The sequence below is a fragment of the Dreissena polymorpha genome, chromosome 11 (genome assembly GCF_020536995.1).
Source record: "Dreissena polymorpha isolate Duluth1 chromosome 11, UMN_Dpol_1.0, whole genome shotgun sequence".
NCBI lineage: Eukaryota > Metazoa > Mollusca > Bivalvia > Myida > Dreissenidae > Dreissena > Dreissena polymorpha.
In genome coordinates this window covers 25,773,308-25,845,396 of record NC_068365.1, presented here as the reverse complement: position 1 = coordinate 25,845,396, position 72,089 = coordinate 25,773,308, and the positions used below count along the sequence as shown (strand labels likewise).

The window sequence follows — 72,089 nt, the reverse complement described above, 5'->3', positions numbered from 1 at the left end:
TGTCGTTCAATGTGAGATTTTAAAAGTTAAAATGTCAAAAATGGCTATAAATGAGCTTGTCCGGGCCATAACTATGTCATTCATTGTGAGATTTTAAAATAATTTGGCACATTTGTTCACCATCATCGGACGGTGTGTCGCACGAAAGAATTACGTCAATATCTTCAAGGTCAAGTTCGCCACGACTTAAAATATATTTATTTTGAAACAAGGGGGTAACTATGAACAATCAGTTCAGTTTGACTTGTCTCCCTTTATCAGACTTTTTTTTCAAATTGAAAATCTGGTTTTGTGACAATTTTGTCCCTTGTTTATAATTATATTGTAAATAATGTAGTGAAGACAGAACTTATAAGTGTTGTTGTTGTAGTTCTATAAGTGTTTTGCTGTTTTGTCGATTCGTAATCTGTGTTATTGAAGTTAATTAACGATCGAGAAAATGGTTACGGAAAATAAATTCTTGACGAGGTTTCTGTATTTGTGCATTATACCTATTTGTTGTTTTCATTGATGTGGTGACTATATGGCTTTAATCTTAGCATAATTTGGATTCCTATAACATGTTGTGTGTTGTTTATGTTGAAATAAACGCTTAAAATTACTATGATTTATACTCAATTTTATCTCTTTCTATTCGCATAAATTAAGTTGTTTGTTGTCAACTGTTAGAGTACATACAAGAATATACATGAAATAAAATGCTAATATTTTATAGCGCGACATTGTCGAACTCAGCAATTTGACAATTGATACAAAATGTGGAAAGATACATACGTACATACGTACAAACGTACATACGTACATACGTACATACATACATACATACAAACATACATACATACATACATACATACATGCATGCATGCATGCATGCATGCATGCATGCATGCATGCATGCATGCATGCATGCATGCATACATACATACATACATACATACATACATACATACATACATACATACATACATACATACATACATACATACATACATACATACATACATACATACATACATACATACATACATACATACATACATACATACATACATTACATACATACATACATACATACATACATACATACATACATACATACATACATACATACATACATACATACATACATACATACATACATACATACATACATACATACATACATACATACATACATACATACATACATACATACATACATACACACACACATACATACATACATACATACATACATACATGCATCCCTTTCTTTATATCAGGGTGCAGAATCACGTGACTCTGTGGGATTACCCATTAAACGTTAACTGATGTTAACTCACCAGTAAGTGTTGTGTTTTTTCAAATAACTTTTTAAAACAATTTTTAAGCATTTCAACTGGTGCATACAAGACAGTTTTTTATGCTGCTTACGGCAATTTGAAATACATAAGAATTACTTTGTTTAATAAGCTTGTGTTCTTGTTCGAACATTAAATGTGTACTGCACGGTTATGCTTCAAGCAACGTGAAATTTTGTTTCCGATTTCAGACGCATTCAGGGATTTATTCTTTTTTTATTTATATATTTATTGATCAATAAACTATATAAGTACATGCATGGAGTAATATCAATAAAAAATACCACAAACATATATGTCGAAAGACGTACTCGAGACAATAGCAAAATAATAAGTATATATAATTTGACCAATGGATCGAAGAATAAAAGTGCATATTCAGACTACAATTGTAATGAATTATGTAAAAACAAACCTGTTTCAAATTGTTCTAAAAGTTTATATTTGATCTTTATTGAATGCAATTATCTCCTCAATTGTGAGCCTACTCTGGAGATTTGTATTAAATTTATTTATATTAGGTATTGTGTTCTGTTACTTATTTCTAAGATGTAAAATTTTAGAAACATGTAAAATCTGTGACATGTTTGAATAACGTACTGAAACTTAACAGAATCTTAATCGTAATAAATTGCAGATTCGCTGCTTGTTCAATATACATTTTAACACTGTTCCAAAACTGTTGAATTACATGACATTCCCAAAACAAATGCACATTCGAATCTACTGACATTATAGGAAAGTCACAAGTATTGGAGTGTGTTTAACCACATAGCTATATATTCGTGGTTAAAACGATAATTTCGTTCAAATGTATTTAATAAAACGTATTATGAGAGCGCGGAAGAATTTAAACTGGTGTCATAATAGGTTGTGAATTATTGATAGTTGAAGACGTTGACGCTAGAAACTCCTGCCAACTCTTTAGAGTAGAAATTTCCATTCGTCGAATTCACAACTGTTACATAGTGAAGTTGGAAACTCACAGACAAATACCGCTTTAATATGTGTATGTCATTAGATTTATAGAATGTTAATTACATGCACACCATGTATGCACGAACTGTATTCAATGTTAATTAAAATATATGCATATGAGAAAAAACTGACATTTAAAACAGTCCAAACAATTAGATGTTATCTTGGGTTATACTTTTTAAAATAAAAATCAAACGAATAGTTATTACACAACATTTGGCATATGTTTATTAAGAAAAAGAGATTGTATATACGTATAAGATAAATGGCAGATACAGATTTACCATGGGAAGTGTACGTCAGGGTTGCTCTGATTGTTTCGGTTAGTTAAATTGATTAACGCATTCAATTTCTATTGTTTTTAATTGAAATTCAATTATTTGCAAGTTCATGTTCATTTCTCTATTCGATAAGTGGCGATGCAGTTAACTGTAACGCCAGTGACCCCGTCATAAATATGCTGTTGTTCTTAAAAGCGAAATAATAGCTTGCATTGCTTAACAAACTAATCTTAAATATAGGACAAATTTGCGAAATTATAGAGCTGTTATGTATGAAATAACGCATAGAATGAGTGTTTAGTCGTTGAGAGAATTTATTGAACGTTTACATTAAATTGTTTTTATTTATGCATTTTGTTGAATATTGCAAATAGACAATACGTACCTCACTTAAAATAATGAAATTCCCATATATCAATTGACAAGTTTATATATAATTAATTGATTTGAATAATTATTTGTTAAGTTATAAAACAAAAGCGCATGTTTGCTAATAAAGTCATGTTCTTTGTAGCATAAGTAATTCGAGCATATAGATTTACCAAACACTATAAAAACTGATGCTAAGTTGATGAACACATACTATGGAACAGTATTACCCAGTATTGCCAAGTTTGAGAATATTATCCTGGACGGGAAAATCCGGGGGCCTGTGATTTGTGACAACTGTGGTTCTTAGTAAAATTGTGTGATGTTGTTAATAGTTTTGTTAATAACATGTTCTATATAATTGTAAAGCATGTGTATATTTGCTATTGCGATGCTTTCTGGTCTGGCTTATGGAGTGTTTGATAAAAAGCTTACGTACTCATATAATATGAGTTTACGTTGATTCGATGATAAATAGTTGCGTAGTTACATACTTGTTTTATACCATTTACCATAAATTCAATCTTAACGCTTAAGTTATTTTTAGTATCAGTCATAGTACCTAAATGAAGTTTAGATTTCGTTTGAAGTTTATAATTGTTAAAAACACATTGAGCTCGCCAACACCCTTATTCCAGTTCTCATTCTGCAACAAAGCGCAACCGTTTATATAAGTTTAATAGGACAATACTCTTGAATAATCTCTGCGAAGTAGTTAATTTCCACTTACTGGTTTGTTGTAAAATGGAATATTGCAATTTGCTTTTTTGAATAGTCAATTTCTTGTGTGGAGCACATTTCTTTAAGTAATAAATGTATTTACATGAATCTTATTATAATGATTGATGACTTGTAGAGAAACATCCTTGCATAAAGAGCACTTTTTACATAGTCATCGCCCTCTGCTGATGTAACGTGTTTGGAGCATTAATTCGTCAGTATTACAGGATTAAATTTAAACTTCATCATTCGATAAAGTACACACAGACGAAGTGAAGCTTACATAATAATGTTTTCTTCTATAGAATTTGTTAGTTACTGACCTTTGTTTCTTTCTTGAACGAAGCATACATCGAAACGTTTTGAATGTATTGAAATAAAGCATAAATCCTTCTTCAGTGTTTACAAGCTGGTATTTGTTATATTTGTAGTATTTCTCTACTAGCATTACAGGGAACCTTAGAAATGTTTATATAAAACGACACTGACAACTTAAAGGACGTGAAGGGTACACACATAATAATTCTTTGTGCATCATTTTAGATTAGCTTTTATGTCTTTTTTTTCTCTCTCTTTCTTGCAATACATAACTAAAAATCTATTTTGTCATACTTTGAAGCAATACCAAGCTTTTTGGGTACAACAATACTACATTTGCCACTGGAAGTGACAACACTTGTTCCATGCTGCTTTGTTAACGAAAGATAACCGTGAACGCCATAATTTTGCAATGTTAAATACACAAGGTATTCATAAAACGGTTAAAATATATATATATATGTCAGAGAGTACAAGACACTCACTGTAATTAAGTTCACAAACAGAAAAAATACCGTATGTTATGATTCGCTCTACATTATAAAATAGTGTGTCAATATCCAACAAATATTTGTGTCAATCTTCAAATTATATTGAGAGAATATGATAGTACACCCGAAATTTTGGGCCTCTTTGTGTTTTAAAGTATCACCTATTAACTGCACACGCGATGAACATATGTGCGAAACATTAAGAATCAATGGTTGCAATATTAAACAAGAGAGGTGTTCGTCAGAAACACAATGCCCCCTAATGCGCCGCTTTGACATAAAATTTCTATTTATCAATTGACAGGTATAGAAATCATCTCCCTTTAAAGCTTATTACTTTCCTTGGAATTTTTCCAATCCAACCGGGGGGGGGGGTCTGTAGACAGTCACAAATGACCAAGTCAGACATCACTGAATACCTAGGCCTGTGGTTTATCAATGAGATCATAGCCAGAGTTCATCATGTATCTATGGAAATTAGTCCACAGGTATGTAATGAACCTTACCATTCACAAATTAGTCTTATTAATTTTAGTCAAATTAAAACTAAATCTTCAGGAAAGAGATGATAATTATATCATTAAAAAAACCTTTGACAAATCAATCATTTGAGTTATAAATAATCAAAATAAAAAATATGCACAGTAACTGTGAAAAGAACTTAAATTCTTGGTAAGGAAATATATAATCTGAGATTTATCATTATATAAATTACTTCTCTTGAAAATAATTGTCTCTAACAAATCTCTATTTTTAGTAGCAAATAATTAAAAGCCACTCCCGTGACTGTAGATTCACCACTCAAAATGTGCAGCTCCATGAGATACACATGCATGCCAAATATCAAGTTGCTATGTTCAATATTGAATAATTATCTCCCTTTAAAGCTTATTACTTCCCTTGGATTTGTATTTTCGACCTAAGACGTTGAATGATGACCTTGACCATGACTTTTTACCACGATGTGTTTGTCAGAAACGCAATGCCGCCTACTGCGCCGCTTTGATGTATTTAACAAAAATATATCATTTGGCAGGTCAGATAATTATGTCCATTTAAAGCTTATTACTTGCCTTGGATTTGTTTTTTCGACCCACTGACCTAGTTTTTGACCCGGCATGACCCATATTCGAACTGGACCTAGATATTGTCTAGATACAACTTCTGACCAAGTTTCGTAAAGATCGGATGAAAACTATTTGAATTAGAGAGCGGACACGAAAAGTGTGACAGACTGACAGACAGACTTACAGACGGACAGTGCGAAAACTATATACCCCCTTTTCTTCAAAAGGTGGCATAAAAATAACCTTTTCCACACGGAGCTTTGGATATTTAAAAAAAATAGCAAAGCAATATAAAACTAGAAATGGCGCGGCAGCGGCCGACGCGTATCCCCACGCCGCATGTTTGACCCAGGGGGCGCCCCCGGGTTGATAATGGGGCCATGCATAGTTGAGATTGACCGTATTGTCATAAGATATGTTCAGTATCAATTTAAAGTAAATCGGTGTAGAAATGAAGAAGTTATAGTAAAGGCAATTTTTGGTGGGTGTGGTCTATGTGGGCGAGGGCGCCCCAACCCCAGGGTTGGTAATGGGGCCATGCTTATTTGAGATTGACCGTATTGTCATAAGAGATATTCAGTATCAATTTGAAGTAAATCGGTGTAGAAATGAAGAAGTTATAGTAAAAGGCAATTTTGGGTGGGCATGGTCAATGTGGGCGGGGGCGCTCCAGGGTTGGTTTTGGGGCCATACATATTTGAGATTGACCGTATTGTCATAAGAGATGTTCAGTATCAATTTGAAGTTAATCGGTGTAGAAATGAAGAAGTTAATGTAAAATAACATAAAAGAATGAGTGAAAATCTCTGACCTGGCCCCACCTCAACCCCATAACTTTTGACCCAGGGGTCAGATCGAAATTCCAAATAGTGCAGGGTCACACATATGCTAATAGCTACCATGTGTGTAAGTTTCAAGGTTCTAGTGCTTATAGTGTAGGAGGAGATAGTGGCCAGGTCGGACGGACGGACAGACGGACGGCGGAGATAACCACAATATCCCCACGCTTTTCAAAAAGCGGGAGGATAAAAATTCACAATGTGTAAACAGTACTGAGTGTACAGAATATTGCATTAATTCAAATTTTCGTACAGAAACAGCAAGCATGTATGCATTGGATTCCCTTAACATACTTTCATATGCTAAATATGTTAATTGATGGGCACAGTCTGCTTAAAAAATATACAGCTATGTGACATTATGAAAAATCATTCACGAATGTCAATCAAAATGTAATTTTGCAATTCTTTGATGAAACATGTCATGTTAAGTCTGCAATTAACACTGTATCTGTTATATACAGGTCAATCACATCGCAATACAAACGCAATATTGTGTCTGTATTATTATAAACTCACAGCCCACACTGACAGGAATGTATAAACTTTGTAAGATCAGGTGGCACAAGGATCGGCAACATTAATTTGTGAATATCTGCCACGATAAAAAAATATATAAAAAAACCTCTATAAAAACATTAATATTACATCAATGCAGAAGAGACCACAGACTGGTCAACATTTCAGTGAAATCTATCTAACACAATACATTTGCCTTCATCGCTATGATGTTATTAACTTAATGAAAACGACAATTCAAATTATTGATCCAAATTTGTCTTATCAAGATGAAATAACATTGTTTGTATATTATTAACTCTGAACCTTCCAGGTATGCACGGTGGTCAGAGTATAGTTATTGTTTTTTAATTAAAACAATAGTATAATACATACTGCTAATTATTTACTTGATCATATATTTATTTCCAGCTCCTAAGTGTTTGGAACCAATGATGATCTATGCTGGTTTCACGGCTGTCTCTTCACTGGCATGGTTGCTTTATCAAGAGAAAAAACTGGTGTCTATCCTGTAACTTAATACATTTTTTACACGCGAAGAAGAAACATGAACATGTAACGTAATACATAATTATAGTAAATGATATTTTGTTTTGATTTACTTAAGAAATGTTTGCATTATTTTTCTTTAAAACCCTATATCAAATATGTAACGCGTGAATAAGGAATAAGGAACAGTTCCTTATTCCTTATTCCAATAAGGAATAAGGAAAAAGGAACCAACTTACTTTCCATACACTTGTGCTGTATTTTAAGAGTTTCGAACTTGTAAAATGTTTCCGGCGGACATCTTAAAAACTCAAATAGGTATCAACTTGAAACGTATTAGGTAACGGTATAAAGATGTGTAGTGTATAAGAACAATAACTCATGCTCCTTTATTTCAAGTTATTGGCATTTTGTTAATTGTGTACTTCAATTTGGCCATGGTCATTGCTTGAAAAGTATAAGAAACTTCATAGGTAGGTAGATTGCATTAAGGGTGTGCATGCACAAGAACCATAACTCGTGCTTCCCTATTTTCAGAGTTTTTACTTTATTGATATATTTTCCGGAGCATATATTTAAAACATAAAGAGTTATAAACTTGAAATCGTATATGGTAGGTAAGTCGTATTGAGATAATGTGCGATTCATGAGTACATTAACTCTTGCTCTTGTATTTTCAAATGTATTGCCCTAAGTACTTACTTTTTTTCGGGTATATGTATAAAAAAACTCAATGAGTGATCACCTTGAATCCGAGTTGGTAGAAATTATGACGGGGATATGCAGTGTACAAGAATTTTATCTTCAATATTTTAGAGTCATTTTCCTCTCTTTGTACCTTTGTACCTAAATTTCGTCCAGACCAAATCTTCAAAAATAAGAGATATAATCTCAATATTTATTAGGTTGTTAGATCTGATTGTGTAAATGTGCACAGCACAAGATCTTCAAGACTTACTTAGATATTGCCTTTTATTTACTTTCCAAATTAAATTTTGCAAGATATCTTGAAACATTTAATACGTATTATCTTAAACCTTAATGGAAAGGTATATCTCATCTATGGGATAGGTAAAGTAATAAGAACCCATCTCTTGCTTCAACATTTGGAAAGTATTTGCCCTTTGTAATTCCAGTAATTGTAATTTTGAATAGGGCATATTTTGCAAACTATACGACGTATCAACTTGACATTTCATAGGTAGATAGATCTCAATAATTTGATACACGCTGTACAAGATCCATAACTCATGCACTTAAAGTGGATCATGTGGGGCCAAAACCCAGAGTTATTCTGCAAGTGTTTTTCCTTGCTATATTATTACTGGTCAAAAGATGTGTGGCATGGATATCCTGATAATGGAATTTTCATATGTCGGCTTATGCATTATTCTACCTACATATTTGTTTTTGCAAAGTCAAAGTATTGAATATCAAGTAAGTGTTCTAACATTATTGTTAAGTGAGCGCTAAAACCTTCTTGCATACTCTATCTTACTAAATAAAACTATGGATGCATTACCTTTTTTATTGTTTAAGTACAAACATTACTTAAATGTAATCTAACTCTGCCAGCGTGTGACAGTGATAATCATCAACTACACCCTTGAGTTATTATTTGTCATCGATATATGAAACTGAAGAGTATCTAGGACCATCATTTAATAGAACGATACTGCGCAGACGTACTTAAATGTATGCATCCGAGAAGTTAATCCTAAATAACAAATACTGTTATCTCATTATAACACAGAAGTCAACAAAACCTGTTGGAATACAGAGTACTCGAAATGATTACTTTGCAAATTGACCTCATACACCATACTAGCAGTGCCAATGATGTTTCGATAAGGATGAAGTTTCTTTATAATGGGTGCGCATTCTTCAAAACAAGTCATTGATTGAAGCCATTTTTCTGTATGCTGAGTAAGTGACATTGACCCCAATACATATTATACTGTTACGATAAGAAATGGTTTTCACCAGAACTCATTTTCTTCTAAAGCTACAGAATCTATATATTTTATATGGTTAAGTAGCGTTTACATTGACCACAATTGCCCTGTAAGCACTCTCTCCGAGTCTTTTTATAGCGTTTTAATGTCCGTATTTTATTTTTAATGCCCGCAATAGGTCAAATCATTATTGAGATATTTAGCCTAAACCATTTACTTCATTTAGTACTGTGAGATATTTAGCCTAAACCATTAACTTCATTTAGTAATGTGAGATATTTAGCATTAACCATTTACTTCATTTAGTAATGTGAGATATTTAGCCTAAACCATTTACTTCATTTAGTAATGATGGCCTTAATACCATCGACCTATTATGCATACAATCACACACAACGACGTTGGTGTAAGGGTGCTATTTATGCAAAAACTAAATTATTTCTGGAGTTTTACAGTGGATACTATTTTTCTATGCTATCATGACGACCATCGCCAGTCAACCACCATATGTATCTTATATATGAGAGCCAGATATCAAGGTGACCTAAAATATGTCAATATGTTCTCAATGTATTTAGGGGAACATCATTTGAACAGTTTAACAAGTAACCGCAAAAAAAATCAACAAGTCAATAGCATGCAGAACGTTATTTATATGAAACTAATGAATGCCCATCGGATGATGCGCTTTGTTTTACTATGGTTTAATTAAACGCAAGAAAGCAATTGAGCCAATATCTCGTTGACAGACAAAACGTAACAATTACATTGACCTGATATTGGAGATGAATGATGGGACAATATTTGCATGTCCAGCCAATGCTGCATAGCAGTTTTCAAATTGGGATCCTAAGTGTCTCGAGATGTCACGCGATAAAAATTATTATTCGAATGTCAATAACTCCCTCGAAAATAATTAATTCGAAATTACCAGAACATTAGAGCAAATCCATCCTTTAAAATAAGTAATCATCATATTCGGATCATTAGTTTATGAGATATCGCGCGGAAACGTACTTTTTTGAAAATATTTTATAATAAATATAAGGGCAATAATTCCTTGAAAAATGATTGGTGCGGAGCTTCATGACATTGTGGGCATGTCCACTGTTTGCGGATGATGCAAATAAAGTTTCATCAAATTCCGTATCGTTTGAGAACTTGTGAGGAAACAAATCATTATTTAATGAAAAAAAAGAAGAAAATTCACTGGAAGGAACAGACAAACATTAGGCGCATGCCCCCCCCCCCCCCCCTGTTGGAACAATGCATAATATGTGACATCAAATTTGCGTCATAGGTTTCTGTGATGTGACACAGAAGTATTAAGTTCATAAGAAAATATTATACTTTTAATCACAAGGCAATAGCAAAATAAACAAGGGCTGTTTGTAAAACATGCATGCCCCCCATATGGGCTGTCCGTTGTACTGGCAGCCATTGTGTGAATACGACTTTTGTCACTGTGACCTTAACCTTTAACCTAGTGACCTGAAAATCAATAGGGGTCATCTGTAAGTCACGATCAATGTACCTATGAAGTGTCATGAACCTAGGCAAAAGCGTTCTTGAGTTATCATCCAAAAATCATTTTACTATTTCGGGTCACCGTGACCTTGACCTTTGACCTTGTGACCTCAAAATCAATAGAGGTCATCTGCGAGTCATGATCAATCTACCTATGAAGTTTCATGATCCTAGGCATATGCGTTCTTGAGTTATCGTCCAAAAATCATTTTACTATTTCGGGTCACTGTGACCTTGACCTTTGACCTAGTGACCTGAAAATCAATAGGGGTCATCTGCGAGTCATGATCAATCTACCTATGAAGTTTCATGATCCTAGGCATATGCGTTCTTGAATTATCATCCGAAAATCATTTTACTATTTCGGGTCACCGTGACCTTGACCTTTGACCTAGTAACCTCAAAATCAATAAGGGTCATCTGCGAGTCATGATCAATCTACCCATGAAGTTTCATGATCCTAGGCGTATGCATTCTTGAGTTATCATCCGGAAACCATTTTACTATTTTGGGTCACCGTGACCTTGACCTTTGACCTAGTGACCTCAAAATCAATAGGGGTCATCTGCGAGTCATGATCAATCTACCCATGAAGTTTCATGATCCTAGGCGTATGTGTTCTTGAGTTATCATCCGGAAACCATTTTACTATTTCGGGTCACCGTGACCTTGACCTTTGACCTCGTGACCTCAAAAGCAATAGGGGTTATCTGCAAGTCATGATCAATGTACCTATGAAGTTTCATGATCCTAGGCCCAAGCGTTCTTGAGTTATCATCTGACAACCACCCGGTGGACGGACGGACCGATCGACCGACCTACCGACCGACCGACCGACATGAGCAAAGCAATATACCCCCTCTTCTTCGAAGGGGGGCATGAAAAGCATTGAAACAGGACAATCTACAAATATAAACATGTCCCTCCCATCTGGTGAAAAGAAATAACTCTCTGAAAAATCAACTTAGCAGAACAACCCGACAATATGCCCATGTACATTGTGAAAGGAAATTGTAAAAAGTTTCATTATATTCGGATCATTTGTTAGCTCGACTATTATATGTGAAATATATATAGTGGAGCTATCCTACTCACGTCGGCGTTCCGTTCCGTGCCGTAAGCGTGCAAATGTTGAAGTTTTCGTACTACCCCAAATATATTCAATGTCCCTTGACATATTGCTTTCATATTTTGCATACTTGTTTACCATCATGACCCCAACCTATAAAAAAGAGCAGACAACTGTATCAAGCATTTTGACAGAATTATTGTCCCTCTTATACTTAGAATATGCATATTATTGATAAAGCTATGTTAAACTTTGCGTACTACCCTAAATATTTCCTATATCCTTTGACATATTGCTTTTACATTTTGCATACTTGTTTACCAACATGACCCCAACCTATAAACAAGACCAGACAACTCTATCAAGCATTTTGTCATAAGTATGGCCCCTTTTACACTTAGGTAATTGAACATTTTGCTTAAATTGCCATAACTTCTTTATTTATGATCACATTTTATTATTTCTTTGACAAAACAACACTTACCTGAATACCACAATGGATTCCACCCAAACAATACCCCACACCCCTACCCAGAATCCCCCCCCAACCTCCCCCCTTCCCCCAATTTTTTTTTTGTTTAAACATCAACTAATAAATTACCCCACCCCACATTATACCCCCCTCTCACCCCCCCTACGCCCCCCCCCCCCCAAAAAAAATTTTTTTTATTTTATTTTTTTTTATTTTTGAAAGATCGTCTAATAAATTATTGAATATGAACAATTTCCCCATGATGGCTTACGTTTTACTGTCAATCACTCGAATAGTCAAGCGCGCTGTCCTCTGACAGCTCTTGTTTTAGAGTTCTTTTAACTGGAGCATCCTTATAATCTTGTCAGCTAGGATACTACTAACATGTACCTCGGGAATGGAAAATGTACCGAAACGTACTAGAGAATTCCAACACTTAATTGGTCCTGGTCGGCTATTTTTTTTTCAAATTAATAATGTTCATATTTATGTCAATATTCTGTAAAATAGCCTCTTCATTATCGAAACTCCTTCCAATAGCTCGTTTTAAGACATCAGAATTAGGGCGGGATAAATTCAAATAGAGTCTAAATTGGCCGGGTACGTGTAATATATGTTCTGTATGCTGGGTTCATTTAAGTATACTTAATAGTACTTGGGATACATTTAAGTATTACCCAAGCCAACAAAGACCATTTGAGTAATAATATGTGCATGTTTATCAAGTATTATCACACTCGGATCATAAGTGTCTGAGATCTTGCAAGAAAAAAAGCAAGACGGACAGAATGACGGGCAAACATCAATTTGAAATACAAGATTATTGGGAAAATTTGTTTAACTCCCAACCCCCAGAAAACTCAATTCAATCAAAATTAAAATTTGGACGGATGGACACCGACGCAGATGCTTGGTTTAGTAGAATACCTAACATTTAAATTGCAAGTTAAAGTCAAATTGTTAATTTTTCAGTAACAAAGCTTTAAGTGTAAATCTTTTATTATGTACAACGTAATACAAAACAAACACATTGCTAAACAACATCAAGCATGGGTATGCATGCCGGGTTTTCTTTTGCTGAAGTACACTGGTGCTGCCTGGTAGAGCCAGTCTGCATCGACCACGCATAGATCTCTGTAGGGAGAAAGTCGTGTATGATACAAAACACATACGAACTACTGAATCAATTCACGTGATTGGTCTGATACGTATTTTATGCCTAGATACATCTATATATTAATATATGAATATCAGCTTACCTCATGTAGCACTTGGTGGTTTGGACCAACTCGTTATACAGGACATACGCTGGCTTACAGTGGAACAATGCAGAGGATGGATGGATAGAAACCGTCTTACGAGTGGAGAGCTGAAATAAAAATAACCAGATCACTTTAAGTTGCTACAACATTATAATATGATTTTAATAGAGCACAGTAACATCAGCAAATGTAATTTAAGATCGCTGTGGCGTAATGGATAAGGTGTCCGTCTAGTGATTGGGAGGTCATGGGTTCGATCCCCACTAGGGGAGCGTTCTCTAGATCTTACCCAAAGACACCAAATACTGGTTATAGGCCCAGGAAACTGAATCAAGAGCGTTTCTATAAGCCTGAGGCTTTCAATGATATTGAGCTAAAATAAATAAGTATGTTTTAATCATTATTGTTCTGCACTGGTTTCAAACACAGATATATAAAATCACAGGCCAGAGATGAGTGTAAATATATTTATTTTATCTTAAGTATGACAACACTGATTAAGCATATTTCATGGTCCATGTTGTAAACCATTTCTCAAAACCAATACATGTAAACCATTTCTCAAAACCAATACAATCTACCACAAAATTGTGTAGTCTATAACAACACTTAGGCTATAATGCTCTTTTGCTTAGGAAAAAAGAAAACATATAACCTTATGAGTAGCTCTTATTAGACATTTTACTTTTCAAAAGCAAAGTGCTTTACAAAGTATACCGTCAGGACATTAACATACAGCAGGCAAAGTTCGTTTAGAAAAAAAAAGCTCACCACTAACACTATGGGCTTTCCATGAACAGCTATTGAATAAAACACAGAACAGAAACTCACTGATACATATTCGCCTTCCTTTTGCAACTCTGCAGAAGACATGAAATACCCTGTGGTGAGGCATCTTCTGGAAAAAATGCCCATGTTCAGCATCCATTAAAGAGTTATAAAAGAGTTATATCCGTACTAACCAGGCTGGCATTCTTGTGGCGACCCAGGACGAGGAAGGATAACCTATTCAATGTGAGTTTGTAGTGAGAACATATAGTGAGAAAGTAAACATGGAGGCAAGACTTTTTTATGGCATCCAAACTAAATCGCCTTTAAGACGCCATAAATGCAGAGGGAACACATTGCAATAGCAAATGTTGAAGTAGTTTTATAGAAGAATTGCAAAGAATGTAGTTTGGACGCCATGAAGTCACCAATGATCAGAAATGACCAAACACCAACATTGCAAAAGGAAAGACTGAGACATCGCATTTGTCAAGAACTCCAGTCATTTAGACCAAGATGTCATCTGTTTCTCTATGAGCATTGTGTGTGTTCTGTTCCACTCAAATTTGTCGTCTGCTAAAATGTTGTCTGCTGAATTTCTAAAATTAGCATTTTCTTCATTTTTTTTCAAAGAATACTATCAGAATAGCAAACAGATTGGATCCTGATGAGACGCCACGTTCTGTGGCATCTCATCAGGATCCAAACTGTTTGCAAAGGCCTTCAAAATTCGGTTCCAGCACTGAAAGGGTTAATATACTGTGAGTACAACTCTTGGCCCCTCTTAGTTGCCTCCACTTGCCTCTCCCCTGGGAACGACCCTTAGACTAAGGTATAAAGCTGAGCAAGTGAATTTTATTAAAGTCTTTAAACATTCAAGCATAGGCATTTTAAAAAGCGGGTTTATTCAAGCAATGCACAGGTGCAGTGCAATCTGTAAGGCCACAAAAGAGTCATATGCAAATAAACAGACAGCAGGACCACTGGCTTGATGGTAAATTGTATTAAGATTTAATTTGATTCAACATATTGGCGTTCAAACTTTAACTATCAGTATTTACCAAAAGTGCCTGTTTCGGTGGTAGAGAGGATGCCAATTTATTATGATGAGGTTATCAAACATGATACCAAATGTAGAACTGAAAAATAATTTGCCTAGAACAATAATTAATAGAACATGCAGCAAACTATTTATCATGAGCCGATAATAATTGCTTTTCTTGTTGTCTATCTATAATACAACTCAGACATGCAGATAATTCAAAGTTAATTAAAAGTTTTGAAAAAATGTTTTAACATGTCAACAGCTTTCAAACACATGACACCTACCAATGCACAAAAAAATGTCATGTGTTTCACCAAACATGCACTGGCAGTGGCTAACACATTTCAACTTCAACACAGACTAACAACAATATATTAATTTAAGAAAAATCGCGGTCATTAGTTTCCCACACCTGACGCTTGCAGTGTCCTGCCCGCAGGACTCCAGAGGTAGGCTGTGTTTCATGCAGATCTCACGCAGCTGTTTACGCACATCAAATGCAGTCTGCATGTTCCTCATGTTGATGAAATTCTCCATGCACCAGGCCTGTTTGGGAACACAAGCCATGAGGTGACATATAATGAGTGATTATTACTGATAAGTATTTCAAAATAGAACTGTCAATGTTGTGTCTGAAATACCATCCAGTATGTTGCTCTGTAAAACGTTATGTGCAGTTTAGTTCTGCAAAATATATATAAAATATGGAAGCAAGAGTTATTGCTTTTGTACACAGCACTTCCCTCTAATGACATCAGTGTACTTTTGAATTTTCAAGCCGATACCTTTAATTGTTTTTTTTTTATTATTCACCAAACGAGAGATCCACCTCCCTAATAAGTTTCAAGTTAAGTTGTCTTTCTGTGATCAGGTTGCTCCAGAAAAAAATTAAGTACAAAGCTTAACAATAGGTGAAATATATCTACAGTTAAAGTTTCAAGTGGATATCTCTAATAATTCTCAATTCCCATACTGGCCATAATTTATGCACACACACACAAAAACAATAACCTCAATAACAATATAGGAGTACAAGTTGTGACTCGTGTGTTCCTTACCTTGTTGCCGTTGACCCCCTTGTAGGCCCTGTAGATATTAAGTAGAGTGATGTGGTCTCCCTCACTGGACATGAACTTTTCCCTGACTGCCAGGGCTTTCTCACGCTGCAACATACAAACCAGAAATGGTTCTATCTGGTTATATAAAACTAGTGACCTGAAAAATCAAAAAGGGTCATTTGCCAGTCATTATCAATGTACCTATGAAGTTTCATGATCCTAGGCCTAAAAATTCTTGAGTTATCATCAGGAAACCATTTTACTATTTCGATTCACTGTGACCTTGACCTTTGACCTAGTGACCTGAAAATTGATAGGGGTCATCTGCCAGTCATGATCAATGTACCTATGAAGTTTTATGATCCTAGGCCTAAGCATTCTTGAGTTATCATCTGGAAACCATTTTACTATTTCGAGTCACTGTGACCTTGACCTTTGACCTAGTGACCTGAAAATCAATAGGGGTCATCTGCCAGTCATGATCGATGTACCTATGAAGTTTCATGATCCTAGGCGTAAGCATTCTTGAGATATCATCCGGAAACCATTTTACTTTTTCGATTTACTGTGACCTTGACCTTTGACCTAGTGACCTGAAAATCAATAGGGGTCATCTGCCAGTCATGATCAATGTACCTATGAAGTTTCATGATCCTAGGCATAAGCATCCTTGAGTTATCATCAGGAAACCATTTTACTGTTTCGAGTCACTGTGACCTTGACCTTTGACCTAGTGACCTGAAAATCAATAGGGGTCATCTGCCAGACATGATCAATGTACCTATGAAGTTTCATGATCCTAGGCGTAAGCATTCTTGAGTTATCATCCGGAAACCATTTTACTATTGTGAATTACTGTGACCTTGACCTTTGACATAGTGACCTGAAAATCAATAGGGGTCATCTGCCAGTCATGATCAATGTTCCTATGAAGTTTCATGATCCTAGGCCTAAGCGTTCTTGAGTTATCATCCGGAAACCATCTGGTGGTCGGACCCACCAATGGACGGACCGACAGACCGACTGACTGACACGTGCAAAACAATATACCCCCTCTTCTTCGAAGGGGGGCATAAAAATTATGTAATTTATGCATTAGTGTCATACTTCCCCTGTTATTCTGAACCACCTTATGACGTATTTAATAAGTTTGCAATATAATCTGCAGAAACAGATATAACGAAGCATCTGATGGAATATCTTTCTTTTAGATAAATTTAAATAATTATGATAAACGTGTTTGCTAATTAGACATGTTTGTACCAAAGTATGCAGCACAGATAATAGGCACACACACACACACACACATATTTTGAAGCCCAACTACTCACCTTGCTCTGTGGTGTATAGAGGATGGAGTCCACTGAGAGAAGGGACACTATGGACAGGATCTCTTCTCTGAAATATAGGGCATATTTGATATATTTTTGAACACCTCTATTTTGCTGTACTGTAGTTTCTATATTTTCAATGACATGAAATTTCGTGGAATTAAACAATCTTACATTTTTGGTTGATCTTTAATTCATAAAGTTGTTTAAGACTTTGGACATTTGAATATGTTGTTTAGAGGACCCAAGAAAATCCACGAACATTTAGTGTCCCACCAGTAATTTTTATATCACAGTATTAAAATCCTTAGTACTGTCACTTATCAGCAATTATCAGCTGCTAATCAATACACTGCTACTGGGTAAAATTGCATACCAGCTATTGCTCAGTCAAAAGATGGCAGAAAATTGTGCAACAATACACTATGTGGAAAGCCTTAATAATTTCATAATCCAGACAAAGTCCCATCAGAAAATGCATAAAATACATAATGAAAGGTTACATATGTTAGTGCTACTACATATGCACTTTAAAAAATACCAATAGTGAAATACTTAATATCAGAATAATGTTGTCTTACAAACAGTGGTGATCTTTTGCTGCCAGTATAACTCTGGAAAGTTTTGGGTCCAGAGGGAAAAGTGCCATGAGTTTCCCTAATGAGGTCAACTGGAACAACATCATTTGAATGTTTCAATTAGATCTAATAAATGTATTTGAAAAAAAATAATTTGGTATTTATATTGAATTCCTATACATTAGCAGTTGTTAGAAATAAGGCTTTGAAAATAAATCTACAATATTACATGATGAAACTGCAATTTTAAAGATATGATTAATATAAAATCCTACCATTTTCAAGGAAACAGTAAATATCTCCAAGTTAAAATGCTTGTTATTGTTAAAATATCATCAAAATTAACCTTAATACTCCAGTGTGCTCATTCAAAGTATATTACTATAACACAAGCAGTTGTACATAGAATGCTGACTATTCATACAATTATGCAATTTAAATGTGAACATATGTATTGCCGTGTGTTGGATTCTTACTTTGAGATCAGCATCTGTTTCTAGGGCACCCAACAGTTTCAACTGTTCTATTGCACTTAGTATAGCCTTAAAAAGATCAAACAGCAAATTGTGACAAAAATCAGCCTTACACTTACACTATTACACATAACAGCCTTACACTTACACTATTACACATAACAGCCTTACACTTACACTATTACACATAAATGAAAATATTGAGCCTGATGAAAAACCATTTTAAATTTACCAACTTGACATTGTTAAACAAATGAGTTGTACTATGATGGTGATTTGGTAAGGCATAAAACAAGAACACCCTGAAAAACTGAACACTTTAAAGCACCTAATTGTTGATAAAAAAATTAGAAGAGCTTGAATATCCTTTTTTCATTTTTGGCAACACTTCTGAAAAAGCATATAAGCTCTTAACAACACTCTTTAATCACACTTGTATCCACAGTCAAGAAATGTCTGTCCAAGAAGTCAGGCTTGCAAACATCATGCATACCCATTATTCAATACTCACCTCTGTAGAAGGTTTGTCCATGAAGTCAAAATTCACAACATCATGTATACCCATGGCCAGCAGCTGTAGAACCACACTGGCAAGGTTACACCTACAACCAGAAAAGAATTACTGAATGCTTTGAACTACCAGGTATCACATACAATCGGCTGAATTGCATATTTCAGCAGTGAGCCGAGGACGACTCGGGTAATAACATTCTCTTATTCCCATACCTCTGTATTTCAGGCACTGTGTTTTTCTTGAATGCCTCATACTGTTGCTCCGTGTAGAGCCGATAGCAGGTGCCCGGTGACTCGCGTCCAGCTCGACCACACCTTTGTTGGGCCTGGGCCTGGGACAGGTGTACCACCTTCATGATGTCTAGGCCTCCATGGGAGTTGTAGATCCTGCAATGCTTAACCCTTTCAGTGCGGGAACCGAATTTCAAAGGCCTTTGCAAACAGTTTGGATCCATGTGAGACGCCACAGAACGTGGCATCTCATCAGGATCCAAACTGTTTGCTATTCTGATAGTATTCTTTGAAAAAAAAATGAAGAAAATGCTTATTTTACTAATTCAGCAGAAGACATTTTAGCAGACGACAAATTTCCCAGCATGCAAAGGGTTAACCCCTTTATTACTCAGTAACTCACATTCATCGTTTGACGCCTTTGTAGCCCCTTAGAAAATGAATTTTAATGTAAGATTGAACTTATTTGAATCAAGTAAAAAACCTTTACCAGTCTGATATGTCTTCTTATGCATTTGTAGTCCCTTAGAAAATAAATGTCAATTATAGACCTTACTTCCTTGATTCATGTTTTCAAGCCTTTGATTTTAAATTTTAGACCTGACGTCCATGATTCACGTTTTCAATCCTTCATTTCAAACCCTAGCATACTGCTAAGCAGCAAACAGCATTAAACCTGACCAACTGTGAATTAATAGCAGGCTGTTCTGGTTTTATGCTGATTGCACATAGCCTTATTCACTTTTCTTCTAAGCAGTAAAGGGTAAAACAACTGTTTAATATTTGTTGAATGTCAATAATTCACTTGAACAGCTGAAATGACCAATGCAGAGGGTATCAGTGGTACAGATTATAAACAGAGTTGGGAGTATTCCGCTGAAATGATAAGTGCTTTCTTCAAAAACATTTCTGGCAGTAATTAAAACAGTTGATTTGTTAGTAATAATATCCATCGCCTGCATTACCCGATAATATAAAGTCCATCGAATCGAAATTTACTTTTAAGAAACTTGTTAAGACACATCTATTAAATGATATGAAGGTAGACGAGAATTCCATGTATTTTTACTTTTAGATTTGTTTTAATTTATGTAATTCATTATTTTTTATGTTATTTATTCGTGTCAGTGTATTATCATGTCAACTTTTGAAAGATTCACTTAATTTGTAGAAGAAATCATGTGTAGGATCATGTCGATTCTATATTAAGAACTGAAAAAACAATATATTTATAGTCACTTATAAGATCTGTTCGACTAAATCCAGGGACCCCGTTGGAAATAAGCTTTTTCATGTTTACATGTCTAAGCTTTAGGGGTTATCCTGTGTATACATCATGTCGTAATCTTATTTGGATCTGTGATAAATAGCACCATTCATGTAATGCATGTTTCTGAATATGATAATAATGCAATCTATACGTTATTTATTGCCTTGATTGCATTGAATTGTAAATTGCTTGACATATATGCACAAATAAAACAAACAAACAAACAAAGCCTAGAGTAAACAGTTATTGAATACTCAAAATTACCTTGAAATTTGTGTAATACAATGTATATCAAACTTGATTTAATAAAATAAATCTAAATACAAATGTATTTTTAAGAGTTGAATATGCAAAAATACAATTATCATTTTACAGTTCATGCAAATGCCATACACTTACTTTACCAATAATGCCATACACTTCAGCAATTTTTTACAAGAAACAGCGCTGCAGAGGCCGACGTGTATTCCCAAGCCGCATGTTTGATCCATGGGGCGCCCCAGGGTTGGTAATGGGGCCATGCATAATTAAGATTGGCCGTATTGAAATAAGAGATGTTCAGTATCAATTGGAAGTAAATCGATGTAAAAATGAAGAAGGTAATGTAAAATAACATAAAACAAGAGATGTGTTTGTCAGAAACACAATGCCCCCCACTGCGCCGCTTTGATTTATTTTTGAAAAAAATATCATTTAGCAGGTTCATTAATTACCTCCCTTTAAAGCTTATTACTTCCCGCGGATGTTTTTATGACCTTTGACCTTGAAGGATGACCTTGAGCTTTCACCACTCAAAATGTGCAGCTTCCTGAGATACACATCATGCAAAATATCAAGTTGCTATCTATAATATTGCAAAAGTTATGGCCAATGTTAAAGTACATAACATAAAAAAAATGAGTGAAAATCTCTGACTGGGTCCCACCCCAACCCCCATAACAGGGGTCAGATCAAAATTCTAAATAGTGCAGGGTCCCACATATGCTCATAACTACCATGTGTGTAAGTTTTAAGGTTCTAGTGCTTATAGTGTAGGAGGAGATAGTGGCCAGGACGGACGGACAAACAGACAGACGGACAGACAGACGGCAGAGAAAACCACAATATCCCAACGCTTTTCAAAAAGCGTGGGGATAATTAAATGAGTTAAGTAATTAATTTAAAGTTATTTATTAACAGTAAAATGTGACTTTTTACACAATATTAAACAATGTTACAATAAATCAGTCATCTTTAGAAAATAGGCTCTTTCTTTTCACACAAAATCCTGGGGTTAAACACATGTATGTTTTATCCAACCAAAGGTAAACAACCTCACCAACTACAATACACTATCCACAATGGCTTACTTTGCTTTCACCATGCCTGTATCTATGACAAATCTCACTCCACTGATGGTGATGGACGTCTCAGCAATGTTGGTGGCCACAATCACCTTACGGCAGCCCTGTAGACAGACATGTACCACATGACAGAAGTCAAACTTATGACTGTCACGTTGATGAGTAACCCTTTACCTAACATTTCGTTTTTATAACAAGTTATATTAATAATATCACTGAAGTCTGGATTTGTAAAAGGTGCATACATTAAGCCTTTACAAATGCATTAAACAAACTGTATATGATGAATTTCTTATATCTGACCTTTACCTTGAAACTAGATGCCTGGTTCTGTAGCAAAACACTGTTTCCTATTTTCATCAGAATCTCTGAGTTGAAGGCTTATGAATTAACATGTTGACTAGAACTTATGAATTGACCTGTAGACTAGAACTTCTGAATTAACCTGTAGACTAGAACTTATTAATAAACCTGTAGAATGGAACATATTTATAAACCTGTTAACTCCAAATAATAATGAGTACTAGGCTTACCTTGGGTGTGGTCTGAAAGACTTTAAGCTGCTGGGGTGCAGGCAGGGCTGCATACAGGGGGCACACCAGGAGGTTGGGTGTGTTACCCGGCACGTTCTGACCAATATCCCGTATTGACTTCACCATTGACTCAATCTCTTCTTGGCCAGTGAGGAATATCAGAACATCTTCTCTGGGAACAGAATAGTTTTGAACATTTCAGCTGTATGTTCATTTATGTTTAAAATACATACAACAAGAGATGTGTTTGACAGAAACACAATGCCCCCAACTGCGCCGCTTTGATTTATTTTTGTTCTTGATTATATCCCTTTAAAAAATATTACTTCCCTTGTAAAAATGATATGTACCTGCCACATGATAAATAGACATTATCTTCCTTTAAAGTTTGTTACTTTCCTTGGATTTTTTGTTTTTTTACCTCTGACCTTGACTTTTAACCATTCAAAAAATGTGCAGCTCCATGAGATACACATGCATGCCAAATATCAAGTTACTATCTTCAATATTTCAAAAGTTATGGCCAATGTTAAAGTTTTCGGGCGGACGGACAGACAATTCAAATGCTATATGCCACCCTACCGAGGGCATAAAAAAGTGTTTGCAAAATTCATGCTTTTAGCACTGCATCTGCTATTGGCCAACATTGACAAACCAATCAATTATTGAGTTCAAATTAGTTTGCTATTATTGGAAAATTATAGCAAAAGGTTCTACAATTCAATCACTTTACTTAAAATTCTTCAATAATTATAGGTTATTAGACGTTTCACTGTACAATACGGAGATATATTTGGACGAGCACACAGTTTAAGTCATATTGGACGAGCCGTTAGGCGAGTCCAATATGACTTCAAACTGTGTGCGAGTCCAAATATATCACGTATTGTACAGTTTAAACGTCTAATAATCTTTTTATTCTATATCCCTTTCTAACGCTCTTTTGTTTCTTCTTTAAAATATATTACCAAACCAGCTTTCCGTATTTTTATTTTCATTCATCTGATTACGCAATTTATGACGTATCTCGTGTGACGCCATTTCTCTGACGAAACATACTAGTATAAGCAAGACTTTCTACATTTTAAGGACAACACTAATCACTATGGACGTGTTTGTGTTTAACAGTAAATTAATCATAATATTTTTTTAAATCATCGAACGAATCCAAAACGTATTTCGGATTGTGTGTTTGTAATGCATAATTGTTAACTTCGATAGGAATAAAACAACTCGCTCCGACAGGATTACGAATTCGTAAATCGTGTTTTGGGTCAGAATGGTTAGCATGGGATACAAACGCTATCAAAGAAAGTGTGGATTTAAATACATTTCGATAAAGGGATGGAAGAACAGAATATGGAAGGGCATATCATTTAACTGTGTTGCTATAAGCATTGGATTAAAGCTGTCATTGAGGTTAATAAAATAGAGTTTTTGTTTTGCTGTTGCATTTGTTTTTCAATTTCAAACAATAACAATATCACTTGCTGTTGCATTTGTTTTTTAATTTCTAACATTTATCCAATTTATTTATTTAAGAAATACAATCTAAATATCGCCTGTGTGAATCGAATATTGTACATTCGGATATTTTTTCTCGGTAACGGCTTTTATCGTTATAAAACAATTGCTTAGTGCACTTGTACTCAACTGTCCAATATGGAAAAAATACAGACTTTTTGGATCCAATACCGGAATATATTGGACGGTCACGTGGTACTTATGAAGAATGCCCATTGGATGAATTTATTGGATATAGAATAATTTCTTAGACATGTTTTGAGGCAGAGTGAACTGGTTCAAATGTTTATTAGTTTCAATTTGACATAAGAACTGATAGTCAAGTAGATGTGTCATCTTTTAGTAGTTTAATGGTTGCTCAGACAAACCACACATTCAGAACAGCATTATAAAGATCTAAATTTATAGCACGGCAGATTTAATTGCAACAATTCTAAATTCTAATGCATTGATAATTTTAATGAAAATTAAAGTACAATGTCCCATGTGATGTACAAAACATTTCTTAATATTGAGGATTGAGTGTTTCCAATTATCATACCTGCATTAACAAGATAACATCCAATCTGATCAATTTTGGTGCATTAAACAGTGTTGATACTGCAGATACGACGTATATAGTTTTGTTTTCTATTTCAGTTCATCTTTTAATGTTTGCTTAGTAATGAAAAGAAGAAAGAAACAAGATGCTGCGCTCAATAAATGCTGATGACCTTGTCAATATCAATGTATTGGCCCATATGAATAGGTTTTACCTCAAATTTGGGTCAATATCAAGATCAAAAGGGGGTCAGGGGAGGTGGGAGTGATGAGAATGCTAAAATAGAGCATAATTGCAAGTATTCGAGAGCTTTGTAACAAGTGGTATTGATGTTATACAAAACATGTCATCTAGAGTTATTCTTTCATTGACAGAAGGAAAAACAAAATAACTGACAGGTCGATTGCTACATTCCTCTTCACATCATTAGATACCAGGGGCAAAAACAGCAAAAATGATGGGATAAATAACATGCAAGACAAGTGTTGAACACAGGTAAGTCTTTTTGCTCATAAACAACCTTAACTACAAACACGTACCAATGCTTTAGATTAAGATTTTCTATGCCCTTAAACTTAACTGTGTTCAATACTGACCAAGTATGCTGTATGTACTCACTGTGCTGGAGCCTCCCTGTGTATCTGGAACAGTGTGACCAGGGCAGCAAACAGGTAGTCAGACTGCTCCTCCTTGCAGTATAGCACCTGTATAAGAGGAACTCTGAATAGTAGCCTTGCTCTGGGAAAATGGGGCTTAATGCAAATGCGTAAAGTGTCGTGGGCACAGGCTAATCAGGACTGAAACTTTCTGCCTAAACTAGATTTTTGCCAAAAAGAGACTTTCTTTATACAAAAAAAAAACATAAAAATGCGGAAAGTGTCATCCCAGATTAGCTTCTGCTGTAGGCACAGGCTTTTCATCCCAGATTAGCTTGTGCTGTAGGCACAGGCTTTTCATCCCAGATTAGCTTGTGCTGTAGGCGCAGGCTTTTCACACATGCATTAAACCCTGTTTATCCAGAGAGAGGCTCAAATCTGACCTTTAATTCCCAAATGAAAGTCCAAAAGTGCAATACATAAATGTGTTGTTCAAACTTTGTGTGTTTATATCACAAAGTTATGAGTTCCCTCTGTGCCTTAGACTGCATCCTGTCAGGACCAAGTGTGTGCCCTAGCATTCCTACTTAATTTACGTACTAGATTAAAGCAATTTGAAATTAGTTTTGAATAATTGCAGCAATATAAAGCTTTGAAGTGTTCAATTAAATATTTCAAATGTGTTGTGTTGTTATATTGTCGAACAGGGGTTCCTGGAGGAAACTTCACCTGTCAGGTAGAGTGTACCAATCAAAGTCAAATGTGCAAGAAAAGGGAATTGAACCCAAACCCAAATATTGAACAAAAGGTACAAACATGTAAAAAAAAAATCATATCAATAATTGAAGCAGGAATTTATTATGACGAATGACCAGCTAAAAGTATGTTTTATTTTGCTTTTCTGAACTGTCAACTTGGCCATTTCAATTGATACATTCACAATTTGAATTAACATTGACCAGCAACACACTGCAAGAAGTTCCTGAATTGATGGAAAAGTTCAACTTACCCTGATAGGGAACTGTCTGCCTTCCAAGTACAGGACAGGGGCCTTGTTGAAATACTGGGAGAAATGGTCCACATCCATCGTAGCAGACATCACTATGATCTGCAAGGGATGTCATAATAGTATGGAAACATGTCAATAAATTGAGATTCGTTTGAAAAATTGGCTTGATGAATGTGCATAAATTATTATTCCTGTATTGGAAGTTTTTTCTTACCAAAATGCAAATTGAATGGAATATATTTTTGATAATATTTAATTAAAAAGAGTATGATTAATAAATATTATTGAAATAGACAAAGAAATTCCTTGCATTTAGCCATTTTTAGTAAATGTCAACCAAGTGGTCTGACTTTGCAACCAGCCTCTGTTTTTGCAGCACTGTTTACCATTTTTTATCCTAAATCTTTCCTTCAAAAAGTTGTTTGAACAAAATATATTGCCGGGACATTTATTATGGCAACTTCTATCAAAGATATACACTATGATGCAAAGGAAGCATAACATTTAACCATTATGAAGGATGCACAGCATTCAACAACTATCATATAACCTTTATAAACCATACTTGGAATTTTACAAATACCAAATTACCTAAATAAATGATATATGGAATGTAACAAAAAGATGATTTACCTTCATAAAGGGTTCATGGAATTTGTAAACAACTATATTTGTTTTACAATATTTTGCATGGATTTTGGCAAATGCCAATATCCTTGATAAAAGGTGCAAAAAATATTAAATTAACATTATTATTTTGATAAACGGTGCATGGAAATAAGCAACAACCATTTGAATTATGGTGATAAATGAATATGTGATGAAACTTTACAACACTTTTTTTTAGGGATGGCAAAATTATTCGAATATTCGAATATTCAATTGAATGGTCAGCATTCGAATAATAAAAATGATATTCGCATATTTTCCAAACGTAATTTCACCAATATTTAATGACCTGCGAACCGCTTACGAAAATGCAACCGAAATCACCTGGGAGTAACATGTTTGACGTGACTTTCTTCGTGTCAAACTGATAACGCGGCCCTATCAGTGTTGCGGCCCTATCAGTGTTGATTGCGCAATGCAATATACACGCTCTAAGAAAGGCCGCGACTGTTGTTTGCCAATGGGGTGCCAATTAACGGTTTCAATTGACTGGCGAATAATAATTAAGTTTTGTGATCACAGTATGTACAGCCATTAAAATGTGTGAATTACTCAAATCGCGCAATGCAATATACTTACTATAAGAAAGGGCCCGAACTGTTGTTTGTCAATTAGGTACCAATTAAGGGCCTCAATTTACTGGCGAATAGTAATTTAGTTTTTGTGATCACAGTTTGAACAGACAATTAAATATGTGAATAACTCAAAAGTAACAGATGATACAAATTAAACAATCATCAAGGAATCATAATTCAAATCTGAAAATGCCACCAGCCCTTTCTGCAGTATGGAATACTTTACACGGTCTGTGGATAAGAAGACCGCAACGTGTAATGTGTGTAAACTTAGTTTTACATATGCGGGGTCTGCTACAAATCTGTGGAATCATTAAAAAATAAAATTCTATGACACGATGTTTTTCATTCTATTTGTGCCCGATCACAGTATCGGTCATAGTATTAGTCGACAGCGATACAATTATTCGATAGCAACGTTAATAAACAGCCTCGTGTTAAGCAAACGGATATAACTTACAAACCAATGGAAATTAACACATGACAAGGAAAAATCAATCTAGCCGTTTTATGCGAATATTCGAATATTCGATTGAATGAATTTGCGAACATTCGAATACCGATATTGGTATTCGATGCCATCCCTACTTTTTTTACAAAGGGTTTATGGCAGTAAAAAACTACTGTATTACCTTGATAAAGGGTGCATGTAATCAAACAAATATCACAATACCTTAAGGGGTTTCATGGCCAGTTTTTTTCTCTCATGTTGAGCCTGTTTTACAACACCAAACAGGACATCTGTGTGAATGGTTCTCTCATGGGCCTCGTCTAGAATGACTACACTATACCTGTCATTGCAGGGAACAAACATAATTATTAAAGCAAACAAATTGCTAGTACATTGTTTGTGTTTTTTGTAGAATGTTTTGGGACCGAAATTTGGCCCTATTCCCAATTACACTAAGTATAATTTTTCATTGAATGACTGCCTAGAATTCACAAGTAAAAGTTAAATACAAAACAATCCAAATGTTCACTACACGTCCCTACCAAGCTCTTGTGAGCTGAACTTTAGCAAATATAATGTTAAAACTAATTTAAGTCTCAATTCAATTTGATAATATTTGTAAGCAAAAAAACTACAACTGCCGATTAATTTTAGTCCGAAATACTCAATATTACCCGAAACAAAGGACCAGGTCCCCATTCCCAAAATGGTGAAAATAACTGGGTAGTATTTTATACTATGTGGTCATGAGTTCAAGTCAATCAAATGTTCAACCTGTTGCAAAAAAGTAAAACATTTTTGTCAGGGTAATGATTTGGTAGATCAAAACAATGGCAACAGCTGATAACAATAAGTTAGGTTGTCACATACTAGAGAATGTGAGAGGTTGAATACAAGACTGTATTACATGTATGATATTCTAAACAATGTACCTCTATTTATTAACCAATGTCATACAAAAATAGGCCTTTAGCTATATTCAACCAGCATATTTCATGTCAAGCCTGTACAGTCTGACAAGGAGCTATTTTGAGTGACTTTTAGGAAGACAGGGTAGCTCCTCTGACCAGCCTGCAAAGAGGAGCTACTCTGGCCGCATATGGAATAAGACCTATTTTCAAATGACGCTTGTCAATTACCTAATAACATGAAGTTTCCAGAGAGAAGAGATGAAGAACTCACCGTTTCATGAGTGGGTCTGATATGGCCTCTCTCAGCAGCATACCATCAGTCATGTACTTGATCTTAGTCCGCTCTGAGGTTGTGTCGTCAAATCTCACGCAATAACCCACCTGTTCATTTGTATAGGAATTTATAAGACCTGCGCTGTTACTTACAAATTCAGATTTCATAATTTTTAATCTGTAACATCATTCTGATAGCCCTAAGTAATTTGTATATGGTATGTTTTGCATGAATGTAATACATGTATCTGTTTTGCAATTGGAACATTTCCAGTTCACTCTCCACAAATAAATTGTACATATTCACAAATACTATAAACTTTCATGTCCCAATATACAGGATTTTATTGACCCTTCACCACTCAAATAGCATGTTGATGTGCTTGCAGTCCCTTAGACAATCAAATTTAATTGAAGACCTTCTTTTAAGTTTTAATGGTTTCATTTCCAACCCATACATGTAGGCACTAATTAGCATCAAACAGCATAAAACCTGAACAGACTGCGAGTAACTCACTGGGAATTCTGGTTTTTATTTGGGCTTCATAAAGTCTTTTTTGGCTACAGAGCAGGAATTTAAGGGTTAAACTGTTTTATTTCAATAACAAGAAATGTGTTTGTCAGAAACACTACATGTATGTCCCCTTCTGCGCTGCTTTTATTTAGTTTTTTTGACCTTGAAGGATGACCTTGACCTTGACCTTTTACCACTCAAAATGTGCAGCTCCATGAGATACACATGCATGCCAAATATGAAGTTGCTATCTTCAATATAGCAAAAGTTATTGCAAAATGTTTAAGTTGGCGCAAACCAACAGACCATTAACCAACCAACAAACAGGGCAAAACAATATGTCCCCCACTATAGTGGGTGGGGGACATAAAAACACAGGATATGAACAGGTTTAACACCAGGTTTGATACCACACAGGGCTTTTTTCAAACATTTAGGGAATTTATTCCCCTCAGGGATTTTTTGGGTCAAATAACTTTGAATTAGGAAAATGCATTATTATTTAATTCATTTATTTTTTTTCTATTAAACTTCTATAAAACATAAAATGTTAGTCATAAACATATCAGTCATATGGATACAACATCTTCAAACTTCTTTTATTTCCATTTTTAATAGCTCTATTTCCAAACATCTGAAAATCAAACCATCAATAGGAAATTTAGAACAGGATTTTTAAAAAGACATACTTTTTTGTCTTGGGAATATGACCTAAAAACGGATAAACAATCAGGTCGAAAAAGCCCTGCCATATGATACTTCCCTTCTCAAAATAAAATACACTTTTTAACAAAATACGCTTTAAAAAGTGTATTTTTTCTGCATTTTTACCGAAAAGTGTATTTTTTCTGCATTTTTTTTTATAATTAAGTGCACTAAAGTGCATTTTTTCTGTATTTTCATTATCTTTAAGTGTATTTTACTGTACTTTAAGTGTATCTTCTGTAGGCAAAGTGCATCTTTTTATGCAATAAGTGCATTTTTTTAATGAAGTGCATTTTTTGTGCATAATAGTGTATCTTCTGATTTGCAAAAAAAAAATTCTTTCTGTACAAGTGTAGTTTTAGTGCATCTTCATAAAAAAGAGCAACACTATAGCAAATAACTGAAGTTAAAGGACAGAGATATAGTGTTTAATAGGAGGATTGTACTGAATTCTTTTTTATCTTCACATAATGTTTATGGTCTTATTATTACAATTTGTCTGCTCATAAAATATGTGAATCAGTAGAGAAGCTTTTAAAGGAAAAAGTACAACTAAATCAGGCTGTGGGTAAATAATTAATAATATTGAAAGTGTCAAAAAAAATATGTGGGCTTGCCAGAATCAATTATATCTCCACAACATAAAAAACAAGTATTTGAACTTTCTTACACTGATATTTAACCCCAATTCAATTAATGTCTACCACATTGACTATTAACATACATTTTAAAAGACAATTTAAATAATATTTATAATATTATATTTATTTCCTAACACCATTCAGTATGTTATATTGAAATATTCACAATTAAATATAATATGCTAAGTGTGCTGTGTATTATTCAATTAATATCAGATAAGATTAGGATCAGATAAGAGATCAATTAGCATCATAAACACTAATCCCTATCAGTGCTCCATCTAGCCAAAACAAAGGGGTGTTTATAGAATTTTGATTGGTTCTGGGACCATCTATTTGAAAACAAACCACTTTTGATTGGTTGGAGCACAGCAAGTAATTTGGAGCACAGGAAGTTATTTTTGTAAACAATTTGGTTTCAGCAACTTGAATTGAGCTGAATTTTTAGGTATAATTCAGCAACATTAATTCTAGTGTCAAATGTCTTGAAATTCTTTCAGCACATGAACTATTGTGTGATGAAAACAATGTGTATTTACTACAATGTGTAAATCAACAATCAGTTTGTTGCAAAGAAGATTCAAAGTGGGTGGTTAAAGTGATCAACAACTGCAGTTTTTGTTTTTTTGGAATGCTGAAGAACAGCTGTAACAGGTTTGTATTTTCATTTCTGCATCTCTTTTTAATTAAATTAATTATGATCATTATCATATTTATGTATTGTCACTGGGAAATGTAACTGGATGAGTACATGTAATGCAATTTTAAGGAAAAAAACACCACTTGAATTATTATGGCTGTATTTTATGGTTATTGTCATCTTAAAATTTATTTATACCTATTTCTTGTCATTAATGAACAGATTTCTTTCCCCCATATTTAATCAGAACTTTAATATTTTATATTTGAAGGTTAAACCCCAAGGTGAAATTTACATTGATCGGAAGATCCATTGGACAGAATGTGCATCATCGCCTGCCAAAAAAGGGAGAAAAAAGGGGACTACCTGATGTATGGACATGTATACCAGGTTTTACCCTGCACGAGCAGGCCAACTTGAGGGGAACAGGAGTGGGAAACCGTGCCCTGTAGCTTGTCCTTGACCAAGAAAAGATGGATTTGTTGAGAGGTAAAACTATATAATAAAGGTTATTGCAATTCAAAGACGTCACACTTCTGACCAGTCCCCACAGCCAAAGGAGACCACATATATTAGTACATTTATTAACAGTATTTTCTATCAAACGTAATTTCTTTAAATTATTTATGAAAAGCGTTAAGTCACATGTGATCACGAGATTAAAATTGCAAAAATAAACAAACAAAAACAACAAGCCAACAAACTTGTTTTGATTTAAATTTATGATATTTATAGCAACTGTTGAACAAGATTACCATAACAGCAATATTTAACACTTACATTATAAAATATCTTTCAGGACCTGATCTCAAATGAGATCATGCACGAGAAGCGCCTCGCAGACCATGACAGTAGTATTCAGACCTGATCAGCTGGTGAAGTGCTCTATAAAGGGTTGTTTATGAATGCATTCTTTGTAAGGAACAGTGTAAAACAACAAATATAGTGACAGGGGCTAAGCTGCTAAATATTGTCAGCATGTATGCAGTGATTTTCTTTGGAAATTCAAAACAACCTGTACGTACTGGCTCTCAGAAGGGCATGTTTTAGCGCAATAATGAACAAAAAAAGGAAGATCTTAAAAATAAGGTATAGATTTATATAAATTTCATGAATACTGTTCATTCATCATATATTAGGATCCAGAATATGATTGAATTAAATGTGCTGCTTTTGTCCATATTAAAAAGGGATTTGGAATTAATGTAATATATAAAAATCTAGTAAATGATAGGGAAAACATTTCAGCTTAAAGAGGGGAAAACTTTAATATTTTTGAAGTGGAAAAACCACCTGTATTTGGCTGTTAATCAGTTACCGGTAATCAGAGGGGAGAAAAATCACTGGTATGAGCTTGATATTTTCAATTGTTAATTCCAGATAGGCAATAGCCTGTTTGAATCCTCTCTTTTATGTAGATATGTAACATTTGTTTTTGTTTTTTAAGGTTTAACATTCTAATAAAAGTGTGTATTCATCTATTGAATTGTACTTTCTGTTTTTTATGTATGTGTTTACACTAACCTTTCATTTAAAGAATGAATGCTGACTTCAAAATGCTGGGATTTTTTTTAAATTTGGTTAATTTCAAAAAGTGTATCATTTGTATGTCTGAAAATGCACTCAAGTGTATTAATGCGCTTAAAAATTCACTTTTAATATCTTAAGGTGTATTATTTGTATGACCGGGAATGCACTCAAGTGTATTAATGCGCTTAAAAAAATTCACTTTCAATTTTGTAAGGTGTATTATTTGTATCAGTGGAAATGCACTCAAGTGTATTAATGCGCTTACAAAAATTCACTTTGAATACTCAATGAAGTGTTTTATTTGTAAGTCTGGAAATGCACTCAAGTGTATTAATGCGCTTAAAAAATTCACTTTGAATACTCCATGAAGTGTATTATTTGTATGAGTTAAAATACACTCAAGTGTATTGATGCACTTGAAAGATTACTTTAGTTACTGATAAGTGTATTATTTGTATGACTGGAAATGCACTCAAGTGTATTAATGCGCTTAATTAATTTGCTTTTAATTCTGTAATGTGTATTATTTGAATGACTGGAAATGCACTCAAGTGTATTAATGCGCTTTAAAAAATTTACTTTGACCATGAAGTGTATTATTTGTATGTCTTAAAATACACTCAAGTGTATAAATGCACTTAAAAATAAACTTAAGCGCACTTATTATCATAATAAACGCACTTAAGTGTATTATTTCGTGGAAAAAAAATACACTTAAATGTATAAACACACTAGTAAAAAGTGTTTTTTTTTTAACAGGTTAAAATGCACTTGTTAAGCAAAAAATACGGTGCCAATAACATGCGCATTTAATGTGCATTTAATGCGCATTAAATGCGCATTTAGTGCACTTTTTCGAGAAGGGTTAGCATGGACATATGTAAGTTGTCATTTTTTCTTCAAAGATTCCTTTTTGTTATATTTCCAAGATAACTTAAAGGCAAATATTCCTTAAAATGGGCAACCCCAGGTTGGATTCCAACTCTAAGAGCCTTATCAAGTTTATCAATTCTTCTGCGCTTGACCCTGCAGTATGTAAGGACTCTCAGTGTATACCAGCGCTCATCTTAACAAGGCTGACATATATTGGCATAAAATTGTGAATTATAGCTGCAATATCTAGTTATTTAATTCTTTTTCTGAAATGTTTTTAATACAATTGTGTCTTTTCTACAGGGGGAAGCAGCAGTTCAACAATACCCCACCCCTCCCCCCACCCCTAGTCTGGTATGATGACCATCAACCAAGCACATATGCACCAAAAGAAGGGATTGGAAAAAACATGCTGTAAAGTGCAGGAGGTCCAGAGCATAATAAGTGTTAACAAGAGTAGTACAGTGCGTTATTAAGACCATGATTAAAGAAACAAAGTATTAGTTCTACGCACCGTGTTATTTTAATTCAAAATCAGGTCTGGTAATCGGCCCCATTCTCAATGGAAAAAAGTGTATATTTTTCCCAAATGGGAGCAAAAAAATCCCAATGGAAGGTTTAAAAAAAAAAAGAGATGTGTTTGTCAGAACCACAATGCCCCCTGTTGTGAAGCTTTGAAATACAATTTCAATACATCATTTGGCAGGTTTAAAAATTATCTCAATTTTAAAGCTTATTTCTTGGATTGAAATTTTTACTTTTGACCTTGAAGGATGACCTTGACCTTTACCTTTCACCACTCAAAAAGTGCAGCTTCATGGGATACATGCATGCCAATTAGTTGCTATCTTCAATATTGCAAAAGTTATAACCAATGTTGAAGATTTCGGACAGACTGACAGACAGACAGACTGACAGACGAACTGACGGACAGTTCAACTGCTATATGCCACAAGACCGGGGGCAAAAATTTAAAACACTGAAAATTCTCAATTTTCAAGCATTTTTATAGCAAAACAACAACAACACTTATTTCCCAATCATTTTTAGTCAAGACGCTGCAAATTTTCCCAATCCAAAAGGACCCGGCGTCATTCCAAAAATGGTAAGAAAAAAAACATTGACACAAGATACCAACTAGAGAGTGTATTAAAGTCCTAGGCTTACCAGATCCCCAAGGTCAGTCCTCTTCTCCTGTGCCACTCGCTGTGAGATGGTGATAGCTGCCACTCTGCGGGGCTGAGATGAAATAGCGCACAGTAACAAAAATAAGGGACGCAAATAAACATACAAAGACTCAAAAAAGACCCACAACTTATAATAAAGATACTTGTGTAGTATATACCTTTCCAATTTCCATGAACTTGCTCTTTATCAAACTCAACCTCCATTTTATGTCAAAAAATATTTTTTGAACATTTCCTGAAAGTTTGGCGAAGATTCCATAAAAACGGCATAAAATATTTAACAATCAGCTAAACATTTTAACACTTATTAAAGACAATATAAGATTAATAAAAACACAAGGCAGGAAGATGCTCAGAAGAAGAAAGTTTGTGCTATTCTGCACAAATGCTTCAACAACAGTTTTATTTTCTAAGCCACACTAGATACACTTTCTCTATCCCAGCTTTTACCATGTATTATCCGATTTGAAATAATATCAAAAGAGACCCCCTTTCATATTTTTAAAATCCTGATGTATACAATTATGAAATTAACAACAACTCACCTGGGTTATTGCAATAATCGAGTTCCTGTTGATGCCTGCTTCAAACAGAAACTGAAAAACACAAATAAACATATAAGACTGTACAGTATTAAAAAAATGTTGGCTCCATTTTATAACACCTCAGCACAGGAGTTAGTGTTCCCAGTGAGCATACATTACTTATCCAAAGTCTGGGCAAAAAACATATAGTCCATGCCCTTTCTGACCAGAATATTTTCCTTAATTACAGTTTGACGGGGGCTATAGACAACAAAATTGTTGTGCCATAATTTTTACATTATTGTTACTGCAAGGCTAAAATCTTCGTATTAGTGAACTGCAGAACTATATGCACACTTGCATAATTTTCCAATGTGCAAAAACAAACTTCTGGGGAAAGACTCATGTTTATTAATTGTTAATTTTTAAGAAAATTTATTAGAAATGATGATTTTTGTATTTTAACTATAAAGCAATCAGTCAGTCTAAAATATTATTCATGGGTTACAGTCTGAGGGGCTATAGTGAACACGTAATTTTTTAGCACACTGAATCAAGGTCATAGATTATGTTAAAGAGCAGAAAACAACTTGTCCATATAAGGTCACATTTCACAGCATAAAACACATTTAGATGGATAATAAAGCATAACCCATAACACCAGAGAATCCATCATGTACACAAGTCTTAAAAGAAAGGTGGAATTTGAGAGACAATGATAAATTATTTCCAATTGAATTTAACTATAAACAGTTGTAAGAAATTTTTAAAGAATCTAGCATCTTTTTACACCAGCTATCTTGATGTTATTTTTTCATGAATTACACAAGCTAAAAAACGGACAAATACTTGTTACTCATCACCTGTGGTATCTGTGTTGTCTTCCCACTGCCCGTCTCCCCTATGATCACAACACTGCTGTGCCTCTGCACCTCACTGATAAGCCTCCCTCTGGCTGGGTAAATGGGCAGGTTGTGCCTCTCCTCTCTGATCTTATTGTAATGGTCATCTGGATAATATTGAGGCGTGTAGTCAGGAAATTGAGATGAGGTTTGTTTTGTGATCCTAATGTCTTGAGAAATCTCACAGAGTTGGAACCCTACACTGTGGGGTTTCATTGGCACAAAAACCTGCTGCCACTTAATTTCTCCACTTTAAATAAGTTGGAGCCAGTTTTTGTCAAACTGTTGTTATAAATCATTATTTATATATCTCCTATTTTAATAGTACTGACATTTCTCATCATATTTCTCATTTAAGGGGCCTTTTCACGTTTGGGTAAATTGACAAAATTGAAAAAAGTTGTTTCAGTTATGATATTTGTGAGGAAACATTAATACTGAACATTTATCATGCTCTAAAATAGCCATTATATGCATCTTTTCATGATTTAAAAACCCGGAAATTATAAAGCGCTGCAACGCGAAACGAATTAATAATTTGGAGATATCTGTTGTTGTTGTTATATTGTGTGAAACTATGAGGATTGGTTATATGAAGTATTAAGTACACCAGTCATTGTATTCGGAAGGATGGCCGAGTGGTCTAAGTGGGAGCCTTTTTACTCCTGGACTCCAGGGGTCAGTGGTTCGAGCTCTGCTGAGGGTTCCCTTTTTTTTCTTTTTTTTTTTTTATTCTTGATTTTTTATAGGAGTTTTTGTATATCCAATTTTTACATATATCAAGCATTTATGTTAATGACAAACTTCAAAACATGCCAAAATCTGTGAAAAGGCCCCTTTAATTAAGCAAGTCAATTTGAAAAAAAACTTCTCAAAATTGATGGACAATTAAAATTTTTCAAGTTTAAGAGGGTGTTTTGTTTAAAGCTTTTTAACTTTATAATAACTATTGCACAAACAATCTCATGATTTCCCATTAACATTGGAAGGTCTTTGTTGGTCATGTTTACTCCAGATTGATGTTAAAATTATTTAAATCATATAAAACATAATTGTTTTTGTGTATTTCTGTTTATTAGTAGGTTTAAGAAATGTGTTATATAAAAAAAAAAATCACAAAAAAAACTTATATAATATATTAGTTTCTTGTTTGTGAAAAAAATAATTTTTTTAGAACATGAACAAACATTTCACATTTCTATCGAGAAAATTTGTAGAACAAGCACATGCGCATAGAAACAAATCTTAACAACCAATCAGAAGAGTGGGAAATAAAAGATAGATGGTACATGAAACAGATTAATGCATGATGAAGCTAAATCTTTCAAATATTTTGCAAGCATTGCCAATTTAAAGACAGTTTTTGTTGTTACATTCAGAGCTCCAGATAAGGGTCGTATTTTCGTAATTACGAATTATTTTCAAGTCCATTACGTATTTATTTTAAAATCTTGTCGTACCATTAAGAATTACAAAATAAAGTTACGAATATTATTTTTACATCGGTTCGTATCGATTTTTATTGAGTTCTTTTTGCGTATTAAAGATCTTTGCGGTGCTTATATAGAATGGTTATCGGGTTTGTTTAACAAAGCGCATTTTTTCCAATATAAGGGGGGCGTATACAGTCTATTTGTCAAACAACAATGGCGGCGCCAAGAGAGCGTCCTAAAAAAACTGCAAAGCGTCCACGAACACGCTTTTAACATATTGTACGCAAAGTGAGCCGAAGTTAAATGTTTAGAAAGACATTATAGAAAAGATCTTATACGATGTTGTATGTTCAGTTGCCGACACAGTCGAAAAAGCTAAACAAAAACGCGACACGACAGGTCCAAACTTAAACACAAAAAAACATTGAACGAGTGGAAGGGACAAGTCCCGTGGCTAATCGTTGAAAAGATTGAAGGGGAAAACCGTTTTAATTGTGAAATATGTAAAAATTCATCTAAGGCATGCAATCTAAGCACAGTTTGGGAATATGAAGGTATTAGAAAAATACAATTGTATAATACTGAAAAGACACTGTTGAACTCGTATAAATAAAGTTGCTAGTATGTTTATTTTGATTTTTTTTGCATGAAAATAACCATTATTATTTATTTTTAGGTCATTTAGAAAAAATAAGAATTATTTTCCAAAACTTAGTAGTAACGTTAAGAATAAAATTTCAGAGTTAAGAATTCTTTTTTAAAAACTGGTAGTAATTTAAGAATTTCACAAAACCTTATCTGGAGCTCTGTACATGTACATGTATGTTCTAAAATTAACATTTGGGACATTCCATAACAAATGTCAGGACATTTGACAAAAAAGCGGGATTGTCCCGCCGGGACACATAAAATTATTAATCATTCGTCCTTTACTGTAGTTAGTAATCAGTATATTAATTACAACAACTCATAATTTCTGGTCAATATTGACGAAAAATGTGTTTAAGAACTCCATGTAAGAGCACAAAAGTTCTACATTTTCCAGAAGTAAACACACCTGTGCACAATGTGGATAACTCCATAAAGTAAGATGTGAGGCATGCATCTATTAGACATCCAATCTGGACAGAGACCCAGCTTATTGCATTTTGCGTGCATCGAGCACTGTTTTTAATCAACCAATCATCGATTTACTCTTTCAGATTGATGCAAACTATTTTCTGAAAATCAGTGGAAAATGAAAGTAAACTTATGTCAAACATCATAATTGTGTATCGGTCAGCACTCAACTTGTTTGATATACAAAATTGATGTTTGGACAGTTTTTTTTAGACTCAGGTGGCACTATACACAAATTACCGCTTTATAGTATCTTTTGACTTGATTGGGCCATGAAATACAAAAGCAGTTGGCTTTTTATTCGCTACAATGCATCTATCAATAGCAATAAGCGACTCCTTTCATGAAAACAACATGGTGTGAATGCCTGATAAAATCAATAATTTGCTGATAAATCGCTGATAAGGTATCAAAAACAACACTGGTACACTCGGGTAGTAGAAAAGGTTTGTGAATAGGGGGCATTAAAGGGATTTCAATGGAAAAATAAAGACAGACAGAGCTTGAATAGCTAATTTGAGAGTGAACTTCTAGAATGTACGTTGTTTTTTACGAATGTCATGACAAATTGTCTCTTTTTTCTTCTTCTTTCTTTTATAATAATGGCTATGTTCAATACTGATACATTATGGCCATGCGTGGGGGGTTAAAAAGAAATAGATTGATAGGTTTCCCGAGTTACTCAATCCACTCAGTAAAAATCCTATCAACAGTGATAAAAAAAGGTGCACAACCTAACACCTTAATCCCTTAAGACCTAAATATTTACATATACAACTGTGCATGTGGTGAGAATATTAGTCGAGTTAAAAACAGGATAAAAGCAGAATCATGTGATCACTGGGGGCTGACGAGGTCAAAGCGTAGTCCGTTTCGCTACGACGTCAGGTATATGTTTTACTACGAAAACATTGTGTAAATACACTACTTAATCAGGCGAGTTTCATCTTTTCTGGTGTTAATGGATTAGAGAACGGAACATCCAGTAATGGTAGGTACTTATTATCAATAAAAACTTATAACAAATGCGCATAGTTGCAACCTTTAAGTTTATTTTGAGCTAAAATCGAAATATTTTGATTTGAAGCAATGCATAAGGTGGTTATTCTGTTAAAATAGCCAATTAATGTAACTTAAATTAAATAAAACTACATGTTACTTTGATTCAGTGTACATTACACATTTCAAAGTACAAAACAGGTTACGAACATGTATTTTAATCATTCAAATGGTTTGTTTCGAACGAAATTACAAGTCGCTTTATGTATAGGTTTCGCACAGAGTATGTATTGGTTGCGCAACGAAGTACAAATATAATGTATAGGTTGCTCAACGAAGTTACTGTATCCATTTCAGGACATATCACATGCAGTTTGCAGTAACTGCAGACTGCCATTTCCCAGTGCAAAAGATGCCGTGCTTCACCGTGCGCATGAACATCCAAACGAAAAGGTTGAACCCGGTGAAAGCCGGCAGAGTCCCGGCAGAGCCCCGGTATACCGTCACTACACCGGCACTCACCGGGGCTATACCGGTTCAGACCCCGGCAGAGCTGAGGCAACGCCCTGGTTTAACCGGGGACAACCGGGGCTCCACCGGGAAAGTATTCAAATGTTTAATACCTCCGGGATGAACCAGGAGTTACCGGGAAGGACCGGCAATGACCGGCTTGGCACTGGAAACAACCGGGACTGCACCGGGAACAACCGGGACGGCACCATCAGAGCACCGGTTTACTTATGTAACTTAGCTATAAAGGGACTCTGCCGGCATTCACCGGGGCGTTGTCGTAGCTCTGCCGGGGTGTTTTGGGGCCCCGGTGGAGCTAAGGTGCCGTCCCGGTTGTTCCCGGTGCAGTCCCGGTTGTTCCCGGTGCCACGCCGGTCGTTGCCGGTCCTACCCGATGACTTCCGGTTCATCCCGGAGGTATTAAACATTTTAATACTTTCCCGGTGGAGCCCCGGTTGTCCCCGGTCGTCCACGGTTCATCTCGGTGGAGCACCAGTTCATCCCGGTGGAGCACCGGTTCATCCCGGTAGGGCCCCGGTTCATCCCGGTAGATGCCTGATCACGCACTGGGGCTCCGCCGGCATCATAGTGAGACTGGTCCTTAATCGCATTGTAACACGATGTAAATTTACCGGCCGTTATGTACGCAGTAAACAATAACCTGTGACAGAAACCCACTGCCACACCTTTACAACAATATATTGATTAGGCAATTGCGGATTTGTGCCATTGGGGTCCTACGTTCCACACCTTACGGCTGTTACAGGAGTGGATTTTACAGGTAAAACTATGTATACGAACATGAAATTCATCTCAAAATTAGTTGACGATAACCGATTTTCAAGAAAATCGCTTTGATATATACAATGCAAAAATCAAAATCCGTATGAGATCAATAATGATCGAAGTTGGGACATGGGATTTACTTTGACATAAGCAGAGTTTCGAGATAAGCGAGTTGGGGATAACGAGAATCGAATGTTATTTGATAAAGAGTACCGTATGCAGGCTGTCAAGTGACCTTTTTTCAAAAAGTAGGAAAAAATAGGAACTACTTTTGCAAGAAAAGTAGGAAAATAGTAGGAAAAAGTAGGAACTTTTCCCTCAAAAGTAGGAATACATAATACTAATTTTTTAGACACAGGTCCAGGAAACATAGCTTGAAACAGAGCAGGAGTGCCATCACATGTTCTGTATGGATACCCACTTGAAGCTACCTTAAGGGCCCAGAAGATTTCAGCCTTTTGTATCTGTTCCTTGTGTGATGGTTGTACTTGCATACAGATAGATTTATCCCCACCACCCTGAGAGCTGCTTGGCTTTGGGGCACTTCCACGCTTTTGTGAATTATCATGCATGTATTTCATGTTTTCCTTGTGTTTTTATCCATCTGCATGACTTATCAGTTGATTAGCACCAGAATTACAACAAGATGGACTTCATTTAGACAGTAAAATATCTTGCAAACTCATTGCCGGTATCTCTCTTGCACCATGATCCAAGTGTTTTTCCACTGTTGTCCAACTTCTCCATCCATGAAGGGTTAAACTTTGTTTTCCCACTAGGCATTTTAGCACTTAGTGTATCTATGATAATTAAGTTTCAAGCAAAGCTACCCTGATAAAGAAGTATAATAAGATGCTGTTCATTTTGGTGTCTCATCAAATAATTAAGTGGTTTGAGGTCTTCTGTGTATGGATATAAAAATGGTAATATATTGTGCATGTTATATCCTTAAGCAGAAGACCAAATTTATTTAGTGATACACCAACTTGTTGTACAAGATTAATACTAGTATATAAACCAGTGTCAATGCTCTGCTACAGCTACATTGTGAAACCTTTAAATTGACAATAGGGTGCAGTTATAATAACTTAAGTTACATTCAAAATGACTGGTCATTGTAGAGCAGATTGGAGATACTGGAGATCGGACCTTATCACCTGACATCTTTTATGACATCATTGATTGGGCAATGAAACAGTTGCACTACAGTTTCAAATAATGGTTTTTACATTATTGATTACTTCGCCTGAGTGTAATAATGCCGTTAAATAATTTTAATACTACGCTGTAACACCTTGAAGTTACCTCACTAGCTATGGCATCATTAGACAAGAATTGTGTTTGTCAGAAACACAATGCCCACTATTGCGCCGCTTTGAAATAAAATTTCAATATATCATTTGGCAGGTTTAGAAAATATCTCCCTTTTAAAGCTTATTACTTCCCTTGGATTGTACTTTTTTACTTTTGACCTTGAAGGATGACCTTCACCTTTCACCACTCAAAATGTTCAGCTCCATGATATACACATGCATGCAAAATATCAAGTTGCTATCTTCAAAATCAATATTGCAATAGTTATGGCCCATATTAAAGTTTTCGGACAGACACACTGACAGACAGACAGACAGACAGACAGACAAACGGACTGACAGTACAACTGCTATATGCCACCCTACCCGGAGCACAAAAATGTATCGGGACATTTAGGCTCTGTGCATTTATCTTCAATTACTAAACATGATGTACCTATGATATCAATAGAACATCATATCTGTTGTCATGTAATACAGAATTTTTTACATTATATTTGTAAATGATGAAAACTCAGCAAAGCATCAGTTTTATCTTTTTCCAATAACTTGTGTAATAAATTCCATATTTCATAACCACTCATACAATACATGTATCTCTATATCTCTACATTCCAAACAGCAATATCATGTAAACATGCATAAGGTTTGGTCAAATTGTTGTCAATAGAGACAAAATAAAACTGGAATAAACAATGGGTGCCCTCAGCTCTTGCATCACTGGGAACTGTGTAAGGTATGTGAAGTCTGCAGTGTACAAATGCTAAGGAAGTAAACAAGGCATTATTGTTACTTAAAAAAAAATGTCAATATTTTCAAAAGTTACATAAGAAATAAATATTTATGCTTCTTGAAGAGGTGCTAGAAGACAGTCAGCATGGGTTAATTGTCAGGTCTCATCTAGATGAATGCACATTAACAGGGATACAGTCATGCCATTGATTCATTCATCCTGCAAGTTTACTAAATAAACTATTTAAAAAAAATATTCTCAATTGAAAATGAAAAAGTAGGAATAGTAGGAAGATTTGGTAAAAAAATAGGAAAAAGTAGGATCCTGATGAAAAAGTAGGAAATAGTAGGAAAAAGTAGGAAAAAGTATGACCGCTTGACAGCCTGCGTATGCTGAAAACCTATCGTCGGTTTCTATCAAAATGAACGTATATGGGATTGTCACAAGTTGAAGATGCGTCATTATTATTGAGACCGACGACATTAGGTTCTCAACTCTCAACTGTCATCTTATATATGGATGTTCGATTTTAATCGTTTCCTTTGGCCTAGTCGTGAATTTAATTATATAATAATAATGTGCATTTCCATGTCGACTGTGCGTCTCGGGTCATGTTGTGCCGTTGTTACTGCCTCTTCCTCAAAGGAAACATCCAACCACTTTATGACTCTGTATTAAAAAACAAAACTGTTCTTTATTTTGCCTTTGAGAGATAACCAATACGTCTTCTGTGAGAAACGCATACACGCTAAAGCGTTGTCGTAGCGAGGCATATACGTATACTGTCAGAGACATGATCATGCCTATTAATAATATTTAGCCTTTATTTCTGATAACTGGGTCAACCTTCACATTTCTAAACACACCAGTGGCTTAATGATACATAGATCAATATGGATATTGTAAAATTAAATACAGTTGTAAACCTTAATTGCATTTTTTAAGTTAAACTTGACTTCGGTTTGATAAATCAGCGGTATATTTCGGGTTTAACCGCATAAACCAGACACATCTTGGATTATAATTTGATGTAACAGACCTATGAAATGTCAATGTGCTTAAATTCAGAGTTTTGTTATTAGAAAAGCATAATCTTACCCGTTTTAAACACAATTTTCGACTAATCCGTTCTCTATGTCATGTGTATTTAAACAATGTTTTCGTAGTAAAACATATACCCGACGTCGTAGCGAAACGGACTACGCTTTGACCTCGTCAGCCCCCAGTGGTGATCTAAGGAAGGAACACTGATGCAGACAGCACTGATTTAAATCCAAGGATCGTAACAGCGCTGACTACATAAGATGGAATTGTGTTCCATTGTACAACTGTTCTTGGAAAGAAAGAAAATTTGTGGTAATCAGCTGTACTTGGTGGTATTTGGTATGCCATGTGATGGTGAGAGTGTCTAATGTATGGAGTGAGATAGTGAAGGGGATTGACATCAACATGATTATATACTATTTTATAGAACAAAATGAGTCTAGCTTGTTGTCTTCTTGATTGCAAGGTATTCCAATTCAAATCCTTAATTATATTTGTGACCGTGCCCGGTGTCTTGCTGTAATTATTTGTTACAAATCTGGCTGCTTGACGCTGAACATTTTCAATTTTATCAATATCTTTCTGATGGTAAGGGTCCCACACACTAGAGCAATATTCCAAGGATGGTCTAACAATGCTGTTATATGCCGCTGCCTTAGTTTCCATTTTAGAAGAATGAATGTTTCGTTTTAAGAATCCTAAGCTCTGGCTTGCTTTACTACTAATTTTATTTACGTGAGGTGACCAGTTTAAAGTTGAGCTTACTTCAACATCAAGATAAGTGGCTTGGTTTACAACAGACAGAGGTTGATTGTGAAGAGTGTAGGCTGTTTTTAATGGTTTACGGTTTCTCGTAACATGCATGATATGACATTTTTCTATGTTAAAAGACATCTTCTATTTCAGCTCCCACAATGATAGACTATCTAGATCTCTCTGAAACTGAATAGTGTCAGCCGAAGTTTTTATGGATCTGTACATGACACAGTCATCCGCAAATAGACGGAGGTTTGACTTCACAGAAGAAGGTAGATCATTAATGTAGAGCAGAAACAGAAGATGCCCAAGAACTGATCCCTGGGGTACGCCAGAAATTACAGGGGCCATGGTGGAAATTGCCCCATCTACAACAACCTGTTGACTACGGTTACCAAGAAAAGCTTTAATCCAAGAGTGTGTAGTGCCCGTGATGCCATAATGGGCTAGTTTCAGCAACAATCTACCGTGATGTACAACATCCAAGGCTTTGCTAAAAACCATGATGGCAACATCCATCTGGTCTCTGCATGGTAGAAGCTAAGTCATGGATAAAACCCACAAGTTGGGTTTCGCAAGGCCGCCGCGCTCGAAAGCCATGTTGGTTGTTCACCAGGTTATTAAAGTTGTCAAGATGGTCTAAGATGTTACTAACAACGATATGCTCCAGCAATTTACAAGCAATACATGTTAATGAGAATGGTCTATAATTACTAGCTTGGAACTTTTCACCTCTTTTAAAAATAGGAGCTACAAAAGCATACATGCCAGACGTCCCGATCTCGGCGGGACAGTCCTGCTTTTGGGCCCTTTGTCCCGGCATCCCGATATGAGACAATTTGTCCCGACATTCGTTAAAAACAATGTAAACTCTATAAGTTCCCAATAAAATTCGCTATTCCAACTTTGTCAGGCTAAAACTTACCATAGCTAATCCCTTTATTGTCCCCAATTAACAACCCGCTTCTGCTTCTCGAGTGCACCATTGTTGTTTTTGACACCTTATCAGCAATTTATCAGCAAATTATTGATTTTATCAGGCATTCACACCACAGCGTTTTTATGATAGGGGTCTCTAGTTGCTATTGAAAGATGTATCATACAGAAATAAATGCCAATGACACTATTATCCTGTGTATTATACCACCTAAGGTTATAAAACCTGTCAAAACACCGATTTTGTACATGAAACAAATTGGATGCTGACCAAAACGCATCGATATTTCACATAAAATAACTTTCGTTTTCCACTGATTTTCAGAATATAATTTGTAACATATTGCATCTAAATTTAGAGTTATTTGACGATTGGTTGCAGGGTTTTTTTGGCCCGATTTTATAGCCGAAATTCGGCTATGTTCCCAATCCCAAAAAGTATACTTTTTTCCCAAAATGTAGCAAAAAATTCCCAATTGCCAAAAAAAAAAAAAAAAAAATTTTTTTTTTTTTTTTTTTTTTTAGAAAGAAATCTTATGTGTATTTTATCTAAATTTTAATTCAATTACATCTAACAAAGTATTATATTATTTTTTCCTTTTAATTTGAATGATTATAAAGAGTTAAATCAAATTTAGTATTTCCCTAATCAGCGGACTTTTCATGTGGAAAAAAAGGCTAATGAATTTATTTTCCCAATTTCATGAAAATGCCGTTAAAATTCCCAATTCCAAAGCCATGGGCCAGGGTTTTTTTTGGCCCGATTTTATAGCCGAAATTCGGCTATGTTCCCAATCCCAAAAAGTATACTTTTTTCCCAAAATGTGGCAAAAAATTCCCAATTTCCAAAAAAAAAAAAAAAATAAAATTTTTTTTTTTTTTTTTTTTTTTTTTTTTTTTTAAAGATGTCTAATGTGTATTTTATCTCAATTTTAATTCAATTACATCTAACAAAGTATTATATGATTTTGTTCTTTTAATTTGAATGATTATAAAGGGTTTTATCAAATTTAGTATTTCCCTAATCAGTGGACTTTTCGTGTGGAAAAAAAGGCTAATGAATTTATTTTCCCAATTTCATGAAAATGCCGGTAAAATTCCCAATTTCAAAGCCATGGGCTATCTTCCCAAAAAGTGGAAAAAAAACCCTGGGTTGAATAAGAAAAGTGCTCGATGCGCTTGCAACGCCTCACACGATTTACATATGTTCAGGGGGATATCCGTGTACTGATTGGATGTCAAATCGAGGCATACGGGAAACCCCACAATTCAGTTTATGTAGTTTGTTTACTTCCGGAGAATGGAGAACGCTGTGTTCACATGTATCATCAAAATTGGGCAGAAAATTAAAGTTTTTGTAATTAATATACTGACTAAAGTAAAGGTGGAAGGATTGATCGTTTTAGGCGTCCTGCTTTTTGGTCAAATTTCCAGAATTTTTTTTATGGAATGTCCCGATTTGGACCTGAAAAATTCTGGCATGTATGTACAAAAGCCATGGACAAGTCAGAAGGGACAAGAACCAGAAATAAGTGATTTGTTAAAAAGAGTTGTAAAAATAGGTGCAATTTCATTGGCACATTCCTGTAAGATTCTGGGTTTGATTTGGTCTGGCCCTGCGGCCTTGAAAGGATTCAGTTTGAGTAGGAGTTTCTTAACACCATTTACCGTAATATTAATTGATGGCATGTTTTTATACGAGCTATTACCAAGATCTGGATATGAGCTGTTTGTGTCATTAGTAAAAACAGAAGAAAATTGTTTATTTAAGACTTCAGCTTTTTCCTTGGGGTTAGATTTTAAGACCCCATCATCCCTCAAGGGTGCTACACCACATGAGTCATTTTTTAAGCTTTTGATGAACCCCCAAAAACGTTTAGTTGTCCCATGTTTATGTTCTGTTTCATCACATATTATGTTGTTCATGTAGTCCCAGTAAGAGTTACGAATTTCTTTTGTATTAATGATCTGATCTTCTTAATTTTTGGAAGTAAAGTGTAATTTTTAGTCTTTTTCATTTTGCCCGTCTCATACCCGGACACCCAGGCAAACACCCAAAAGGGGGACTGTCCTGCAAAGATCGGTACATCTGGCATGTATGATGAAAGTCTTTTAATATCAACTATGTTAGCAAAATAAAAACTATCTGCCATTGTTGTTGTTTTTTTATTGGTTATTGGTCAGTAAGTAAGTTAAACAGCATTTGCATTAATTTAAACCTGAATACGCAATGCCCTGACACACCATTAAAAGAAACAATCAATAATGTATACAACAATTTAAATATATGGAATTTTAAAAATAAAATAAATATCACAGTTATTTTCAAGCACTGTTAGATTTTTTCTTTAAAAAAAATAATTAAAGTCTGAAAATTCAAATATTGTTTGAGTCTTAGTTTTAAGCCATTTTATTACAAAAAAAAAGATTGAATTTGACAGTGAGGGACGTTTTCTTGCAGGTAGTGCAAGTTTGTTTGTAAATAAAATCTAAAGGGCGCTAATGAAATATAGCTTACCCAACCAGGTAGTTAACAGAGTTTTACCCAAAAAAAAATCTACTTACCTCCATTTTGTGAAAATTTAAACCGCTTTTGAGATGGCCTGTCATTGTGTCCATTCATGATTCCTGATTTAAGAAAAGAACGATGTGATCAAATCAAACGCTTCATGATTACAATATCGCAATACGAAGATCAGGACGAAAAGGAACGTCCGAATTACACATCAGGATGAGAAAATATTTATTATCAAAGATTCTTAATTATCTTTAATACATAAATTGAAACATGTCAATTCCTAATTAATATGCCAGTGTAACTGACTCTAAAATTGCATTTGAAGTACGCGTACACAGCTTTGTATTTCTTTCGGCCACACACACGCAAAATAATTAACTAATGGACAGCGCCATATTTGTATGGGTTACATATCAACAAAGGCTTAAAAACACTATATTTTAATGTAAGAAGTTTTCCTGATACAAATGTATACAACTTATGTTTTTTTAATGGAGCTCTAGAGTTCCGATGTTTCAATCCAGCAATTTAATTAATTTACTGACACACATAAAAACAAATGTACCAATCTCTTAATACGTCTCTTTAATTCATAAACATCTCATAACTAGACCTCACACATGAAATTTGAAAGTTCAAGGTAAGGTTCACCGTTACTAAATATAAAATTATGTCTGATCAAAAATAATAGTGTACATATTTATATTGTTAGGAACTTTATATTTAGAAACCTCGCTTGGCATTTCATATATACTTGTTGGGATCAATTGAACAATTGCTAGTAACAGAATGTGTAACAGAAAGGTTAATATTTAACTCTTTCAGTGCTGGAACCGAATTGTGAAGGCTTTTGCAAAAAGTTTGGATCCAGATGAGACGCCACAGAACGTGGCGTCTCATTAGGATCCAAACTGTTTGCTATTCTTATAGTATTCTTTGAAACAAATGAAGAAAATGCTTATTTTAGAAATTCAGCAGACGACATTTTAGTAGACCACACATTTCTCAGCATGCAAAGGGTTAAGAAGGAATTCAAATATCGTGATGACACTTTATAAATATACTTCCCTTGCGAGTGCGTACGCTGTGTTTGTCAAATTCTCCTTCAATAACAATAGAAACACAATTTCCTCTGAATTAAGAAAAATTGATTTGATATTCGTACAATAGCACGTTTCTTCCTGTAAGCTAGTTTTTTATCCTCATGATCACTGGATTCCGTTGTTTGTAAGAAAAGTAGCATGCTCTTGCTTGAAAATACATAAAACAGCTGATATGTCAATGCCCGTGCGTGATACCATTGTATCAGCTATAATAATAATATGTTCTACATTACAATAGTTTCATACTCATTCGTCTATAATTTTCTTCCAACAGAAAGGTGTGGTAGTCTTGCGGTACCTATCAATAGAAATTATGTGTTTGCGGTCGAGGACGACGTTTTGGAGGCTCATTTATCTTGTACTAGTAAGTTGGTATATCCTACTAACTTTCGCTCGTATCAAGCAAATGACACGTGGAGTACTCCGAAACCCTCGTATGGTAAGATTAATAAACTCGGTATATTCTTATTTGAGATTTTTTTTTGAATATTATTTTAATTGTTCTGTATTGCCTGTCTGAGGGTCAATGTATATTGTCTCGTTCATTTACCTTAAAAAAACATTTAAGGCTAGCTCATGTAAAACGGGCCTTAATTATGTGAGTTAAGTGTCTTCCCATACTAGCCTGTGAAAAGTGTCTGCTTAAAGTGGTTTTTCGCTAACAAAAGAATTCCTTGAAACGAACAATTCCATAAAAATGTATTAAGCCCGGTTTTTCCAGAGCGTTGCTGATTTGCATCTAAAGCTTTATGAGGGTTTGCTGAGTAAGCTATCTGGGTAGAATTAGTACTTGCTTTTTAGTGTTATCAACTAAAGGCTTGTTAAATAAATATTTCAGTTACGATAGTATCCGATCTGGAAGCTGTTCATGTCAATTTTGATGATGAGAAGATATGGAACATTTCGACATTTTGTCATAGCAATATTAGTTTTCAAGACGGAAACCGATGCAGCTAGCGTCTTTAACGGAAAGTTGGTATTTTAATAATAACATACGTATTGAAACACATCATTACTTAAGATTTAAATACACTTTGTTGTGTTTGCGATTCCGACAATAATAACAAATTCGTATGGATCAATGTTCGTGGCTCTTAAACTATATTGAATAAATGTGTGACCACGTGTTCTTATTAAATAGTATATTCAGTTTTATTTGTTGCTCTATATTCGCTGCGTTTCCAGCTTTGACGAGGGTTGCCCTGCCGCATAGTGCAATATAATTGAGTCGGCTGACAATGTAATCTGTTCAGTCTGCGAAATCGAAGAGACACAAACTCCTGGGCTTTTTTCAACGAAAAATGGTACTTATATACCAAATATAATTTAATAACAGACCCCTATGTCGTGTTAAGAAGCTTTTGGGTTTTCTCTGAAACATTTAACTTAAACATATTTTTGTCGAGTTAATGGTTTTTTAAATAATGCTATGATATCGATAATGCGTAAACAATTAAGTTAAATTGCAAAAAGAAATTGTTAAAAGCGTAACGCTATTGTATTTGTCAAATAATAACGGTATTGTTATTATTCATCCTATAGTTTCTGTACACGGCGTGGCGTGCGATTGTTCTGAAGTAGATCGAGGAACTACACCGGTCTAGGAGTGTTAATACTTTTCTAACAACGAAATTGATTTCAGTGAAATTAACGGCATTTGCTTTCATTAGAGCTGAGGTCCTATAAAAGCTTACCACACATTGTTCTGATGTGATAATCCGGTCATTTTTCTGTTTGTTGCGAATATTTACGTATCAATAAAGTAATGCATATGAATTTCATTCAATAGGAACTGCAATTATCAAGTCTGCTTGCTCGGATCGTGGATGCTCCAACTGCAACGCCACGCTAGGTTGCATAAATGAAACCGATTATCAACCAACTACCCTCAAGTGATGTTACCTATTTCAAAGAAGACTTCGCCGTAATTCCAAACAAACCACCAGTCATCTCACTTTAAGGTAAGACAATTTTAACGATTTTGTATTGTATTCACTAACCATATTTTATACCAGTAGTATTAAAAACAATGTATTGTCTTTAAGGTCTTCTGTACTATGAATACATTTAAATAATATAACTCTTTCGCTTTTAAAATTCAGTGGAATACATAAATATAAATAAAGAATAAAAAAAAGGAATTTTTAAAATGGAATAACACTTCTTTTTTTTGTAAAGATATTTATTTAAGCTCGATTGCATAACAAGCCTAAGCTTATATGAAACGCTCTCGAGTCCGTTTCCTTGGTGTCTATTGGGGAGATCTAAAGAACGCTCCCACGGTGGGGATCGAACCCGTAACCTCCCGATCGCTAGGCGGACAACATATCCACTACGCCACGGCGATCTCTAATAACACTTAACAAGTAATTTGTAAGAAAGTTTCCGATACGATTTCATGCCTGATTGTTTAATAACGATGAATCTAACTAAGCTGTCTTCATAATTGATATACAATATGATTATAAATCTTTATTTAACTCGTTAATATTGTTCAAAGTCGATAAGGATAAAGTGATCTTCAGTAACACACCGGTTGACGATAACACGATTATCGTGGTAACTGCCACTTACAGCGACGCATGCGTGGACATGAACCATGCATCCCTTGTCTGGAGTGAGGAGCCCAACACAGATATTCAATAGCAGCACAGGTAACATAACTTAGTAATAACGAGCAAGGTATTAACTTGGACTAGTTCTTTATTCAATTAATAAAATACTAGTTTATAGTTTAAACTTTTAACTTAATCGAAAATCATAAGAGTAAACGACATTTTTGAGTTTTAAAAACATCGTTATGTCTTCATATACTATATATATGGCTATGTTTTATAGATATTTTTGATTTAAAATTATTGCTTACGTTAACAATGCATCTAGCTGCCAGCCGTATAATGAGACTGAAACATTTACCCATCTACTGGTAAACATCAGTCGCGACTTAACAAAGGAATATTCACTATTATTCCTATTAACTGCAACCGATAGGGGATCTTCAACTAGCAAAAATTTGCTGTTTTGAAAAAAAAACATTTATTTTTATTTGTATAACACAATATATGCATTGTCATTAATATTTTACTCAAATAGGTAGCAATATATTTTATTTTCAAAAAGCTGAAATTGAAAATCCGCTTTCCGACCTTGGAAATTCCATCACTTCATATTATATAGGACACTAATGATCTATAATAGACATCCTAAATAAGCAAGACTTTCATTTAAATAAATATATACTACTTTATTTAAAACTGCATACGTTGTCATATATTTTCTTGTCAATAGTGTTATGAAGTGTTAACCATGCAATTTATGACAAAATAATAAATAAAACCTGATGCAACCAGCGATTTATATCGAATGAAAGCTTGAACGACTACAGTGAAGTTGATACATGCCTATGCATCAAAGTTTAAATTGCACAAATACTGCATATAGTATTATGTTTAGGTGGATGTGTGGAGAATTTTACTTGCGAAAACGTCGAAACTGATATGTGTCTTGTTCTGAGAAAACTGGGCATAATTTATGTGCGTTAAGTGTCGTCCCAGATTAGCCTGTGCAGTCCGCACAGGTTAATCAGGGACGACACTTTCCGCTTTAATGGTATTTTTCGTTGAAAGGAAGTCCCTTTTTATTTAAAATATAGTTTAAATTATGCCCAGTTTTCTCGGAATAAGACACATATAATGGACATACATGGCTTGTATGGCATCACCTCTGTATGGAACATGAATTTTACAATCGCTGCCGGTGTTCCTGGTATAATACGGTAAATACCCGATACTTGCGAGTATACTCAGTGTACAATAGTAAAATAATGATAAAGTGCAAATACGTCATCTATTTTAGAAAGTAGATTGGTAGAATATGCACGTCAATAAAGTGCGCAATGAATGAAGGGCATTTTTGACGATATATTTTAATATATTTGCACTATGTATTTCCAGAAAGAGATGTGTGAATCCCACCTGGAAGTTGTTATCTAATGGTGGCTTAACCAATGCGTTAATTAACACTATAACAGGTTATACTTGAACAGTATAAATTCTATATATACTTTGATTGCATTTATTATGTTTTAACGTGTGTTGCATTTTCTTTCAATTCGCATGGTTGAACGTAATTGCTTTTAATATATTTCATCGTCTTAGTACTTCCATTTACTTCTGAAGCTAAAATCTGTGTGTGTCATTAACTCCAAATCATAACAGTATCTTAAAAACATTAACAGAACTACAACGTGGTTTTGTCTAGGTGAGATCAGCGTCATGGGTAAAATAAACATCCATTCTGCCTACCCAAATAAGGCCGTTGACTTGGGAGTGCAGGCAGCAATAACTGAGTCCTGCAATACCACGTGTACGGTGCGGGTCAATGTCAGCTTCACCAACTGGGTAAGAACTGTATGCTAGTAACTTAAAAAAAGTTACTTATTTCTCGTATAGCTTGATAAGAAAATGGCAAATCTGTTTGACTCTAGTTTCTATTTTACATGGTTGATTATTACTCTGGGTCTTATTTAAAAAATATGAAAACCTAAATTGTATAACTTTCAAATCATAAATGGGATTAATAAAATTACAAAAAAAAATCATATTTTTCATGTATGTTGATACTGGCGTTGCGATAAAATTCAAAACGTTTCAAATAAAAATAAATGTGTAATATGCTATCCCATGCCTCGTATGCCTAACTTCAATTTTGAAAAAAAATGACATTATTGAATATTGTCAATAAAGGCGCAGGAAAAACGCGTTCTTATGTTTTCAAGCATTCTAGCTGATTCTATATCGTCGGTCTATCAGCCATCACCACAATCCAGGGATACGCCACAGAAGGGCAACAAGTTCACGAACTGGAGACATCTGATGACAATTCTAGCTTTGAGGACAATGTTACCTGTCTTGTACACATTGTAAGCTTAACGGAAGAAGTCTTGTTTACGCATTACTTCAACTTTTCGGAGGATAACAGGTCTGCGAACAGGACAAGTAGGTTGTATTGAACGCAACACACCACCACATAGGAAGCAAAGCTGCTTTAATATTTGTCATATTTTACATAATTTAATCACAGTCATTAATTTAAAAGAGTGTCCTAAAGCTTTGTTTAAATAATGTTTTCTTCATATTCTATTATACTATAGTTAATCAAGAATTACGTTTTGTTAATAACGTAATTGGTATACAAATCGTTTGTGTGCTGAAGTCTGTTGACAAACAACAAATGAATACACCTTTGTCGCTACAAATAGAAAAGACTTTGATGTTAACGTGTTTAGGCTTACACACTTTTCAAGACATGGTGTGACAATCCTGGATGTGCCGGGGACAAACTTTGTCCAAACAGACTGGACACAATATGGTTAAACTTTACAATACTCTGCATAGATGGCTTTGGTTCACAGGACCAGATGGTGCTAAGCGTAGAAGTTACCTGTACATTGCCTGGTAAAGTCAGCATTTCTCAGTAAAAAAAGTGAGCTGTACATTAATTGCCTGGGAAAGTCAGTATTTCTCAGTTAAAAAATGACCTGTATAAATTGAACATATAGGGAATAATATACGAACATAGATGCTGATCTATAGATAATTTTCTTGCAATAAATTAATTAAATGATGCGATGTTAAAACTTAACTTAGTACAAAAATTTTGTGCGTACAAAAGCTAAATTAAATTATACTGTGTGGTACACTCATTTACAAAGTACAACTTCATGTATTTAGAGGTATAATGACTATCTAAAAAATCTTTAATATGAAAATTCTTCTAGTAATGTCTTGAATATCGGAGATTAAATAGTATTCAATAGTTTTAATCTCTTAACAATTACATAAACACTATTAATCCGTATGTTAAAATTAAGGAAGAATATTACTATGTGTAAGTTTACTGCACACAAAAACGACCAAAAGAACAACATTAGTTTTTAATATGCATGTATAACAGATTGCGGTTCTTTATCCAACCCCATACACGGTGTAGTTAATATCACGGGTGCCTCATATCATTCCAATGCAACATAGGGATGTGAAGAAGGATACTACTTGAAGACTGGAGTCAAAAATAGAACTAGCAACATCAGTGGACTTTGGACTGAAGTGGAACCAACGTGCACGATCTACGGTACCTGACGGAATAATTAAAAACGAATGATTGGACCGAAAGCCTTTATGTTCAATTGTTCTTTTTCAACTTATTGATATTATGTTCGTTTGTTGTACTTTGTAATATTTTGTAATAAATATGTTTCGAGAAAATTGTTTAGTTACATCGTTAAATCGTTTTTGGACAACTACTTTTATCTCGAGATATTTTATTGTACATTATACTAAATTTACAACAAGTTACAGTATATTCTACGTATTCAAAGTGTTTAATAAAAGAGGAGTATAATTTACCAGTTGTGGTCATCAATCGATATTAATGTAAATCTGACTTTTAATTCCGTCAATAAAAATATTATTTGTTCGTATATAAGACGCTACCGAATGTAAGAATATTTGTTTTAATACATGTGAAGTCTTATTTTTCGAAACATACGGTATTTCTTGTCTGTAAATATATACCGTAAAGTTTACATTGGATATAACTAAAATAAAGAACACTCTCAGTCTAGAAATATTATATAATGACAAATTGTCTTGGCTATTCGCTATTTTTGGAAAACTGTTTGACAAAACAGAATGTTTTAAGAAAAAGAAAGTTTATACATGTAGCGATATATTCATACACACCGTACTTTTTTTATATATTACAGATTGTGGTTTTTGACAAAGCCAGTAAATGGTAAAGTATATGCAGTCAACAACACCTATCTGTCGGATGCGACTAATGACTGTAACGCGGGCCATCGAATGGAAGACGGACATAAGAGCCGCTCTTGTGACCCAAGCGGGAAATGTACAGGGATGGAGCCAAAATGCACCCCATTAGGTAAGATGTTTTAAAGAGTGTTTCAATACTTAGAGATGTTTACTTCTGAATGCGAGATTAAACATAATCTACACCAAATAAATAACTCGTAATTTGTACATTCAAACGCAGCAATATATTTATATTTGCAAAAGGTTTGTTGACATAATAAGACTACCTTGTTATTTCTGCATCTTACGCTTTGACAAATATTTTACAACGGTATGACATGCTATCGTAATATTTTAAGATTGTGGAGTCCTAACAAAACCTGCGTTTGGAAAGATGGAGTACAACTCTACCTTATATTTATCGGAGTCAAAGTATACCTGCCACGAGGAATACTCGTTTAAAGGGGGTACACCAACACGCACATGCAACGAGACTGGACACTGGAATGATTAACAACCAATGTGTCCCATTGTTGGTGTGTAAATTAAAGAAAAAACTATACTAAGGCACCCCCTTTGGAGTTGTTTTGCATTGAATTTTGGCAACACCATTGTGACTTCTCTTCCATTGATCTATGGCACCACCCTTGTGAGTTGTCTTCCATTGACTTATGGCACCGCTCTTTTGAGTTGTCTTGCATTGACTTAAGGCATCACCCTTGTGAGTTGTCTTCCAACGACTTATGGCCCCGCCCTTGTGAGTTGTCTTCAATTGATTTACGACACTCCCTTTTGAGTTGTTTTGCATTGAATTTTGGCACCACCATTGTGACTTCTCTTCCATTGATCTATGGCACCACCCTTGTGAGTTGTCTTCCATTGACTTATGGCACTGCCCTTTGGAGTTGTTCTCCATTAACTTATGACACCGCCCTTGTGAGTTGTCTTCCATTGACTTATGGCATCGTTTTTGTGAGTTGTCTTCCATTGACTTATGGCACCGCTCTTGTGAGTTGTCTTCCATAGATTTATGGCACCACCCTTGTGGGTTGTCTTCAATTGACTTATGGCACCACCCTTGTGAGTTGTTTTCCATTGACTTATGGCACTGCTCTTGTGAGTTATCTTCCATTGACTTATGGCACCGCTCTTACGAGTTACCTTCCATTGCCTAATGACACCGCCCTTGTGAGTTGTCTTGCATTGACTTATGGCACCATCCTTGTGAGTTGTCTTGCATTGACTTTTAGCACCACCTTGTGAGTTGTCTTCCATTTACTTATGGCACCACCCTTGTGAGTTGTCTTCCATTGACTTATGGCACCACCCTTGTGAGTTGTCTTCCATTGAGTTATGACACCACCCTTGTGAGTTGTCTTCCATTGGCTTATGGCACCACCCTTGTGAGTTGTCTTGCATTGACCTATGGCACCGCCCTTGTGAGTTGTCTTCCATTGACTTATGGCACTGCCCTTGTGAGTTGTCTCCCATTGACTTATGGCACCACCCTTGTGAGTTTTCTTCCATTGACTTATGGCACCATCCTTGTGAGTTGTCTTGCATTGACTTATGGCACCGCCCTTTTGAGTTGTCTTCCATTGACTTATGGCACCGCTCTTGTGAGTTATCTTCCATTGCCTAATGGCACCGCCCTTGTGAGTTGTTTTGCATTGACTTATGGCACCACCCTTGTGAGGTGTCTTCCATTGACTAATGGCACCGCTCTTGTGAGTTATATTCCATTGACTTATGACACGCCCTTGTGAGTTGTCCTGCATCGACTAATGGCATTTATTTCATGCTCGAGCTTATAAATCAGTATTCAAACGGCCTATTGCGTTGTTTTTAAGAACGATTGAACTTTTGTAAATGATTGTAAATAATTAAAACGAAACATATATACAAGAAAAACTTCACATTGTTCTTATTATGTCGATCAATTTACTGCCATATATAACGCCCGTTTACAGAAAAAATTAATGATTGATTGTCTACGAAATTGATACTGGTGTAGTAACCGCAATAAATATCAAGTTATTGTTGCTAACATTTTTACGATGCCAATTATAGACTCTTTTCATCCATTTTGAGTATAATTATAACAGACCGGCCGCATTTCTTCATCCTATTGCAAATCTATGAAAAAGAAGAAAAGATCACCTGCTGTATGGCTAACTGGACTGTGAATTACAATTCGATTGCTACAATGACTTAATATACTATAAAATAATTTAAGCCGTATTCGGTACCATATTTAACAAACACGTGAAAATAAATACATTATATAAACATAATATCATAACCAAAGCATTGTGTTGCCAAGTGAATAATGTTACAAAATAGTTTGTAGTTACAACAAACATGCTTTAATTATATTATCAAGACCATTAAGTTTCCGAAATATGTTTTAATGGTCAGTGATTTGTTTGTGTCACATGAGTTTAACTCGAATATCTTAATATGTGTTTCATGATCGTTAAAAAATCCAAAATAATTTATTGCGTTTTCAAAATTTATAATACGGGCAAAAGCCCGCGAAGCGGGCGTTGAACGTTCATACATATGGGAATTTAGACATAAAATTACATAAGAATACCACATATGGATACGTCTAAAAAAATTTGCCTCGCGACATATATTTTCGCGATGCTATTTATGACCTTGAACAAATCAAAAACACTTTGACATATGCTAAATCACATGTAAATACATACCTCAGGAAAAGTTATATCAATGACATCATAATTGTGTAGCGAATCGCACTAAATATTCTCGCATTATTTGTTTTTCTTCGCAACCGTTCCAGAATTAAGTCATTACTCAATTATCTCCCCTGAATGCTCTTCTTCAGTGGGTATGAGCCGAAGACTGGTTCACTACATATAGTGACAGTCTTTACCAACACAATTTAGGTGAACATAACCCGTCTTTAATATATTGCCGAATCTCAGTTTTCTGTCGAATTTATTTGCTTTGATCTTTTCGATATCTTATTGTTATTATTTTCCTGACAAATCACAAACGCTTGTTTAAAAAATATTTGTTTTAAACATTATAGTTGGCATCTCTATTCTTCCAGTATTCTCGCGGTATTTCAATAACGACACCCTACTGTTTATTTGTCAGAATTTGTGACGTATTTTCCATTCGCTCTCAGAAAAAAGTTTTACGTGTGATCATGAGCAATATTCTGGTAAGTTGTCGTTGTTATCCACCAGAAACATATTTATTCACAAAATTTAAAGATATTCCGATCTAACTTTTTAATTTTTAGCTTGAATTTTTAATGTATTTACACCTCGTCTGCTCGCACTTTACCGATATCCCGAAAGGTTACATATCACTATAATTAGTTTAGGCCTAAAACCACAAAATCCGATACCGTTGGATTTTCGTACCACAATCTTACGTAAAAATTCTTCCAGATTCGAAATCAACAAAAAACAAGACATTTATCAATTGTCTGCATTATTGATCAAATTTTAAGATATTTGTTGGTTTTCCGTTTTTAGAAGCTGTTCTGCCAAGGCAAGAGCTGGGCATCATACAAGCCATTCTATCCAGCAAAACTGACAGTTTTGGTTTACAGAAATCAGCAGAGGAGGGATTCCTGAAATTTCAAAATTTCCAAGCTATACACACATTTATTATCTGTGGTGATCTTTATTGGTTCTGTTTGTTTACTTGGATGGAACATTTGTGAACTTTTATAGAACTTTGAAAAGTCTCTATATGTCTATCTATAAACAAAAATCAGATATGGTATGGTATAAGATCAGATGTGCAAACAATGTCAAAGGGTTGTTAAATTAACAATTTGAAGGCAATTATGCTGAAAAAATATGAAAGTTCCCATGCAAAATTCGTCCGTATATCGACAAGTGTCTGCCGATAATTGTCAAACTAGTAATACAAAACTTACCACAAGTATGTAAAAGCACTAAGTACCTGTGATCATTTTTAGTAAGATAGTGTAATTCTAAACAGTAGCAAATAGCTTGTTTAGTAAATGCATAATGCAATTAATATGATTTCCGTTATAGTGTGTAATTTATAAATTTGTTGTTACTTGTTAATCCATGATAAATGTTTTATGGCTAGTAAAAAACCAGCAATGTTAATTTTGTAAAAGGTAATATAATAACACCACTTTGTAATTTCATATACGTAAATATTCTTGAAATGTAGGTTGATGACAGTGTTTTAGTTTTTCTTATTTTGTAACTATTATTTTATGTGCAAATAAATGATGTGAAGTGTTTTGTATCTCCACACAATACGCATACCTTTTTATATATGTACTGTGTTGTGTGTTTTTGAATGGTTAAATAAAAAAATATGGATGATATAACATGATGCATTCTAATATTTGCATTCAAATTGTAACTAAAGAGCTAAGTGTATGCAGTTTAGACTGTGATTTTAGAATTGCTACAAAATGGCTAGTTTTTTAGTGGCGACAAAATTTAAACTATTCAACAATAGTTGGCGAAAGAAAATTAGAAACCTGCAAGATACCTGTATTTATTAAATATTTTAATTGCGAAACAAGTATGTTGTTATGCTGTTACACATAATTATACATTGATAATAAATAAGAAGACAATTAGTGGTGTTAACATTTCCCAACAGTAGAAATCATTCTTCTGATTAAGTCAGTGATAAACAGACGAAAGCTCCAGGTATGGCTTTCAATACGTAGTGTGTGTTATTTGACAGTCTAAAACTTATTGGATTAAAAAAATCCTGTCAAATGTGTCAATCAAAATTGATTTGACACATCACATGATTTTGATTATGTTAAATCAGTGTACTGTATGCTAAATGCAACTGCTTTAGCAAGCTGTCAAGTTGAATTAAGACATTTGATGAAACAAACTGTTTCCTGGGTAGGACCAGTACTTAGTGTCTATATGACGTACCATGACGTCGAAAGTCTACAAGACCTACTAGGTAGAACGAGAAATGTACTTCGACGTACAATTTTCACCGACCCTTGAGTGTTAGCCAATCAGAAGACACCTTACGTCTGTTGCTTTTAGAGATATTTTACATTGAACATTATTATTATTTATATCGAATTATGCGACTATCGACCGCTTACTCATAGAAATTGTACTTCGACATACATTTCTCTTTTTAACTTGTAGGTCTTCTTGACTTTCAACCCAAATGGTACGCCATAGTATGTCTTTAGGGTTATCTAAAGAATGCTCCCACTTAAGGGATCAATACAGAGACCACCCAGTGACTAAGCCAGTTAGCAGACACCCCATCCACTACACACAGACACCGAACCAGCTATAAATTCCTGTGGCTAGAAAAAAAAGGTGCTAGATTTTTAAGCTTGGAACATGTAACTCGTTTTAAGATTGATTTTTTTTATGCATTACTTAATTATTGCAACAATTATAATATTTTGAACACAATCACGTTCATATATTTATTAAAAATACATGGTTATCAAAAAAAACTTAAAAAGCTTTTGCCCGTAAATTAGGTAGCACCTATAATCATATTATACCTATTATTACCGGTATTAGTTTTGTACACAAGCACGGCAATTCTTCGGGTTTTGTATTTGTAATAAAATTACAAGTTTCCAATGCTTGTTTATAATGAAAATACATATTACTAAACAATTACTAGAGCCGATCACATGAATTGCGAATATTCATCGTAGCCGCAATTCGTATTATTTATAATATTCGCAAGTACAATAAATCAGCAGGCGTTTTATTGCATAAAGCACAATCTCTTGCACGACGGTTACATTACATTCATCTCTGTGTTGGGCTCAGAACGGACTATTGTTATGAAAGCGTCTCATTTATGTCATGATCATTCCAAGCGTTCATCATTGAGGTTACAGAATACTAAACAATCTCTTGCACGACGGTTACATTGCATTCACTGCATTAAAGAAAACCATCTCATACCATGATATCTTATATCAGTCTTAATTCATTATTATAAAATTGATATGGTTTTTTTATGTTAAGAAACCAACATACATACACACATCGAAGCAATTCCTAACGTCACTCAAAAAAAATATGTTCACTTGTTTACATTTGTGAAGTGCGTGGAATGATTCCATCTGCGTAAATGGGCAATAAATTAGTTCCAAAGAGTTGCATTAAAACTCGCAAGTTTTTGCACGATTTATCGTACATTTAAAAGTCATATTTCTTAATTTAATGCATTCGATCTTAAATATCCAATCAAACATACGTTGAATGCGTTTGTTCGGTTTTATCTATTTTATAGACAAAATGGAGGGCTGAGCCTTTCGCAGAGTTGTATGTGAGAGCAAGGAACGACAACTCTGCGTGGAGATTGCATAAAGCAATGTATTTTCCTAGCAGAGTTGTCGTTCGTTCCTCGCCATACATGAATGCAATGAACCGCAGTTTAAGAGAGTGAAAGCAATGTATATTACGCGGGATTCTGGATATAGTCGTTCAATCACGATTGATGAAGCAAATTGAAATAACCATGTAAAATTCATATGAGTTGAAAAACGGCATAAGTTAATCAATGTTAAATATACAGTAAAAATGCATGTACATTTGAATGTTTAACGTTGGTGTATGGGAGTTGGTCGAACGAATTTACATACATTGATAAACAAAGGCAGAAGGACCGATGGGCGTCCAAAGTGCAACAGTATACCTTTTTTTAACTCGTTACATGATGAGATATGATACATATTTCAGCTGCCTAAGCATTATAGAATGCTAATTTATATAACGAGATTCTGTGTATATGGCCCTTGACGCCACAAAATTGCGCAAATAATCCCAAACGAACAGGTTTCCCACCTTGCAACGGTATTTGAAATTGAAATTGGGTGTTAGTTAAAGTGTTTAATCCGTAAAGCTGGGTTCCCACTGCCGATCAGATCAACTCGATCAAGCCCGACCAAGCGGTCGGGTACTGGTCTGGTTCGGTCGGCATGAGTGGTCTGGGGCGGTCGGGTAGGTCGGCATTGATCGGGCTTACTACCCGATAATTTTTGACATGTCAAAAAATATCGAGTAGCGGTCGAGTAGGAAATGGATCGAGAAGCGCTCGGGAAGTGGTCGTGTATTAGTCGAGTAATATCGAGTTGATCGTGAAGCAATCGTGTGGCGATCGGATTGACATCTTTTGCACGATCTGTACCCGATCCCCGCGACCTCTCCCCGAGTAATTTTAGATCGCAACACGATCCACTCGACCTCTATTCGATTTGATGTACAGATTTACTAGACTGCTACTCGACGGCTACTCGACCGTACACGATCACTTGCCGATTGCTATTCGACCATACACGAGCTCATGTCACTAAAACAAAACTCACGTGGAAAACGTCGTGCTTGTCTCTCATAACCTTAGAATCGACTGTAGTACGACCATCACGATCTGGTCGTGTGTAGATCTGGTGGCGATCGAGCTGAGGTCCATTTGGTTGAGCTGAGATCGTATAGGGCTCGCGTATAGGTCGAGATGATCGAGCGGAAATCGGAATTATGGTTGAGCGGACGTCGTGAATGAGTCGTGTGGGGGTCGTGTGGTATCGACAAGAGGTCGAGAAGAAGTAGTGTATACCCTTTTTAGTCGAGCTTGGCCGGGTTTGGTCGGGAAATTTCGGTAATCGGGATGATCGAGTTGATCGGATCGGCAGTGGGAACCCACCTTAAATAACGAGCACCGGCACAGAGCGCTTTGCCTTGGTGGTTACATAATGTATTTAAGAATTAATTGGAAAAGCAAAACATCGTAGCATACAAGTACTTTTCTTTAGATATGAGTTTAGTATTTGATATTATGTGTTTCCTTTTTACTCCAACCAGCTGTTTACTCTCTATATTATATGTTGTACACCCTTAAAATAAAATGTTTTGTGCATGCGCAAAAGAAAACTATTTTGCTTTTAGAAATTCAATAAAAAAAAATATTTAACTTCCCTGTATTTTATTTTCGCCAAAAAATATATTGTTTTTAATGCGTCAACAATAATGTAATGTTACACTAAAAAAATCATCAAAAAATACGTGTACGTGCCGTTTAAAGTATAAGTTGTATGCATTTTATGTAAACAACGTCTGGTCGCATGAAAATACAGTGGAGTGCAGTGACTTTTAAATCATCAGTGAGGTAAACATCCTTCTTTGACAGTTAATATTTACGTGCGCAGTGACTTTTAAATCATCAGTGAGGTAAACATCCTTCTTTGACAGTTAATATTTACCTGCACGTGTATGGGATCATGAATTAACTTAAATCGACCTAAATTGTACAACGACACTCGATCTACTCGGATATCTTTCTATCGAGTGTGGAGGTGTGCTTTCTTTTTAACCCATTAATGCCTAGTGGACTCTCCCATCTTTCTAAATTGGATCAATTTATTTCCAAAATTAGGAATGTCTGTTACATTTATTTCTATATTTAAAATATTTCTCACAGAAATTCCTTAAAGCAAACAGCGCAGACCCTGATGAGACGCCGCATCATGCGGCGTCTTATCTGGGTCTACGCTGTTTGTCAATGCCTTTTTTCTAGACTCTAGGCAAAAATGGATTAATAAAAACAACAGAAAGCAGAAGAGTTCAATGTGTCATTTTATTTACACCATTTATTTCAATGAATACACACATTGAAAGTTCAACATGCGTCTTTAACAATCGCGTTTGTTTGGTCTTGCATATGAGAATTATGGAACTACAAAACTATAATAAGGCAATAAATTCTCGTTTAGATCCGTTATTCTTTTATTTAAAGCAATTGCCTTTAGCCATGTTTGCATGTAAGTTGATTTTGTGATTGATGCGTGTGAAAAGATACGGTATGTATGCTTATCATAAGATAAAACTAATGCAAACATTTTAAAGTTGATCCATGTACCTTTGATAAACATAATGCACGCATTTTAAAATTGATCGATGTATCTTTATGATAAAAATAATGCAAACATTTTAAAGTTGATCGATGTTCTTTTATGATAAAAATAATGCAAACATTTTAAAATTGATCGATGTACGTTTATGATAAAATAATGCAAACATTTTAAAGTTGATCGATGTACCTATTTAATCACAATATGAGTGCGTGCCAAACTTATTTCAATGACTCACACGTGTAGGTAGTATATTTGGTTTTATATAACAGCGCAATAAAGGTTTTAGTAATAGTTATTGATATTAACGATACGGTTTATTATGGAAAACATATAATGGAGCCAATTAATGATGACCTCATTTCATTGTTTATACTCTAACGCAAATGAATGAGCGAAGAATGAAGACTGATGTGACCACTTTATAAATAGGTATCCAGATGAGAAGAATGATTGCATAAAGCTTTAAAGAGACATCGGCATAGTTTAGATCTCCGTCGAAAATTAAGAATGTGTTTGTCTTTGTCTCTAAACAATGAGCAATCTTAAAAAAAGAAGTATACAAGTACAGGCGAATGAAGCTTATTGAAGATCATAATTACTGACAACTAAAAATATTGACTGACCCTTTAAAGGGACCGTCAACCGCGATTGACGAAAAAAGAAAAGTTCAAAAATATCGTATTTTTGTACAATTATTAGTTTATATTGATTAAAATATCACGACTGGTATATTACATAACGTGAAAAAAAGTTGATAAGTTTTCACATTTTCAGTATATTCGGTAATAAATTGTACTGGGTACCTACCTACCAGTTAACTATAAATAAATAATAATAAGTAGATTGATAATCATCGTCACGTGGTATATCGTTATGTCACCTATTTTCGCTATGTACTTTCGATTTCACATCGCGAAATTTTATTACCAAATAAAGTGAAAATATCAACTTTTTTTCAAGTAATGTAATGTACCAGTCGTGATGTTTTAATCAATAAAAACTAATAATTGTAAAAACATTCAGTATTTTAGAACATTTCTTTTTTCGTCAATCACGGTTGACGGTCCCTTTAAAACCTAACTTACGGTACACAATGCTGTCGAAAAAAGAATTATTCAGTAGAAACATATTTAGCAATTAACGTGTTAAGATAGTTTCCTATCGAAACATATATGTATAATGCATTATAAGGCTATATTCTTATAGATATTGATATTCTGCATTAAACATAAAGCGTTGTTGAAATATACATACAATGATGTTCGTACCTCATATTTAGATGTAAGTTTTATCTTGTTGTTGTTCCCTTCGTTAGTAGTTTTGATTTTGTATTTGTTGTTTTTGTGCGTGAACGTCATGTGTATCTGCATCAGCATGTTTGAGAAGAACAATGTGTTTTTAACTGTTACCGATTTCTATTGTTTCAATCAATCCTAAAGATTAACATTTTGTAATCCGTTAACAGCGCCTTTAATACAACAAGTCATGCTTCGCCGATTTCTTTTTGTAAATACGACCGTCGAATGTATTTAGTTCACATAAAAAGCTTAAACAAGTAGGTTACAGACGATTTGTGTTGAATGTAGATTTTTAAGTCTTAGTTTTTCTGCGTTATGGTTAAGTGTTAACACGAAAGGTACGTCACATTTATTCATGTATCATTGTACATTACACACGTGTAATTGTAAACTTGTAAAAATGTCTGTACTGTATAGTTTTCATTATACTTATAAACTAGTAGTGGTAGTAGAAGTAGTAGTTGTTGTTGTAGTTGTAGTAGAAGTAGTAGTTGTAGTTGTTGTAGGAGTAGTAATAGTAGTAGTAGTAATAGTAGTAGTAGTAGTAGAAGTAGTAGTAGTAGTAGTAGTAGAATTAGTAGTAGTAGTAGTAGTAGTAGTAGTAGTAGTAGTAGTAGTAGTAATAGTAGTAGTAGTAGTAGTGGTAGAAGTACCAGTGATAGTAGTATTAGTACTAGTAGTAGAAGTAATAGTAGTAGTTGTAGTAGTAGTAGTAGTTGTTGTTGTTGTAGTAGTAGTAGTAGTAGTAGTAGTAGTAGTAGTAGTAGTAGTCACTGTTGTTTTTTATGCCCTCGAAGGAGGGCATATAGTGATCACACTGTCCGTCCGTCTGTCTGTCCATCCGTCTGTCTGTCCGTCACACTTTGCGTTTAGGTTTCGAAAAAATGCGTATAACTTCTATGTCGCTTCAGATGTAACCTTCATATTTGTTATGCATGTGATAATGGACAAGGCCTTTCCATACGCACACAAATTTTGACCCCTTTGACCTTGAACTTGAACTTAGGGTCCGCGTTTAGATTTCGAAATCTGCGTTTAGGTTTCGAAAAATGCTCATATCTTCTATGTCGCTTTATATGTATACTTCATATTTGGTACGCATGTGTATATGGACAAGGCCTTTCCATACGCACACAAATTTTGACCCCTTTTACCTTGACTTTGAACTTAGGGTCCGCGTTTAGGTTTCGAAAAATGCTCATAACTTCTATCAACGCGTTTTTTCGGGGGCATATGTCATCCTATGGAGACAGCATTTGTTTCGTTAAAAATCGGTTCCGGTAGTTGAAGAAGTAGTAGTAGTAGTTGTTGTTGTTGTAGAAGTAGTAGAAGTTGTTGTTGTTAGTAATAGTAGTTGGTGGCGATGATGGTATTGTTGGTGGTGTAGTTGTATTCGTAACTGTAGTAGTAGTAGTAGTAGTAGCCGCGGCACCGACACTCGCAGCACCAACAGCAACATAATTACCAGCAGCACCCGCAGAAACAGCAGCAACAGTAATAGCAGCAGTGGTAGTAGTTGTTGTTGTCGCGATTGCTGTTGTAGTTGAATTAATATCTGTAGTAGAAGTTTCAAGGAGGTAGTTTTGCATAACAAATATGCGAATTGATATCACATCACCATGATTTTAGTTACACATTAGTTCATGAAATTAACACACATTCGCAACCCTTTAAATCGATAAAAATAAAGAGTTTGCACAAGTGAAATTCTCTATAAATGTTAAACTACAAAGCTGTGTATCTCTACGTATTTCGCAGTAATGCTGGCTAACGATGTATAACTTTTATTTTCTTTATAAGTATTATATATGGTACCGACCATTAGCTTCTTTGTTAAAATTAAAAATATTTTTCGTTTAAAGGATGGATAACCCAGATACAAAACGGCCATTAGCAGCTACGGCTAGCATAGACGAAGAAAGTAGTACGGAAGCATTCAAGCGCTTAAAATCGGACTATGAAATAGCAATAGACGAACAAGTTGCTATAGATATGGCTGAACTAAAGGATGCACTTGATAAAAAAGATGGTCACGTCAATTTGATAGGTAGTGAGATTTCCCACAATGAGGAAACTGATATGGGCACGCTCAGCTCTGGTTTGGCGTGCCTAAATTCTGAGACTGCAGACGCAAACGCTGATGTCGATGAAGCAATAGATACCCAGCCACTTGACGAAGAGGAGGACATGGAAAACTATGACATGTTTGACGAAGATTTGTGCTACAATAGTAATGCGGAATCAGACCTGAAGGTATGTGAGATGTTACGGAAAATATCTGAAGCTGTGTTGTCGTCATTACAAAATGATGGGTTAGATGATATGGATGGACCTTCTAGCTTTGTGTCTGAAGATGCAGCGGATTACGGTCATGAGGGTGGGAATGTTCTATCGTACTTACAGATGAGTGTTCCGAGGGAAGTTCAGGCAGCGATTGCTCAATATTTGTCTTCTGGAAGCCTTGAAAATGTACATGTGTCTTTGGACACGATCCACTATTACTTCCACGTGGCCATTAACTTGCGTTTGCGACAACTGACGCATCATTGCCTTGCCTTTTGCTTTAAGGCCAACCAGAAAGAACTGCTGACTAAATTCGGGGACTGCGAGTGCAGACGGCACATCAAGAACGAATCCGCGCAAGGATACGAGCGCACGCAGAGTGTCGTGTCTGTCCATGACGAAAGTAGTCCGCCTCAGTACCTCGTTGCGTTTACGACTGAACCAAAAAGTAAACGACCTGGAGAGGTATACGCGCGAATAATCGACACGGACACGAAAAAAAGTGTTTTCAAAAGGGAGGTGGAAAAAATACGCCAATCTGGACAGGGCTTTGCGTGTTGTAGCATCGAAATTCGAGAGTCGCCGTATTTGTACCTTAGTGGCGGCAGGGAAAGGTCGACTCAGGTCTTAAAGTATGACGTCATTCTCGGAAAATGGAACAAATGCGCGAAGTTGTTGCACGGCCGTTATATGCACATGATGGTTGCGCTTAAGGGCAACTCAAAAGCACTTTTTGTTCTCGGTGGTGCAGAAGTTCAATCGATTGAGGAGTTTGATTTGAGGAAAAATAAGTGGTTTGAACGCGGTTCCCTTCTTCTGCACGTTGTTTCGGCTGCTTACACCGGTCATCAAGACAATATTTATATTTTTGGCGGGAAAACACCCACGGGACCACAGCCGGCAGTGCAATGCTACAACTCAACAACGCGCAAAATGAGTAGATTGGCGGACTTGCCCTGCGCCTTTAACGGCGGTTCCTGCGTTGTTTTAGATCACCAGATCTTCATCGCTACAAATCAAGGTCACATGATCAGTTTTGATACGCAGACGAGCGTTTCTTGCCTATGTTCGCAGCACCCGGTTCCAAAGCGGGACTTCACGATGTGTGCCAAAGATAATAGGATCTATGTTATTGGCGGAGTGATATGCAATGATGACGTCACTTCCGGCGAAACGCACCACTATCGGTTCAACCCCGAGAAAGATGTTTGGGTGGAGCAAGACGCTGTGTTTCAGAGTTTTCCCGTCCTGTGCAGCTGCGTGATAACATATCCACAGAAGTGTTCGGTCATTCCTTTCCGAGATGATATATAGATTGTTTTTACTTTTTTATTAAAATGATATAGATTGGTGTCAAATTACTCATACTTACCGAACAACACTCGTACAACATGCCAGTACCGATATATGTATCCTCATGTGTGGAATATTGTCTATGACAATACTGTTTTTAGTTAAAATATATTTAAGCTAGAATATTAATTGACATTGGGGTCCGAGGAAAATTTCACTCACATTTAACTCGCTACTATAATCTGACCGAACATGGTTTTCGTTATCTTAATCCATTCCTCACAATTGTTTGTACTGTAATATCATAATAATATACACATGCAGATAAAATTATGTTTGAATGTCATCATCACATGTAAGCAACGAATTAAATGTTAGCTCAAAGCGAGGATACATTTTTGTGTTGATGTTTACCTTAGAGGAAGAACATGCGAACGATTGAAATGAAGACATATTGCAATCATATCGTCTGATACATTGGAACTTTGACTTTCTTACGAAGCTTTATTATATAAAGAGGGGGCCCCTTTCTGACGGAAATGATTAAAAACATGATATAATGGCGTTAGTGCAAAAGAACGGTAGCTAATTTCGCTAAACATCGCTGTGCTTGTAAGAAAACCATTTAATGATGTTTAAAGTCGAAAGAGCTCAGTAAAGAATAATATATACTTTCATGCATGGTATGAATGTTGTTCCCTTACTTGATTTACAACATTAACCCATTTATGCCTAGCGTCTAGTAAAAAAGGCCTTGGCAAACAGCGTAGACCCAGGTGCGGCGTCTTATCAGGGTCTGCGCTGTTTGCTTAAAGGAATTTCTGTAAGAAATATTCTAAATATAGAAATGCATTTATCCCACTTTTACAGCGAATTCGGTTGATTAAAGCCCCGTTGATTAAATATCATCTATAATCAACGGCAGGAAATGACGTCAATATTTCGACGAATTGACGTCATAAATCCAGCGAAATTATCCAGTCAAACTAATTTTTTTTAAACAAAAAGGTTTACAAAATGAAAAGTGGGATAAATAGAATAATAGATTAGTGTTGAATATAGATCAGGTGTTTCATGCTCGGCACGAAAACGAAAAAGAACTCGCCAAGGCTCGTGCTTTTTGTTTTCTAAGCCTCGCATGATAAACCTGATCTATAATCAACACTAACCTATTATTCTCTATATACTAGACATCCCTAATTTTGGAAATAAATTGATCCAATTTAGAAGGATGGGAGAGTCCACTAGGCATAAATGGGTTAACCACAAGATTATCGCATACATGATTAGAAAATATAAGCTAAAAAAAATACCAAATCGTATTTATTTTAATGATAATATTGTTGTTTAAATTTAATTTTG

The 72,089-nt window shown here is 35.0% G+C and overlaps 2 protein-coding genes across 3 annotated transcripts; one reads left to right on the top strand and one right to left on the bottom strand.

The window, feature by feature from the left end:
* Positions 1-13,415: 13,415 nt before the first annotated feature.
* On the bottom strand, positions 13,416-49,457 carry LOC127850705 (ATP-dependent RNA helicase DHX33-like). Of its 2 annotated transcripts, none has more exons than XM_052383972.1 (21): positions 49,386-49,457; positions 49,099-49,161; positions 36,866-37,011; positions 36,024-36,074; positions 35,459-35,530; positions 29,387-29,496; positions 28,427-28,544; positions 26,510-26,608; positions 25,523-25,608; positions 22,840-23,011; positions 22,313-22,410; positions 19,676-19,849; positions 19,461-19,551; positions 18,953-19,018; positions 18,480-18,568; positions 17,899-17,965; positions 16,568-16,672; positions 15,922-16,055; positions 14,528-14,594; positions 13,694-13,803; positions 13,416-13,568 (listed from the first exon to the last, which is right to left on the bottom strand). In XM_052383972.1, the coding sequence occupies exons 2-21, from the start codon at positions 49,154-49,156 to the stop codon at positions 13,478-13,480; spliced, it is 2,004 nt and encodes a 667-aa protein (XP_052239932.1). In that variant the 5' UTR covers positions 49,157-49,161; positions 49,386-49,457; the 3' UTR covers positions 13,416-13,477. The 2 variants fall into 2 exon arrangements, with proteins under 2 accessions (XP_052239932.1, XP_052239931.1); XM_052383971.1 differs by having other exon boundaries at positions 49,358-49,454.
* A 17,865-nt stretch (positions 49,458-67,322) lies between these two features.
* LOC127850928 (uncharacterized) lies at positions 67,323-71,202 on the top strand. Its single transcript, XM_052384331.1, has 2 exons — positions 67,323-67,489; positions 69,014-71,202. The coding sequence occupies exon 2, from the start codon at positions 69,015-69,017 to the stop codon at positions 70,746-70,748; it is 1,734 nt and encodes a 577-aa protein (XP_052240291.1). The 5' UTR covers positions 67,323-67,489; position 69,014; the 3' UTR covers positions 70,749-71,202.
* The last annotated feature ends 887 nt before the right edge of the window (positions 71,203-72,089 follow it).

Coding starts and splice junctions, on each gene's coding strand:
- LOC127850928 (XM_052384331.1), top strand. CDS start 69,015: ATGGATAACCCAGATACAAAACGGCCATTAGCAGCTACGGCTAGCATA.
- LOC127850705 (XM_052383972.1), bottom strand. CDS start 49,156: ATGAATGGACACAATGACAGGCCATCTCAAAAGCGGTTTAAATTTTCA. Junction 36,075..36,865: donor AGACAACACAGATACCACAG/GTGATGAGTAAC, acceptor TGTGTTTTTCAG/TTTCTGTTTGAAGCAGGCAT. Junction 16,673..17,898: donor TCTATACACCACAGAGCAAG/GTGAGTAGTTGG, acceptor TGTATGTTGCAG/CGTGAGAAAGCCCTGGCAGT.